At 37.3% G+C, this 68,144-nt stretch overlaps 3 protein-coding genes across 4 annotated transcripts; 1 reads left to right on the forward strand and 2 right to left on the reverse strand.

Moving 5' to 3' along the window:
- The first annotated feature begins 32,023 nt into the window (after nt 1-32,023).
- Nucleotides 32,024-50,551, forward strand: LOC127813153 (3-isopropylmalate dehydratase small subunit 1-like). Of its 2 annotated transcripts, XR_008026076.1 has the most exons (3): nt 32,024-32,968; nt 50,050-50,150; nt 50,246-50,551. XR_008026076.1 is itself a non-coding variant. In XM_052353957.1 (2 exons), the coding sequence occupies exon 1, from the start codon at nt 32,140-32,142 to the stop codon at nt 32,959-32,961; it is 822 nt and encodes a 273-aa protein (XP_052209917.1). In that variant the 5' UTR covers nt 32,028-32,139; the 3' UTR covers nt 32,962-32,968; nt 50,246-50,551. The 2 variants fall into 2 exon arrangements, 1 of the variants encoding a protein (XP_052209917.1); XM_052353957.1 differs by lacking the exon at nt 50,050-50,150 and having other exon boundaries at nt 32,028-32,968.
- Nucleotides 50,552-56,205: 5,654 nt separating this feature from the next.
- On the reverse strand, nt 56,206-57,303 carry LOC127812559 (3-isopropylmalate dehydratase small subunit 1-like). Its single transcript, XM_052352981.1, has one exon. The coding sequence runs from the start codon at nt 57,161-57,163 to the stop codon at nt 56,423-56,425; it is 741 nt and encodes a 246-aa protein (XP_052208941.1). The 5' UTR covers nt 57,164-57,303; the 3' UTR covers nt 56,206-56,422.
- Nucleotides 57,304-59,014: 1,711 nt separating this feature from the next.
- On the reverse strand, nt 59,015-60,549 carry LOC127812758 (uncharacterized). Its single transcript, XM_052353285.1, has 2 exons — nt 59,633-60,549; nt 59,015-59,294 (listed from the first exon to the last, which is right to left on the reverse strand). Exons 1-2 carry the CDS (start codon nt 60,547-60,549, stop codon nt 59,015-59,017), a joined length of 1,197 nt encoding a protein of 398 aa, XP_052209245.1.
- Nucleotides 60,550-68,144: the final 7,595 nt, after the last annotated feature.

Consider the following 68,144-nt stretch of genomic DNA (forward strand, 5'->3'; position numbering starts at 1 on the left):
TAATAATATATCCTGAATCCTCATGATATATTAGAAGATGAATCTAATTAGAAGAGGAAGCAAATATCAGGACAAATCGCCAAACCTATCGGCCACGTCATCACGTGCCATTACGTCTCAATCATCTCCTTGTCATATCTGCAAATCCTAACCGGAACGTTTGAATGTTTCAGGGGCATAACCCAATTAGAAGATGAATCTTCTAGTGAGAGTTTAGAAACATGATACATGAATACAAGATGCAATAACATAAACAATCATATGCCCTAGTGTAACATCCCTGGCTCGCCTGCCTAGCACGGAACCCTAGGCAGAATTGTAACGACCCATTAGAGGGCCCAGTATTTATTCAGGAATTATTTAATTAATTATTGAAGCATTGATTAAGAGATTTTGCCAATTAATTATTTAATGTGGCAATTTAGAGATTTTAAAGGAAAAGAATAGCATTTATTTCTTTTTAATGTTGGAGTTAAAGGAATTTGCCAAGGTGGCAATTTCGATTCTTAATTGAGAGAATAGTATTTAAATAGCATTTAAATGACATTTATTTTGTAGAAACTAAATGCAAGGGCATGAAGGTAATTTTGGAGTTTTATTATTATTTGAGAGTTTTAATAATAATTTTTGTATTATTATTAATTAAGTGGGACTATGTATTTAAAGAAGAATGAGAATCCATGTATGAGATGGAATTGGATTAAGAGTCTCTTAGTCCCAATAGGAGAAGGTTTTGAGAGTCTCAAAGTTCAATTGGGAGAGGGATTCCAAGTTATAAAAGGAAAAGGATCTAGGACTTTCTGTCTATATATAGAGCCCATAGCTTAGCTTTTCTTCACATTATGTGAAGAACAGAAAGGCTAAGAGATAGCAGAGGCTTGCTAGAGTCTTCAGGATCGCTCCAGGGTTCGATCAGAGAGTTCTATCAGGCAAGTATTCTTCCTGTAATCCCTTCCATTACAGGTTTATATCAGTTTTTCAGATTATTCCAGTTCTTCATTGAGTTCTTAGATTTTATATCAGTAAGCAGAGACGTATATATATATATATATATATGCGTATAACAGTGAAGTTATGAGCAAGTTTCATTAATCCTCATCCATTTTGGATTGCAAGTTCCAGTAATCCTTATCCATTTTGGATTGCAAGTTCCAGTAATCCTAATCCATTTTGGATTGCAAGTTCTATTAATCCACATCCATTTTGGATTGCAAGTTCCAGTAATCCTAATCCATTTTGGATTCCAAGTTCTATTAATCCTCATCCATTTTGGATTGCAAGTTCCAGTAATCCTAATCCATTTTGGATTGCAAGTTCTATTAATCCTCATCCATTTTGGATTGCAAGTTCCAGTAATCCTTATCCATTTTGGATTGCAAGTTCTAGTAATCCTAACCCATTTTGGATTGCAAGTTCTATTAATCCTCATCCATTTTGGATTGCAAGTTCCAGTAATCCTTATCCATTTTGGATTGCAAGTTCTATTAATCCTTATCCATTTTGGATTGCAAGTTCTATTAATCCTTATCCATTTTGGATTGCAAGTTCTATTACTCTAAGTTCTAATATCCGGATACCTTGTATCGTATCCGGATGTATCTAAAGTTCTTCAAGTATGATATCCGAATGGTTTGTTTATACATCCGAAAAGGTCAAGATAATATCCAGATGTCTCGCCTGATATCCGGATGCCTCCCTCAAAAAGTTGAATTTTTCATTCGAATAGTCCCCAGTTATATCCGAATGCATCAGTGAGATATCCGAATGACCAGAATCATATCCGGATGTCCTAGTTCATATCCGAATACTTCCCAGCATATCCAAATAGCTTCTTCTTTGAATGTCAGTGTATCCGGATGAGCCTTCTTCATATCTGGATGTCTTTCTTCTTATCCTGATATCCTTTCTGATATCCGGATGACTTTTCCAGAAATCTAATTTAGCTTCCAGTGAGTCCTAATTCAAGTTTAATTCAATCAATGTATTCAATACCTTCCAACATTGAATTCATAAGCCAGAACATGACAAGTTAATCATACCCATACCATAAATCATAATTCATAGAATCTTTGTATTCCAATATATAGATGAAGATCATATCATGTTCAGCATTATTTTATTTTGACATGATCAGCATTATTTTGTGAGATTATGTGCATACATTTTGGTATGAGCATTTAGCATGACTTTATATGGAGCACTACATATCGTGTGCCAGCATTTATGTGAGCATTGCATTGCATTATGCGCGCTAGGCGGCTTGTCCGCGGGGATCCCATCAGTTTCAGTTTCAGCTCAGTTTATGAGTTGCTCGCCTGGTGGCAGCTAGGGGCTAGGGGCTTTGCCCACAGTATGTGCTTACAGTTTTTTATGTATGCAGGTTTCAAATCAGACAGGTATGTATTATCAGATTATGTGGGCCTATGAGCCAAAGTTGCATACCTGCATTTAGTTTACAGTTTATGTGCATTACATTTTTATGAATGCAATCAGACAGTGATTATACAGTACAAGTTTAGTCAGTTATTTATCAGTATCGATATTCTTCAATTCAGCTTCAGTATTCTTTCCAGCTTATTATTTGCTGAGCTTTTGTAGCTCACCTTGTACTCTTCACCCCTCCAGGTTCTAGCAGGGGAGTATCAGATGTGGGGCCTAGCAGCAGTGTTCAGTAGTGTGTGTACGTGGAGCCGCTCAAGATAAAAGATGTCTGGGAGTCTGTTGAGTTTCATAGTGTTTTCTTAGATTAGATCTTATTTTATATTTCAGTTGAGGAATTGTCCCTCAGTAAGAGTTTATGCATTTTAGTTTGTATTGACTAAGAGTTTTTATTCCAATTGATTGAGATGTTCAGTATTGGTATCAGATTTCAGATTATCAGTTAGTTTATTTTATTTTCCCCGTAGCACCTCTTCTCGGGCAGTTCTAGGAGAGGGGGTGTTACAGTATTGGTATCAGAGCAGTGTTTTGAGGAGTCTCCCGTACACACATAGGATGTCGGGTTGAGTTAGGACTTGTGTCCTTCAGTTAGATAAATTGGCCCAATTAGTAGTATTCTAACCCTATATGGTGATGCAGAAAGATGAGTAATAGAGGTGGATGACCCCGTACTCGCAGTCAGACTGCTTTTATGCAAGTTGAGATTCCAGTATCCACACCAGGCTCACCAGGACAGGGAATGGTCGAGATGCGAGGTATGTTAGCAGGATTGATGAGGGTGATAGATACCCTAGTTACTAATTAGGTAAGGGAATCACAAGTTTCCCAAGAAATAGGAGGTAGTAGAGGCAATAAGCCAGTCGCTCCAGCAACTCTAGTTGTGGAGGCAGATACAGGGAGCTAGTTATTAAAGGATTTCATGGTCTTCTGACCATCAGCATTCCATGGAGGCACAAATGCAGCAGTAGTTGAGAATTGGATGCTATCAATTGTACAGACGATCGCCGAGTGCGACTTAGCACATTCTTGTTTAGAGGCGATGCCGAGAGATGGTGGAAGACCGCCCGCTAGAGATTGGTAATCAAGAACCCGCATGGGTCGAGTTTTAGCAAGTGTTAAATGACGCTTATTATTCAGCATGGGTTAAGGACCAGAAAGTTTTTGAGTTCGTTGAGTTAGTGTAAGGTACCAAGACAGTGGCCCAAGGTGAGGGAGAGTTTACAGCCTTGACTAGATAGGCCTCAGAGTTAGTGTCCACTAAAGCTAAGAAGGCTATTAAATCTCAGAGAGGATTGCGTGTTGATATTTGCCACGCTTTTGGAGGAGCTCAGAGTGTGGATCATGCCACAGTAGTTCAGCAAGCATATGCTATCAAGAGAAATGTTTGAGAATTGCAAGATCGAGGTACATAATAAGAAGTTATTTGGAGACTTAGAAATTCTTGATGTTAGAAATTTTGATTTGATCCTTGTCATGGATTGATTGTCATAGCATTATGCAATAGTTGACCTACGATAGAAGATTATTGAATTTGATCTACCTCGACAGCCAGTTCAGATATATAAAGGAGTTAAGCCTATGGCTACGATTCCTATGATCTCAGTGATGAAAGTAGAGAAGTTGATGCATGATAGATGTGAAGTTTACCTAGTTTTTGTTACCTCGGATGAGGGAAGCAAGAGGAACTTGTTTGAGGTGCCAGTAGTACAAGATTTCTCAGATGTTTCCTTAATGAATTATCAGGATTACCTCCTCGGAGAGGAGCAAAGTTTACTATTGAGTTATTGCTTGGTACACTTCCTATCTCTAAGGCTCCATATCGAATGGCACCTAATGAGCTAAAGGAGTTGAAAGCCCAGTTAGAAGAATTAATAGAAAAAGGGTTTTATCTAACCTAGTTCATCCCCATGAGGGTGCACCAGTATTGTTCGTAAGGAAGAAAGATGGATCTTTAAGGTTGTTCATAGATTATTGCAAGTTGAATTAGGTGACAGTGAAGAACAAGTATCCTTTACGTCGAGTGGATGATTTATTAGACCAGTTGTGAGGAGCTAAGGTATTCTCGAAGATAGATTTGATATCAGGATACCACCAGCTGCGAGTCAGAGATAATGATATTCAGAAGATTGCTTTCAGGACTCACTATGGACACTATGAGTTTGTGGTGATGCCATTTGGGTTAACGAATGCTCCAGTTATTTTCATGGATTTGATGAATCGAGTTCTACGTGAGTACCTAGATTGTTTCATTATTGTCTTCATCGATGACATCCTAGTCTACTCACCCAGTGTAGATGAGTATACAGAGCATTTTACTTTGGAACTGTAGAGGCTTAGAGAAGAGCAACTTTATGTCAAGTTTAGTAAGTGTGAGTTTTGGCTCACTCAAATTGGATTTCTAGGCCATGTGGTGTCAGGAGATGGTATTTCAGTAGATGTAGACAGGACTAAAGCAGTTATGGATTGGCCGAGACCTACGATAGTGACAAAGATACGTAGTTTTCTAGGTCTTGCAGGATATTATAGGTGATTCATTGAGGGATTTGTTCGTTTATCTTCCCCTATGACTAAGATAACAAGGAAATGAGAGAAGTTGGAATGGAATGACGCGTGTGAACGTGCTTTCCAAGAATTAAAGCAGAAGTTGACCACCGCACCAGTCTTAGCTATACCAAGGAGTGGAGAGAAATTTTCCATCTATAATAATGCTTCCCATTCAAGTTTGGGATGTGTATTGATGTAAGAAGGTTGAGTTAATGCTTATGCTTCCAAATAATTGAAGAAACACGAGGTGAACTACCCTACTCATGATTTAGAGTTGACAGCAGCAGTATTTGCATTAAAGATATGGAGACACTATTTATATAGTGAGAAGGTTGAGATTTATAAAGATCATAAGAGTTTACATTTTTTTCTATCCCAGAAAGAATTAAACATGAGGCAGAGACGTTGGGTCGAGTTATTTAAAGACTTTGATTGAGAGATTATGTATCATCCAGGAAGGGTTAACGTAGTAGTCGATGCTTTAAGTCGGCGAGGAGCTTCTATGGCTACGATGATGGTTCAAGAATGGAAGTTAATGGAGAAATTGAGTGCTCTATCTATCTTAGTCCCAAATGATAGTACAGTGATGAGTTGCGCTTACATGAGAATACAACCCAAGTTATTTGTTTTACTCAAGAACCAACAATCAAAAGATGAGAAGTTGGCGTAGATTTTAGCAGATATTAAGAAATTTTCTCCTTTGGGATATACTCTACGAAGTGATGGTATACTCTTATTTCAAGGACGTATTTGTATACCCGATGATGGGAATCTTAAAAAAAAGATTTTGAATGAAGCACACAAGAGTTGTTACACTATTCATCCAGGTGTTGCGAAGATATACCACGACCTAAAGTGGCAGTATTGGTGGAGTGGTATGAAGAAAGATGTAGCCAATTATGTTTCACAGTGTTCAGTATGCCAACAAGTTAAAGCGGAACATTAGAAACCTGTAGGTTTATTAGTTCCATTACCTATTCTAGAGTGGAAGTGGGATAATTTGCTATGGATTTTATGATGAGTTACCCAGGATGACTAGAGGCTACGATGCTATATGGGTGATTGTTGATCGTTTGACTAAATCAGCTCATTTTCTGCCTATCAAGAAGACTTATCCATTGAATAGATTTGCAAGAATTTATATTGAGGAGATCGTGAAGTGACACGGTGTTTCATCCAGCATTGTATCAGATCAAGATCCTCATTTTAATTCTCATTTTTGGGGAGCTTTGCATGAGGCATTGGGATCTCAGTTGAAGTTTATACAGTATTTCATTCGCAGACAAATAGCCAGTCAAAGAGGACTATTAGGACTCTTGAAGACATGTTGAAAACTTATGTTCTAGACTTTCAAGGTAGTTGGGATGAGTATCTACCTTTGGTAAAATTTGCCTATAATAATAGTTTCTCTTCAAGTATTGGAATGTCCGTAAGAGGCTTTGTATGGGCGACCATGTCGATCGCCAATATGTTGGGAAGAGATTGGTAATAGGGCTTTATTATGTCCTGAAATTATTGAGCAGGCATCAGAAAAGATTCGAGTTATCAAAGCTATAATGAAAATAGCCCAAGACAGACAGAAGAGCTATGCAGATAAGTGACATCAAGACCTCAAGTTTAAGGTAGGTGACCATGCTTGGTTGAGGGTTATGCCTATTAAAGGAGTTTGCAGATTTGGCGTAACAAGGAAGCTTAGTCCTCGTTACATTGGTCCGTTTGAGATTTTGAGACTGATAGGGACTTTGGCATATGAGTTAGCTTTGCCACCTCAGTTGTCCCATGTTCATAACATGTTTCATGTTTCGATGTTGAGGAAGAATGTGCCAGATCCTCAGCTTGCAATTGATTTTCAGACTCTTGAAGTTAGAGAAGATGTGTCTTATGAAGAGATGCCTATCAGTATTCTAGAGTGAAGAGAAAGGATTTTGAGGGATTGATCAATTCCTCTTGTGAAAGTGCAATGGCAACATCACTTGTCAGAAGAGGTAACGTGAGAATTAGAAGAAGAGATAAAGAGCTTTACCCCTCATTGTTTGAGTAACCAGGTACGAATTTGGAGGACCAAATTCTTTTAAGGAGGGGAGAAATTGTAACGACCCATTAGAGGGCCCAGTATTTATTCAGGAATTATTTAATTAATTATTGAAGCATTGATTAAGAGATTTTGCCAATTAATTATTTAATGTGGCAATTTAGAGATTTTAAAGGAAAAGAATAGCATTTATTTCTTTTTAATGTTGGAGTTAAAGGAATTTGCCAAGGTGGCAATTTCGATTCTTAATTGAGAGAATAGTATTTAAATAGCATTTAAATGACATTTATTTTGTAGAAACTAAATGCAAGGGCATGAAGGTAATTTTGGAGTTTTATTATTATTTGAGAGTTTTAATAATAATTTTTGTATTATTATTAATTAAGTGGGACTATGTATTTAAAGAAGAATGAGAATCCATGTATGAGATGGAATTGGATTAAGAGTCTCTTAGTCCCAATAGGAGAAGGTTTTGAGAGTCTCAAAGTTCAATTGGGAGAGGGATTCCAAGTTATAAAAGGAAAAGGATCTAGGACTTTCTGTCTATATATAGAGCCCATAGCTTAGCTTTTCTTCACATTATGTGAAGAACAGAAAGGCTAAGAGATAGCAGAGGCTTGCTAGAGTCTTCAGGATCGCTCCAGGGTTCGATCAGAGAGTTCTATCAGGCAAGTATTCTTCCTGTAATCCCTTCCATTACAGGTTTATATCAGTTTTTCAGATTATTCCAGTTCTTCATTGAGTTCTTAGATTTTATATCAGTAAGCAGAGACGTATATATATATATATATATGCGTATAACAGTGAAGTTATGAGCAAGTTTCATTAATCCTCATCCATTTTGGATTGCAAGTTCCAGTAATCCTTATCCATTTTGGATTGCAAGTTCCAGTAATCCTAATCCATTTTGGATTGCAAGTTCTATTAATCCACATCCATTTTGGATTGCAAGTTCCAGTAATCCTAATCCATTTTGGATTCCAAGTTCTATTAATCCTCATCCATTTTGGATTGCAAGTTCCAGTAATCCTAATCCATTTTGGATTGCAAGTTCTATTAATCCTCATCCATTTTGGATTGCAAGTTCCAGTAATCCTTATCCATTTTGGATTGCAAGTTCTAGTAATCCTAACCCATTTTGGATTGCAAGTTCTATTAATCCTCATCCATTTTGGATTGCAAGTTCCAGTAATCCTTATCCATTTTGGATTGCAAGTTCTATTAATCCTTATCCATTTTGGATTGCAAGTTCTATTAATCCTTATCCATTTTGGATTGCAAGTTCTATTACTCTAAGTTCTAATATCCGGATACCTTGTATCGTATCCGGATGTATCTAAAGTTCTTCAAGTATGATATCCGAATGGTTTGTTTATACATCCGAAAAGGTCAAGATAATATCCAGATGTCTCGCCTGATATCCGGATGCCTCCCTCAAAAAGTTGAATTTTTCATTCGAATAGTCCCCAGTTATATCCGAATGCATCAGTGAGATATCCGAATGACCAGAATCATATCCGGATGTCCTAGTTCATATCCGAATACTTCCCAGCATATCCAAATAGCTTCTTCTTTGAATGTCAGTGTATCCGGATGAGCCTTCTTCATATCTGGATGTCTTTCTTCTTATCCTGATATCCTTTCTGATATCCGGATGACTTTTCCAGAAATCTAATTTAGCTTCCAGTGAGTCCTAATTCAAGTTTAATTCAATCAATGTATTCAATACCTTCCAACATTGAATTCATAAGCCAGAACATGACAAGTTAATCATACCCATACCATAAATCATAATTCATAGAATCTTTGTATTCCAATATATAGATGAAGATCATATCATGTTCAGCATTATTTTATTTTGACATGATCAGCATTATTTTGTGAGATTATGTGCATACATTTTGGTATGAGCATTTAGCATGACTTTATATGGAGCACTACATATCGTGTGCCAGCATTTATGTGAGCATTGCATTGCATTATGCGCGCTAGGCGGCTTGTCCGCGGGGATCCCATCAGTTTCAGTTTCAGCTCAGTTTATGAGTTGCTCGCCTGGTGGCAGCTAGGGGCTAGGGGCTTTGCCCACAGTATGTGCTTACAGTTTTTTATGTATGCAGGTTTCAAATCAGACAGGTATGTATTATCAGATTATGTGGGCCTATGAGCCAAAGTTGCATACCTGCATTTAGTTTACAGTTTATGTGCATTACATTTTTATGAATGCAATCAGACAGTGATTATACAGTACAAGTTTAGTCAGTTATTTATCAGTATCGATATTCTTCAATTCAGCTTCAGTATTCTTTCCAGCTTATTATTTGCTGAGCTTTTGTAGCTCACCTTGTACTCTTCACCCCTCCAGGTTCTAGCAGGGGAGTATCAGATGTGGGGCCTAGCAGCAGTGTTCAGTAGTGTGTGTACGTGGAGCCGCTCAAGATAAAAGATGTCTGGGAGTCTGTTGAGTTTCATAGTGTTTTCTTAGATTAGATCTTATTTTATATTTCAGTTGAGGAATTGTCCCTCAGTAAGAGTTTATGCATTTTAGTTTGTATTGACTAAGAGTTTTTATTCCAATTGATTGAGATGTTCAGTATTGGTATCAGATTTCAGATTATCAGTTAGTTTATTTTATTTTCCCCGTAGCACCTCTTCTCGGGCAGTTCTAGGAGAGGGGGTGTTACAAGAATCCCGACTTGCTTTCAGGATAATCCTAACGTTGTTCGATTATTTTCCCTTGGGGAATTATGGCTACACTATCGGGGCGACATCTCAATCCCATGCACGAGTATCAATATACCAATAATATCGTGCTATGCAAAAATCACGACATTCCATGCAATATGACAAAATGATCATAACTTGAATAAATATCATGCATAATGAAGCAATCATATCATATATAGGTTCTCGGGACAAAACCACTCACTTTTTCATGAGATTCGGAATACCTCAAAAAATGCGCATTGCCTCAATATGCGTGCCCGACCTCAATTTCTGTGCCAACTCTCGAATGTTGCACCAATCACTTTTTCTCGAGCACATAAATCATAAAAAGCATATTTAATCACTAAATATCTCAATATTCCAATTTCTTTCATTTTTCCTTCATTTTCTTCCATTTTTCCTTCTAAAAATCCCAATAAATACCCTCGAGACTATTTTCTTGAATCTCTTCCCACAAAAATTCATAATATCCAATGAATTTCAAAGTAAAATTAGTGAACTTACCAGGATGTTGCACTTTCGCTCAAAACAAGGCTGTTCGGTGCGAAAATCAAGACATCGCAAAGGAAAACACCAAAACTTTTTGCACAAACCCTCGTAAAATATTTTTTCATATTTTTTGCACATTTTTCCAAGCACACAGGCGCCCTCATGCACTGGCACGTGGGCTGCGCGTGAGATCCACGCATGCAGCTCACCTGCGTCTTCTTCTCAGGCGATTCCTTTGCCGCTGGCCACTTGTAACAAGCCTCGATGCTCATTTTGACTCCACCATCTTGAAGCACTCATTGAGTCTATCACCATGGCACCATTGGTGGCCGAAAAACATGCCAGAACGGGCCCAAATGACCAATAAATAGACCACTTTCGGTCGCTTCGCGTTTTTCCAGCCAGCGTTCAAAACCCATTCAAATGGCTACCAAAACTCACCAAATTTTTCAGAAATCATCTACTCCTCATGGGAAACAAAAACCCCTTATTTTGGAACCCTAATTCGTTTGAAAATGGCCTCGATTTGAAGCTTCAATCCTCCTCAGATTCAGTTATCAAGAACCGCTATTTATAAGCATTTTCGATGCTTCAAATGCCTGATATCGACCAACCCATAAGGCTTAGAGTCTTTACCTTCCCCAAGGCTCCATGTTCACGATCTCAGTGGCCAAACTTTTGGCCATTTTCGGCCGAAAGTTGGCTCGATTTCGATGCAATTTTGGCCACTTCTTGGCCAAGAAGCTTGTCTTGGCCTTGCCCCAAGGCCCCCCAGCCCCTTCCTCGAGTCTCCCATGGCCGATTTTGGTGATTTGAAGGGATGGTCGGCCATGACTGATTTGAGGTTTCTTGAAATTGCATTTTGGCTCCTCAAACTTTGGCCTTTACCTTTTTGGCCCTTTTTACTTAGCCCCTAAACTTTCCAATATTTCATTTAAGACCCTCAAGTCCTAAAACATCAATTTGACCCCCGAAGATTCCAATAAATTATTGTTTTAACCTCCCTCTGGCAATTTTAGAAAACTGCACTTAGGTCTGAATCTCCGTTTTGGCCGTAAACCCTCTTATTTCTTCCTAAAACCACTAAAAGGTTGTCTTACATACCGAATATAAGCCCTCTCAAGGTACCGTTGACTTCCCGGAAGTCTCCTACGATAATTCAATTTTGCAACCTAAATCGCAGCTACATTTTAGCTGTATTGAAAATCGTTCTCGATTTGATTTCTCTCGATGCTAAAAATCATTTCTCAAGATACTCATTAATGCCACATCATTTTACTTTGGCATCTCGACTTCAGAGTACTCCCTGCAGTCGATTCGATAAATTTTTCGGGCTATTTAGATACCAATTTTTTCCAAAATTTCATTTTCTTAATAAAACGTTTATTCTTCCATAATCCCAATTTCTTGGGTATTACAATGAGGACCATATGACACTCATATATTATGGATACTTAAAATATCCCATGAAATCCAAGAATAGCTTATTGACATATCAAGCATATTGACAAATAAGAAACAAGATTATTCACAAATAAAATTTATAAAGGTTATTAGCACAACCTTAACATGAAGGATAAGACAATATAAATCCTATGAATAAAAAACTCAAGTTCCATCACTTGATTATATGATCATTTATTCAAAAATCTTGATGTTTAACAGTTAAACATCAGATATGAAATATAGAACACATTACTCTTAAACATTGAGTAATGCTACCACACACATATCATTTAGAATATCATGAACTTCAAAAAATATTCATGCATTATCTTTAAGATGACCCTAAAGAGAAGCATATTAAAAGACGTATCAATAAAACATATGGCTAAAACAATTTTAACACATATGAGAACATTAATAGATAAATCATACTAAAAGATAAATCTATCAAGGTTCATTGATCTTATAAAATCTCAAGGCAACCTCAACATATATTCTATTAAGATAGGCTTAACATATCCTTGACCAATATTCTAAATAAGAATCAAATAATTTTTATATATACAAAACATATTAATAAGCCTATGAGAACATATCATAAGAGGACATTAAAGTTTTGGCGTAATGCAGTCATCATCAAAACATTCAGAACATAAAACTCAACAAAAATCCTGCTCATAACACTTTAGCAGGTAAGGCCCTCAACCATTGGTGTTCCCCATAGATTCTTCCATGAATTTTTGTTATAGTGTACTCGATCTCTTGGGGTCCTAGGGAATTGAGTAAGGGCATTGTAAATGCACACGTATATAATATGCCATTAATAAGGGTGAATCGATCTTCCTAAAATTTCATTTTCTTTGCATACATAGAGTTGCTTAGAAATTTTCTTAGTGAGATATTGTTAGATGGGTGTTCTCCAATCCTTAGTAGTATTGATACTTAGTACTTCTTTTTCCTCAATGCTTGGTCATTGAAGGACTTCCACACAGACTACTCTACCTGTTATTTCGTTGGTTATGTCCAACTTGGATAAGTCATTAGCATAATTGCTTAATGACTTGTTAATTTGTACCAATTGGAAATCTTTAAATGACTGGGCTAGTGCTGGACCCTTTTGTAGATATTGGCACATAATTGGCTTCCTTGCCTCGTACTAGCCGTGAAATTGTTGGATAATTAGTTGTGAATTATAGTCGTCAATTTTCTTACTTTGAGCTTCTAGGCTAGATTAATTCTAATAATGAATGCTTAGTATTCCACGATGTTTGAGTTTTGGAAGGAAAACCATGGGGAGTATTCTAGAATTTCTCCTTTAGGGGCTATTAGCATTGAAAAAGTACTATACACCCAAGAGGGGGGTGAATTGGGTGTTTTTGAACTTTCTTAATGTTAAAGAACATTTATATAAAACTATTTGGACTTTTTCAAACTATGAATATTGATGCTTTAAGTGTAATCTTGATAGAAAATGATATGTAATGAGTGTGAAATAAAATCAATAGAAGTAGATTGATTCTTTTAAAGGTTTGGAAATCTATTGCTGTGAGTATTAAAATTAATAACAAAATTGTTAAAAATTAACACTTGCTGAAAGTAGAATTTAAACTTACTTTTGAATATGTTTGTTTTGAGTTATATATATTAGAGATATATATATTTACAACTTTCATAAAACAAGCATAAAGATATAGGATGTAAAATGTAAGTGTTGTAATGAAAAATAAACAAATAGAGCAGCACACATCAAGTTTTATAGTGGTTCAACTCAACTAGCCTATTCCACTCCCTTGGCTCCTCACCAAGGATTTTAATCAATTCACTAGGTAGCTTTTAAAATGGGATCAACTACAAACCACTTACAACGCCTTTTTCAAAGGCTCAACCGTAACCACTATTTTTTTAAGGATCAAGCACAACCACTATCTTTTCAAGGATTACGTGTAACCTCTTACCTTTTAGAGATTAGGCAAAATCACAAGTAGCTTACAAGAAGAAAAGATTTAAGAATACAAGAGAAGCTTTATAATAACAACTTACAATAGAATAAGGCTTATCTCATTTAACAGAGATTTAAGAATAGGAAGTTGGGTTCATTCTCTCTATTTTTGTAGCCACTTGAAAAAATGAAAATTTGAAGGACTTCTTTGGCTTAAGTCAGAAGTAGGAGGTGTTTGAACAACTTTATTTTCTTTAGCCTCTTCTCCCTTTTATACTTTTCTCTTCATAACTGATGGCTATCTTGAGAATAAAATATGTAATGTTTGCAAAAATAGCCTTATTTCTCTTTAAAATAATCATTAGAATATTCAAAAAACAAGATAAAAGAATGAGAGAAAATTTAGAGTAATTTTAAAGCCTTAACGATCAAAATTGTGCATTAAATGCACTTGCAATAGTTAGTTTAATGGCTAGATTTTTTAAATTGCAGTACAACATTCCTAATTAAATTTTATTTATACTCGAGTAAAAATTATTTGTCATCGAGTATTTTTTGACTGAACTTGAGTAAAAATTATTTACTCAATTAATGTTGTAGAACCAGAGGCCCATTCTCTATTAGCTAATTTTTACTCGAGTAGGCTTTTTTCTTACTAGATTTCCAAAAAATAATACTTGATTAATTTTTGCATTTACTTGAGAGGATTAAAATTGTAATTGATTAAACTTAAACTCTTACTCAATTACAAGATTTACATAGTCGATTAATATTTCAAATACAAAGACTCAATTTTTGTCTAAGCAAATTTATTTGACTATGGTATAAAAATACTTGACTAAGTTAAAACTTTACTCGATTATGCTTAACTCTTAGATGATTAATGTCCAAGTATTGAAAGTTGACATTTTGCACCCCGTTTATCACTCAACTAAGATAATTTATTAATTGACTAAAAAGATGATATACTCGATTATACTAATAAGGTAGTCAAGTATGAAAACATGTTACTCAACTATTTCTTTCCTTACTCAATTAATAGTAAGCTCAAACTTTTATCCACTTGATTACAAAAAAATGAATACTCAAGTTATGTTTTGAAAGTTAGTCAAAATTAACTTTCCTAATTTGATTCACTTGATTACAAAATATATTTACTTGACTACTTTCTAAGTTAGTCGAATACCAACTAATCCTTTCTTGATTTAATAACTTTCTTCAGAGTATTATTCAAGTACAACAATCATATACTTGATAGCATAACATTGTTAATGGAGTAAAGCATATCATTACTTAGATTGAAAATTTCACTTGTACAAATATTACTCGATTACATTTCTCACACATCAAATACAGTATCTCAAAGGGAAACCCCCCAACATATCATTAAAAATGCGAAAGCGATAATCGAAACATGATATGGTACATAGTCAATTCATTTTATAACATCATAAGAATCTGTACCATATATTAACATCATATCGTCAATACTGAAATACATAAATACATTGCTATATCTCAACTCATTAAAGCATAAGCTAAAAACATATCCGAATCAGCTCATCGAATCCATTGGCCACACCATCATGTGCCGTCATATCTCAACCTGTTCCTTGCCTAAGCTGCAAGTCTCAACTGGAACATTGAATGTTCTAGGGGCATAACCCATTAGAAGATGAAACTTTTAGTGAGGGTCCAAAATCATATATATACAAATGCATGATGTAATAACATGAACAATATTTGCCCTTAATGTAACTTCCAGGCCCACCAGCCTGACACGGAATACTAGGCAAATCCCAAATCTCTGCAGGATAAGCCTAATGTTATTTCATCATTGACTTAGGGGAATTACGGCTACACTCTGGGAGCGACATCCCATTCTCATGCACAAATATCAATATGATAATTACATCGTGTCATGCAATTATCACAACTTTCCATACAATATGACAAAATGAATATTGCATTCATAACAACATGCATATATAAAAAACATATCATGAATATAAGTTCTTGTGAGAAAACCACTCACCTTTGCACAAAGACCAGGACACCTCAAAAAGCGCACATTGCCTCGATATGGGTGCCCGGCCTCGATTCTCGTGCCAACTCTCAAAAGTTGCACTAATCACATCATCTCGATCACCCCAACCATAAAAATGATAATTTATCACTAAATATCTCCATATTCCATTTATTTCATTTTTCCTTCCTTTTCTTCCATTTTTTTCTTCTAAAAATCCCAATAAATACTATCGAGATTATTTTCTCAAATCTAATTCCACAAAAATTCATCATATGCTATGAACTTCAAAGAAAAAATACTGAACTTACCTGGATGTTGCATTTTCACGCAAAATGAGGCTCTTTAGTGCGAAAATCTAGACATCAGGAAGCCCAAACCCAAATCTTTTTGCACAAACCTCGATAAAATAATTTTCTAGATTTTTCCAACATTTTTCTAGAATTTTCCCAAGCGCCACGCGCCTGCACGCGCGAGGGCAACTGGCGACGCGTGGAAGGCAACGTGTGACCGGCACGCGCCGGTCGTCTTCTCCAGCGACGGTCGTGCCGGCGATCTAGTCTGACTTCACCAGCTTCTTTCCCTCGCTTAGTCGATTCGAATGTTACCCTTCTTAGCCTGAAAGAGCAACCGGAAAACCCTCAATCGGGCGGCCAAAGGTTTGGCTTGGCCATCCGCCTCCTTTTTCGACGAGGCTTCGAAACCCCACCAAACCTTCACCAAAATGGCTCTAACTTTCCAGATAGCATCTACATATCATGGGCTTCAAAAGCCCCTAATTTTGGGACGCTAATTCGTTTATTATCATGGTCGATTTGAAGCTACCATCTCTCCCATTTTTGGCCTTCACTAACGCCTATTTATAGGAAAAATCGGGCACCCAAATGCCCTTGGGCACCTTACCCGACCCCTTAGGAGTTCCTACCTCCCTTAGATCGGCCTTGAAGTACCCTCATCCGACCACCAAACCAAGTTGCAGGCGTGCGACCAACCGACCGAGCTTTCGATCAATTTTTCTCGATTTTCGGCCACCACGATGCCTATTGTTGACCCATCCCTCGTGCAAACCCAGTGGCTTTCGGCGACCCTCGTGGCCTGGTCAGTTTCCCATTGTTGCCATATTTGAGTTTTTTTGCACTTTGGCCCTTCAACTTTTGGGCTTTACCTTTTTGGCCCTTTTTACTTAGCCCCTAAACTTTCCAATATTGCATTTAAGACCCTCAAGTCCTAAAACATCCGTTTGACCTCGAAGATTCAGAAAAAAATATCATTTTGACCTCCCTCTGATAATTTCAAAAAAACTACACTTAGACCTGAATCTTCATTTTGTCCCTAAGTCTTTTCGTTTCTTCCTGAAACCACTGAAGAGTTGTTTCTTATGAAAAACTAAAGCCTCTTCAAGCTTCCGTTGACTTCCTGGAAGTCGTCTATATCAATTTGGCATTGCAGCCTAATTAGTAACTGCATTTTAGTTGTACCAAAAATTATTCTCGATCTCATTTCTTTCGATGCCATAAATCATGCCTCAAAATACTCATCATGGCCATATCATTTTCCTTTGGTATCTCGGCTCTAGGGCACTCCCTGTAGTCGATTCGGTCAATTTTTTTGACTATTTAGATACCAATCTTCCCTGAAATTTCGTTTTTCTAATAAAACATTTATTGATAATCATAATTTCTTGGGTATTACATATCTTATCAAACTCACTCTCATGAAACACACATAAAGTTACTTGATTAAGACATAACATATAGAATTTTTCTTGGTTACAAATATGCTTAGTACAATATATGTTACTCAACTAGAAGATTTCCTTTTCTAGATTCAAATAAAAATCATTCTAACCATCTCATTCATCAAATCACATATATGAATTTTTCATATTTCAAATAATATTTTAAAAGATAGACAATCCAAAACATTATCACTTGAAAGCATTTGACAACTCTAATTTAGTGAAGGAATAAACATCACTTTATTTGTGGTACCTTGTCTCCCCATGAGGCCTATCTCGAAGAGAACGTCTCGGGAAGAGGTCCCTCATGGAAAGGTCTCTTAGCGAGACTTCTCTCCGAGATCATGTGAAGAGACCCGCAGCACGGTCTCCGAGAGACCTACGTATCACCCTTGATCATTGAGACTTAGACTATAAAAGGCAAGGCACAACACTATTCAATGGGCGGAACATCTGGTAACCCATTTCTATTCTCTCTCAAATTTCTCTTGCTGAGGCCATTATGTTTCTTTCTGTGGCTCCTTCTTTCTCTACTTACTGACTTGATCGTCGGAGGGTCATCATGAGAGATTCTTCTTGCAAGCCTTCTAACCCTTATCTTGTGCAGTAGCTCTTCTGGAAGTCGAGGTCAAGTCAGCCATACTCCCTCCGAGATAGCCCATGTTCTTGTCGAGGCCTTCCAAGCACCTTCCCAAAAGAGGCCCACACTTTTTCCAGAAGCCAATCTAACCCTCTCCGAGAGGTGTATCAAACCCCCTCCGAGAGCCTTAAGCTTAATCGGATATCTGGCTAGCTCGAACCTTCCGAGGGAGCACGTCAGCCAACTCTCTCTAAGAAGCCATCTTTTTCGAGAGACTTGCTTTCTTCGCGATATATTGGTCTCTCTACAAGGCATTTTCTTTCCGCGAGCTTGTTCATTTTGTGAGCTATCCTTTTATCCGAAAGGCCTCTCTCTGTGGGGTCCTCTCTCTTTTACAAAGCTTACTTGGTGGTTATAAATCCAATTGATGGTATCTCATACCACTTTAGACGGCGGTTCACTCCATACAAGTTTTTATTGTTGTATTTGGCAACAATACTATTGATACCTTAAGAAATCGCAGCTGCTTGATCAGATACTATTGAATTCAATAAGCTTTAAATTCCTTCAAATATTTCAATAATTTTGCTTATCAAACAACAAACATTCAACCTTATAAGTTCTTTAAGAGTTACTTCTTAAATTTCAGGACTTGAGAACTTTAGGAATTTGATATTAAATTTTAAATAAGCAACTAAGATCTATGGATCAAACCATAAACATTAAGAATTTATATATGCGAGACAAATTGCTTCTCAAGAAATGCTGTCACATCTTTTGAATACTTAAAAAACCATGAGCTTCACATGATACTCATGCATTATGGATATTTATATTATCTCTTAAAATCTTGAACAACCTCTTTATAGATAAAGCAAGTACCTAAACATATAAGGCATAAAACAAGCTTAATCACAAATAGATAAAACATATTAACATATGAGAACATTAAAGTTTAAAACAATCATCATCAAAACATTCATTACCATAAACTTCACAAGCACCACTCCAGTCCCACTCCTTTATGAGCTTGAAGTTCCATCAACGAACAATGCCCATCTTAGCCCTTCATCCTTTGATAATTCTTTGATGTCTGTGTATTCCATGATGAAATCGATGAGGGTTTTCCCCTTGATTTCTTGTCATGGTTGGAATTGAATATCATACTCATTCAACTTTATTACCCATTTAGTGAGCCACTCCAAGCATTCAAGTCTTTGTAATATCTATCGTAGTGGTTGATTAATTAAGACTATAATAGAGTGTGTGCTTGGAAATAGGTGTTAGTGTAGGTACTCTAGACCCAATCAGATTGGGCATGTTGTACACTGACAATTATAATCATGTTTATTATTTGAATAAGGAGTTGTTCAAATTCACAAGAAGTCATTCTATTAGTTTCTTGTTATTATTGTAATAACTGAATGAAACTAAATAGAAGTCCATATGATGTATATTGTGATTAATCTATAAAGATGTGAGATGATGCATCACAATTTCTAGACATCATTAAACGTCCCAAGTCATAGTAATGTCAAAAATGAACATTGACAATTACGGTAAGACTTGTATGTGCTATGTGATAGTAATGGGGGTCTCACACCCATAGGCATGGGGATGCCTAGACAAGTACATAGGTGACCAATGTTGGAGAACGTGTCACTAGGCATGACTCGCCATGAGAATCCATTTTGGTTCTATGTTGATGGTATTCTCATACGAGATGGGTGTAACTAATCCTTGGACCTGAGGTTGTCACGGTCATCTCATAAGAAGACCGATGTGCTTTGACATCGTTTCGATGGGCCTAGACAAAGGCTGCACGTGGGCGATCGTTGGGTATATCGTGAGGCTTATGGAGATGGGTGCATAGCCAAGATGAGACTCGTCTATCCCTTGATAGAGGATGCTGTATCTAAGGCACCTTCGGTGGATATTCATTTTAAATCCATGGTCATGGTAAAAGAGATCAATAAGGAGTTATTGATTCACTTTTTATTAAGTGAAGATATCCAGATGACCGAAGAAAAACTTATGTGATCATAATCAAGCAACACACTGCCAACTTGAGATCACATAGGATACATTGACGAGATGATCGTATTACACGATAACCATGCTCGTGAAAGGTTATTTGCGGATTATGAATCCTTCTGAATAATTGGGTAGGCATGATGCCTTGCTAGAGGCTAATTTTGTCTTATGTGTTCGTACTGACACATTGCCAACATATTCGAAAGTCTAATGAGTCATACATAATAGGCACGGTCCCTGGCTTAAACTAGGAGAGTGGATGTATGGTTAAGTGGGACATTTTGACAAAAAGTTGTGCCGTCGTAGGTTCTCACTGAAAAAGAACAAATAGACGTAATAACGTCGATATGACGAGGAGTCGTCATAATGGAAAAAGTTTCCTAAAATGACAATTGATTAAATTGGGAAGGAGTTTCTAATTTAATAATTTTCTATTTGTTGGAGTGGCAAATAGGAAATAAAATATATTTGGGCTTAAGTTAATATTTGGACTAAATTGGATTTGGGCCAAATGTTAAATTAAATATTATATTTGAACTAAATTGGATTTGGGCCAAATATTAAATATTATATTTGGGCTTGAATTAGATTTGGTCCAAAATATTTTATTTAAACCTATAAAATGATTTGGGCCATTTTATTATATTTCTAGTTGGACTAGGAAATCCCACTTAAGGTTCTAATTGAATTAGAATTAATGGGCTAGCCCAATCCATTAGGGTTTGAGAAACTCTAGGATATTTCTCTATAAATATCCCTTTATAGGTTGCCCAAAATTGAGAGAGAGTTTTGGTGTCGTTTTTCAAGAGTTGAAAAACGTATTGCCATTCACTCTTGCTCGTTTCTTTTTGGCATCGATTTGAAATGTAGGGGTTCTTTTTTGTCCATACACAAGCCGCGAAAAGAAGAAGAAGCTAGGACTCCTATTTCGCTCTCCTTGCCAACAGACGCGTGCCGCGTATCACGAGTTAGAGGCCGGACGCTTGGACGGCTCGAATCTGTGAACGACTCGATAATCTAAAGGTTAGATTTATTTATTTGTATGTGAATGATTTGATTTCGACGTTGATCCAATCGCTAGGATCGGGGTAAGGTTCAAATTTTTTTGAACTACGCTGCTTGCCCCTTAGCGATCTTGCTTTACTTTTAGTAGGGTGCAGTGGCCCGCTCCCGAAAGTGTCCGCTAGCATAGGACATTCGGAAGAAGGTCATCACAAGGATGATATAGAACAAAACATCACAGAAATACTCACATTCTAATTTCATTTCTTGCAATGGAATTTCCATAACCTCTTTTACAAAATAAGGTTTAACAAATCCTGGCTCTATGGCCATACAAAACAATTATGAGGCTCTAACGTAAATTAATAAAATAAAAATCTCATTGAATCAAGCCTCACCAAATCACTAACTAGGATCTTTAAATCGAGGGCGCCTCTGTACACCACTACCCCTGGGCTATAGTCCCACTGAACTCGCCCACAATAATTGCTTTGCCCCTACCTGGAATGGTATAAGAAGATCAAGTAAGCCACAAGGCTCAGCAAGTTTAAGCACAAGGAACAATTTACAAGATTGTGAAATCATGGTGACAACGAAGTAGAGTGATAACAAATCAAATATTAATACAAATATATATATATATCAGGGGATCACATCTCATAAATTTATCAATTCAAATTTTTCATTCATGTCACCATGTATAATTATGCAAGTGCATATCCATCTCGTGTGCATATATCGTGAGTGAAGATCTCACAAATCCCATAGGCTCATAAGCCACCATGCAAGGTATGTAGAAATACATCATGTTAACGATCCAACACATATAATAGTGAGCACTACCTACCGGGCTATGACCATCTCGACCCGTGTCAAGCGCTCATAGGGTACCATTTCTCCTTGCGCAAAAAAGTAGGTGCACTAAGTTTATAATAATATAATGCATCAAAACACAATCATATAACTTATGTACAAATGCATGGTTTCCAAAACTAACACCATGCACACACTGCACATATCTAGGTAACACATGATTTAAACTCACATGTTGATAACAAACCATTCCTAGCAAGCACAATATTTATAATTGAGTCTCTATTTACTTTAATGCTTATATTACTTGTGTTAGCCCATTGACAAAATTGTTTTGATTTGATCACAGAGGACGGCAAATGTAGCACGAGGTATCCGAATATGGCATTTGGACGTAGTATATATATTTTTGAGGGTGTGACATTCGAATGGCTTAATGACATTCATGTATGACATATAGATTTCTGTGAGTGGAATTCGAATGGGTTCAATGGCATTCGGATGTGGGCTATTAGCTTCTGTGAGTGGCATTCTGATGAACTCAATGGCATTCGGATGTGCTCAATGGCATTCGGATATAACATTTAAGTTTCTGTGAGATGCATTCGGATGGTTCAAAGGCATTCAGATGGGGTCTATTGGTTTCTGTGAGTGGCATTTAGATATCTCATGGCATATTCAGATGTGTCAAACAAATAATGTGACTGACATTCGGATGTTATAGTAAGTATTCGGATGGAAGCTGGTGTATTTTGTGTCTTGCATCCAGATGTGGTTTGGGTGCATTCGGATGTTTATGCTATACATTCGACCATGGATACATGACTAAGCTCGAGCGTATACAGAAGTGGAGAAGGTTTCGTTTCTACATCTAGGCCAATAAAATGCCATTCACTAAAGGAAGCTTAGGGTGAAAACAAACCCCATTTGAGACCACAATGAGATCCCGAAGAGATATTGAACATTTCATAAAACAACTCAACTAATAGAGGTCATGGACAACGCTATCAGAAGTTAAACACAATAAGTCAAAATGACAAGAACCAACCACAGACTTGTATCAGAAGAAAGAAGATATAGGATAGCTTGCACAAATATAAAAGATGATACAAGAGAACTTGCCTGCTAACTTCGCGATGCAGAAGAATCACCTCTTCCTTGAAGCTCCTATCGGCTAAGACAAAATACAATAGGAAAAGCCGGAAGGAAGGAGAAGAAATAGGAAAAAGACGTTGAAAAGGCGAAGATAAATAATTAAGGGAGGAGGACGAGAAGAGGGAACAGAGCTCGTCGTTGGCAAATGAAGCATAGAGAGGGAATGGAACATGGATGCAGGTCTGAGCCTGCAAGTTGGTCAAAATTACCTGATTGCCCCTCTTCTCTAACGACGGTCAAAAGAAGACCAAGGATAGTATTGACATTTGTTGGCAATTTTAATTTATTATGATTTTCTTTAAAATTCAAATCTAATTCCTCAATTGGGCTTAACCCATATTGTGACCCATTCCATGGCCCAACACATTGACCCAATAATCTAAATTGCATTTAGGCCCATTCATAATATAAGCCCATGAACTCATTCTGACTCTTTAAATTTATGCTATTGAAATTTTTTCATGCCCAAGATTCAAATAGAAATACAACTTGAAATATCACATACCCTAGACCCATTAATGAGTCATTACATAGGGTCTTATTTTTCTAGAAATTATCACGAGTGCCAACACGACTGTATAAGCATGGGGATATTGGATCTCGCCCCCTTGTAATATTTTGTTAAAGTACATGGGCTGATCCACACGACTTTTTTTTTTCTCAATAGAATGACACTGACTGCTGTGTCACTCACCACTAAGTACATGAATAGTGGCTCCCCAGTCTTAGGCCTAGTCAAGAGAGAGACATTCTTTAGATATTCCTTTAGTGTCTTGAAGGCTTTCTAACATTGAATTGTCCATTCAAAATCTTTGTATATCCTTAATGTTTGAAAGAAATCAAGGCTCTTTCCTACTAACTTTGACAAGAAGTAGTTTAAGGTAGCTATCCTCCTTGTTAATTGTTGCACAATGAGGTTGGCGGTATCATGTCTAAAATAGCTTGGATTTGTTTTTTTGGATTAGCCTTAATTCCTCTTTGGGTTATCATATATCCTAGAAAATTTTCTGATTGTATCCCAAACAAGCATTTCAAGGGGTTTAACCTCATGTTGTATTGTCTGAGCACCTTAAATACCCTGAGTAAGTTTGGTAGCATGGCACTCAATATTCTGGCTTTTAACAATCATGTCATCCACATAGGCCTCCATTAAATTGTCTAGTAGCTCTTTGAAGAATTTAATCACCATTTGCTAGTATATGGTCCTAACATTCTTAAGCCTAAATGGCATGATTTGATAATAATATGTCCCATTTTCTATGATAAAAGACTTCTTTTCTTAGTCAAGCAAGCACATCACAATCTGGTGGTACCTTGAGAAGGCATCTAAGAAGCTCAAGAGGTCAAATTCCAACGTTTCATCCACTAGCCTGGTAATATAACTCTTAGATGAAGTCAACCTCCACTAACTTGTCAATTTCCTTCTCAAGTGGTTGTTATCTTTTTGGGACTATGTCCCTTGTTTGTTTCTTAAGGGGCTTTATTTGAGGGTCCACGTTTATGTGGCGTAATTCTAGGCATATTTTCTAGTGTCCATGCAAATATATTAGCATTGTCTCTCAAGCATTCTACTATTTTTTTCTTGACCTCTTCTTAGAGTTAACTTCCCCCACATAAACCAATTTCTCGGGATCATCTTTGTTTAGCTAAATAGCCTCCAACTTTTCCACAAGCTGAGGTTCTTTTATGGTTTGCTCTATAATTGCAAGCTTCTCTTCCTCATTCTTTCCTTTGGTGGAAGAAATATAGCAATTCATTGAATTATTTTGGTTTCCACAAACTTGACCTAATTCATATGGTGTGGGGAACTTCATCAAAAGGTAACGTAAAGAGACTACCTTTATATCATTTAGGAGTGGTAGTCTTATTAAAACATTATAGGTCGATGAAGTTTTCACTACCATGAAATTGGCCTGACAAGTCACATTTTGAGGGTCGGTGCCCAAAATAACAAGTAATTGTATTAACCTAACCACAAGTACAACCTTTCTGGTGAAACTGTAAAGTAGAGGGGATACTCTCTTCAATCTGTCATGGGAGATGTTTGTTAGTGATGTGCTTTAGTGTTAGATTTAGATGATGTCTAGCGTGCATGTAAATACATTTGATGTATCTTTGTACACATTAATAAAGGTAAGGTTTTCATCATTCATTACTCTTTAGTTTGTTGTATGAATGAGTTTTTGGATTTCTTGTCTGAGATTCTTAGTCTTAAGATATTAAGAATATGTGATAAAATTCTCTGGTAACGAGATTTCTTAAATGTTCTTGGTCATTCGATTATTCAAATGGGGACTTTGATTAATCAATTACTATCACGTAGTTTACTGCCTAATTAGTATGGGATACTACTAGTTAAGGATAGTGAGTCACATATCGCATAGTATGTGATACTAATAGTAAACTCGTGGGTGGTTGTTAGAGAATAACACATTGAACATGACATTGATGGCTGATCACATGACATGGTGGATAACAATCTTGTCATCAATTTGCAAATTGTCTAATTGACTTGAAGTAATACAGTTGTCTTGTGTATTAGTGTGCGAGATTTGTTGATGTGCCAAACCATCCAATTACAAGGTGGGGTTGTTCATTTATGTGGTCTCATATTACCAATGCATGGAGGTAGGTACTCACTGATATGATCCGTCACCTTCATTAGGTTGGGACAAACGTCCTATGTGGTCTACTATTAGTGTGATGGGAAAGTCTTTGAATAAGACAATATGATTAATTAGGAAAGAGTTTCTTAAGGTGTCATCTAGTCACACTGATGAGATCGGACACATAATCATTGAGTTTGTGAGTTTTTCATATCATGACTCTCGTTTAGTCAAGACGTTAAATAATGAAAGGATTATATTACACAAAAAATTGACAACTATAATAGGCTCACTTGAAGTTAGACTTCGTTGCCTTCTATATTGTTTTGGGACGTTGCTAGGAGCTACCTAGGGCCTTTCAGAACATGGAGAAATTCTTAAGATGGGTCAAAGTGTTCAACCAGTGTTCAAAGTGTTTGATGTTATGTAATTGCTATTAGGCTATGAACCTAGAAAGTCACACACTATATAGTGTAGTGTTCGGTATCAGAACTATGCTCCAGTTGTGTCAATATGTCATTAAGGGTTAATGACGTGGTTTATTAAATGTTAATGAATCGATTATAGCTAAATGTGGAACTATACAGCATGTAGGTGGAAATTGTTGATTGTTTCTATAAATGATCGTCTGGTTTTCCCTATAAGGAGAATAGTCGGCAATTTAAGGAGATGGCCAGTCATTTTTCCAAAGAGTTGGAAAAAGGTCAAAAGTTCAAGTGAAATGGTAGACCATTTCTACCACTTAACTTAGGTTAGTGGCTTACACGTGTCGCTTTGGTGGTTATCCTTTAGGTGATAAGTGGAGGTCGTGATAGGCTTCATGTATGAGGTATAATAGGGAGAATATATAGAGAATTGAAAGTAAGGATTTTGGAGAGAAATTGACAGAGATTGTCTTCTTCCTTTGGTTAGCTTTGTTCTTCTTCTCTACTTATGTTTCTTCTTTCCTGTGTTGTTGTAGGTGGCTCAATCGTTGAGTTGGAAGATTTCAAATAGTCCAGAAAAGATAGATGAGTGTAAGTGACTCAACGTCCTCTGGCTAGCACGAGACAAAGACTACAAGTTGATAACGAAAAGTTTGTTAGGTGTGGACGAATTAGGCCTTTCATAGTCTAAGAATGATTTGGTCTCAGTGTAGGAACAATTTCACCCACCTAATATTGAGTTTTTAGGTACGATGTTTATTATATTACATATGATGTAGTATCCTATTATTTAAATACCTAAACTGCGTATGGTATATGTAGGCTTTCGGGACATTTTTTATGGAAATATTTTTAAATTTCTTACATTGCCATACGACTTTTCCAACAATGTTTATTTGTTCAATGCATTTCCAATAGATGAGGTTAACCGAATTGCCACTATGCACTAAGATTCTCCCAATTGGATGCTTGGCTATCATTGCGAAGATGACCATAGGATCATCGTGAAGCGTAATGGTACCTCTCTTATCCTTTGGAGTAAAAATGATGGGCTCCTCATCCTAAAAGTTTGTTGGGCATATGCTTTTCGGGCGGTTGCTGTAACACCCCACTTTTCAAATATATAATAAAACTATGTGATATTCATTATATGCTAACAACAACCTCGGGCGTAATGGGAAATCCTTGACTAACGAAAGCAAGGATCAAACCTGTAATGCTAAATAGCTAGGATTTCCACAAGTTTAACAAAAATCTATCGCGTACCAACATATCAGAAACTATAGCAGCCTCACAAATACATAAATTTGTGGTATAGCCGTAGAATTTCACCCGTACACCAAAGCTTAATAAAGGGGGTTCCCAAGAGATTTGCATACAACTTTTAATACTCTAGAAAAACATCACACGTCACTATAGGTACAACTGTAGGACACCCACACACATTTCTTAGAACTTTAAGTATCCTAGCTGCTATTTACAATACAATAATGAGAATATAAATACTACGCTTGGGTTACAAGTATAACAACGATTTTGTAGACTAAAGATCCAAAACTTCAAAGCTAGCTAAGCACCACCTCCTTGCCCTTACCCGAATTGGAACCTGGAATACTTGTCGCATCTAACATACCTAGAACGTTGAATGTTCCAGGGGTATGAGACACCCAAGTTAAACAATAATATCTAAGTGACTGGCACAAGAAAAAAGATACATGAATGCGTACATGAGACAAGAGACATCTTAGTGAGTAATTCAAGAAAGGAAACAGTTCGTGCATAAGCAAACAAGTACAAAGAACAACAAGAATCTTCCCTTATCACCATTTCCTCGACCCGTCATCATGCCAAACATCTCAGCCTCACCTCTAGGCTAAGCCCCATCTCTAGGCACGTGATTGTGGTCCAACCTCTCATGCCTCACCTCTAGACACGGACCCACCTTTGGGCACAGGATTGCCCCCCCTAGATCATCGTGATGTTCCACCAACAAGTTGCTAATCATCATGTTCAAATTTTAGTCCCATTAACTAGCTATAAAATACAACACCGAGATGCATATATATAGGTGGGATATGCTCAAAGCAAGGAAATATGAGATGTAAGCCGCCAACCATGAGATGTTGTATAAAAAAGCAGAAGGAATATGATATGAAAGCTACAAGCCACGCATGAAAGTTGTCATGTCATGCTCAAACTCGATGCAATAAAGTAAAAAGGATATGCTTAAAACAAAGGGAACATAAGACTTAAGAAACAAACCATCCACAAATGAAACCAAGAGTGATCAAGGGAAAGCAAGAAGAATGCACAAGAACTACTCACCTTCGGGTTTACTAGAAAGTACCGTTTACATGCAAACCGAGGTTGTTTACTGCTAAAACATGAGTTTTTGTAAGGAAATGTCAAATATTTTAGTACAGAGTTGTAGGGAATTAAAAGGGGAGCATGCCATAAAAATTGCAAGGAAAAGGAAGGATACACGTTCCCTTACGTGCCTCGGGAAGGGGCCCACGCGCAGCCCCTGTTTTCGTACAACTTCTAATCTCTTTCGTTTTTCGACCATAACTCAGTCGTTTTAACTCTGATTTAACCCCCGTTTTTTTCCTATAGCTCCATTTTTCAGTAATCTACAAGATTATAACAAAAAAAATAGATTTACCTAGTTGTTCTCTAACTGATTTGGCCCAGACTCTCACGAGATGCAATTTTTCATAGAACCTTCGTATCTCCTTCGTTTCTCCACCAAATTCACTCCCTTTTTTTGCAGAACCTCCCCCTCTCTTTTAAGAACAAAATCCTCACTTAGAAACCTCTCAAAATGACCTCCCTTTTCTCCTTTTGATATGATCAAATTTCTTCCCTTAGTGGCCTATTTATAGAATTGTTCGGCAAATCTCGTTTCGCCACGTGTCGCCCTTAATCGTAACTCATCATTATTCTCACCATCATTTGCAACTCGGTGCCACAAGATTAGGCCACTTGGCCTTGAGATTTGAGCCTCATAATTGCTCTTCCATGTGTCCCAATCCCATGGTGCCAAGTGTTATCTAGATCATCATTACTTAGCATTGGAGATTTGACTTCATCATGCTTACGCCACTTGGCTCAATAGGATTTTGACACTTATCCTTGAGATTTGCACCCTAATCATGATTTTTCTCCCCTTGTAACAAGTGGCCCTAGAGATTTGAGCCTAATCATGATATATCAAACCTCTCGACGAATAATTTTACACCATGTGTCATTGGAATTTGAGCCAACATCATTGCTTTTATCTTATGGGGTCATGTGTCCCTTGAGATTTGGGCCTCCATCATTACTTTTATTTTATAGCTCCAAGTCTCCCTTGGGATTTGGACCGCCATTATTACTTCCACAAAATTTCTTTTCCAAGAATTACATATGCATCTCGAGACCCTTAAATTTTCGAAAGATATTTCATTTATTTAACGACAATAGCTTACAAAATTTTTAGGTATTATAATTGTAGTGTCCCATGCTAAGGTCTCGCCTTTATAAATGATGTGGATAATCTGGTGAGTTATCTTGTTATCCAAGAAATGAGTTATTCTTTCTTCATTTCTTCTTTTATATTGTTGCTTGTTCGGTCCCTCTTGTTTTTAGACCTTTCTTCTGTCCTCTAGTCATTTCTTTCTTTTCTTCCTTCTGTGTGTACATATCTTCTCAATCTCCCTTTCCTAATAAGGGCTTCAATTTAATTCTTTAACTCACGACATTAATTTGTGAAATGGGCATGAGTACCATGGTATTTCCAATACGCATCCTTGTTCTTTCCTAGAGGTTGTTCGACCTTCTTTGGGAGGTTGATGAGACCTGACTATTCAATTGCTACCAAAATGGTGGAATGTGGCTCGATGAGTCAAGGGTAATAATTGAATTGTAGCCTAGAGGGACCATTTGGCTTTTTGTCTTTCTTATGTCTCTGGTTAGTTCCTTCATCAAACTGATTTTCTCTCATATTTTTTTCCTTTTCTTCATTGCCTCCAACCATTCTTGTCACTTTAGCCTAGAAAATATACTTATTTTCCCAAACAAATAAATCTGCTAGGGTCTTTGGTTGATCAAGGGTGAGGGGCTCTTACAGAGGGGTCCATCGGGTCCCTTAAAGTATGGTAGCAACAGTCACTCCGACTTGCAAGTCTTGTATCTCCAAAGGTTGCGTTTTAAAACTGATTGACGTATTATCAAAGTGTCTCTTTATTGCTTTGTCAGATGCTAAGGAGATAGGTAGTGTTTTTCTTCCTCTGACTATTGATAATAAATGCCTAATGGAATCTACCTTTAATTAATCAAAGGAGATATGGATTCCTTAGCAAGGCATTGAACTAGACACGTGCATGATCTGTTAATGTTAGAGGAAAAACCCATCACATAATTGCATCTTCCCATCCATGGAGTAGCATCAGGGATTCACAACTTTGAATATGATCATGGGGATTTGTTTTCTCTAAATCCGTGGCTAGTTGGGTATCTTAAACTTCCTGGGAAGATATTTCTTCATTATTTTTGGGGCAAATGGAAATTTTCTCCTTTGCCAGTCTTTTTGTGCAGATACTAATTGTTTTTGCTCCTTTATCATCTTTTTCATATCAGTTATTTTCCTAGCACTGAATGTTTAGGGATTAATCAACTTCCTATACCCTTCTTGGCTAGTCTTTGGGAGAGATAGCCTTTTCAAGCCATTGTGCTATCCACCATTTTCAAATATTTTTCCTTTCGAAAGAATTCTCTATCAGTCTAAAGCCTATAATGTACATCATTCTCTCTTAGGGTGGGACTATCTCTCGAAGATTCTTCTGTGGTGGAGCTAGCTACGGGAGAGTCTCCTGGTGTCCTTTTCAACGTGGTGCCTCTAGGATATGTAAATATTCCCTTATCCTTGAGAGAGTCATTGGGGTTGGCAAAAGATTCTATAAGGTTTGTGGCAGAGAGATGTAAAGTATGATGTTCTGTAATAGTTCTACCACCTCTCAAAGAGCTTGTATACTTTTCTCATGCTATCTTCAAAGGGCTTTATAGTTAGCAAGGGGTATTATTGGAGGAGCCAAGCTAGAGGTCCTTGAGAGACTAGTAGAAAGAGTCTCTTGGTACCTTTGAGAGTGTCTAGGTGATTATGTCCCTAGGAAACCTGTTGGGAAGGTCTTTTAAGGTCTTAGCGAGTATGTAGAGGACTGCACTTCCAATCCTTCTTGACTATGTCGGTTTGCAATGTTTCTTGTTCCGGCCGTTGTTTAGTTGTTTTGGTTTTTTGATTTGGTTGCCACAAATGATGTCAATTGTTGTTACCAAGATATAACAATAAATTTATAATTATAGGAGAGTCTTTATCTTCAACTTTCAGTCTTTGGGTGACTTGTAAAACATAAGATAGTTAAAGGCATTGGGTGTCTCCCATGTAGTCCCTTCGATACTTAAATCAGTATTAGGGAAAGAATGTGCAGTTTTAGAAATAGAAGTATAGTCTCGATAGAGTTTGAGTCACACCTCAATTAGAGAAATCACTCTTTATTTATAGATACTGAAGTTAATAGGTGGAAGGGCACCCATGTTTTTCAAGATTGTTTGTTTAGGATTTTCCGACAGAGATACTAAAGGTAAGTTAATGCATTTTCGTCAAGTCAAAGCTCAAAATGTCCACCAGAGACCACGTCTCTAGGACTTAAAAAGGTCCCAAAAGCCTTTCTTTGATGCTTTGGGAAGAGGGTTTTGAGAGGATCTATTAGACACCAAGAAGAGACTTTCGAAAAGGGTCTCCCAAGGGCACCTAGGGTGTCCCCTATGAAGGTCTCCTGAAGATACCTAGCTAAGTCTCGATGAAAGGTCTCCTGTATCTAATCATTTAAGGTCTCCCAATATTTCTTCATTGGACTTCTTTGTTTTGTGCTTCAAAAATAAAAAAAGACAAGCATGTACTGATTAGCGTTTACTCATTAAAAGGTCTAAAGTTGCCATCTCTCACCTCTACAAGAGGGGCAGCATTTAGCATTTAGTTATCCCAGAAAACTATGAAATTTCCCATTAATTAGGCCCGAGCCCATCTCAGGCTGGGAGAGTGGTTGCCCGCCCCATACGACGTCGTAGGCAGCGCTCGGTCAATCGCACTCCACCGCCGCCGTCTATCAAATGCGCCACCACAGCAAAATCCACCTTTTCTCTCAAGTCTCATCCATGGCGGTCTCATCTTCTCCACATTCGTATTTGTCAAGCCCTAACTCTCTCTCTCTCTCGCCCTACAAACAACAACAACAACTACCTTCTCTGTTTTCCAACCTCAAGCTCCCCACTTTCCAGAGCCACCGCTTCAAAGCCCTAATCTCTTCACCCGCTCCACCGCCGCCAAAACCACTTTCCAAAACCATTCGCCATGCCGCTGCCTCCGACGCTTCCCCCACCGCCACCACCTTCCACGGTCTGTGCTACGTCGTCGGCGACAACATCGACACCGACCAAATCATCCCCGCCGAGTACCTAACCCTAGTCCCCTCCAACCCCGAGGAGTACAAGAAGCTCGGATCCTACGCCCTCATCGGCCTCCCCTCGTCCTACACGACCCGATTCATGGAGCCCGGCGAGTACAAGTCCAAGTTCTCGATCGTTATCGGCGGCGACAACTTTGGCTGCGGCTCGTCTCGCGAGCACGCTCCGGTGGCTCTGGGGGCGGCTGGCGTGGCGGCCGTGGTGGCGGAGTCCTATGCCAGGATTTTCTTCAGGAACTCCGTGGCCACGGGCGAGGTTTACCCGTTGGAGTCGGAGGGGAGGATCTGCGAGGAGTGTAGGACTGGGCATGTGGTCACGATTGAGATGAGTGAGAGCAGGCTGATTAATCATACGACCGGGAAGGAGTACAAGCTGAAGCCGATTGGCGATGCCGGGCCGGTCATTGAGGCCGGTGGGATATTCGCCTATGCCAGGAAGACTGGGATGATTCCGTCACGGGCTGCTTAGGATGGCGGTATTGATTCGACTATGTGCTTTGTTAAATCTCCACTGCTTTTTGTGTTAAGTTTGGAATACATGTGCAAATGATTTTCTGCCCACCTTTGTTGAACATGAATCCTACGGAATTGAGTGCTTTGTTTAAATTTGATTAAGAGTGATTCAATTGAAATTGTGGGCCTTTTTATGGTTATCACAAAAATTGGTACTCGTGTTTTTACTTCTAGGACTGTTCATGCACCTTTAATTTCACAGCTGCCAAGTCCTGGGTTTGGTACATTTGCAGAGATGGATTTCTAGTTATAGTTGTACACGATATTTCGTGGGGCAGTTCCATTCTCAGAAGGTTGGTTGAGTCAATGAATAACGTTGATTGATGTAATCTTCAGTAAATAGCTCTGCCTTTGTGCAATTGAGTATGGGGGACCTTGAGCTTGTCAAGTTATTAACTTTTGTTACTTTGTTGTTCTACAATTGAATATTTAGCTTGAAAGAATATTAGAAACTTAACTTTTTTTTTTTAAAGTTACAGGTATTGAGGTCAGATGTGGCTATTAAATGGTTGTATCTGGAATATACAAATATTTGAATTTGGAATATCTTTTTTTTTATTAAGAAAGTAGGAAACTTGCCAAATAGTATTGTATTGTTTAGAAATCAACACATAAAATATTCTATCATTTAGCTTGAATGAACACAATCGCACTTGTAAGTGTAGTGCCATTATATTATGAAAACTTGCACAGAAAAGCATAGAATATTTCATTGATATGTAGCCCTAATTATAGGGTTGAATCTATACATCTTTAGAAAGTATACAATAAGAATGATTTACAACAATTAAGGAAAGATTATACATCGAAAGATTGGGAAAGTATTCTAATCTGATTTAGGAAACTAAACAAGAATAGCAATAAGGATTTGCTGCCTCTTCTCCTTTCCTTCTAAAAGACTGATTTCTATCCCCTTTTGATGCCAACACTCCCCCTCAAGTTGGTGAATGAATATCCATCATTCCCAGCTTGCATACTAAGCCTTTAAATCTTCTAGTTGCTAATCCTTTTGTTAAAAGATCAACCACTTGTTGCTCAAAAGGAACATAGGTAATCTGTATTATACCTTTCTCAAGTTTTTCCTTTATAAAGTGCCGAATGATCTCGATGTGTTTTGTCCTGTCATGTTGTACAGGATTATGCGCAATGCTTATAGCTGATTGGTTATCACAAAATAACCTGGTTGGTTTATTGATAGCTATCTTCAAATCTTCTAGCACAATTCTCATCCATAGAAGTTCACATAACCCAAGTGCCATGGCTCTGAATTTTGCCTCAGCACTTGACTTTGCCACTATGCTTTGCTTCTGACTTCACCAATAGATCAAATTGCCCCTAAGAATATGCAGTAGCCTATAGTAGATCTCCTATCAGATAGAGATCTCGCATAATCTGTATCTGTATATCCTTGTATATCTAATGATCCTCCTGTTTTAAATAAAATTCCTTTACTCGAGGTTGTCTTCAAATAGCACAGTATTCTTCTAACAACTTGCATATGACTCTCAGTAGGGTAATGCATGAATTAACTTACTAAACTCACAACATAAGCTATGTTTGGCCTAGTTTGGGATAAGTAAATCAACCTCCCTACCAACCTCTGATACCTTCCCTTGTCCACTGGTGGGCTCTCAGTGTCTCCTCCCACTTTTGCATTTAATTCTACTGGAGTGTTTACTCTTTTGCTTTCTAGGAACCCCTTCTCCTTCAAAAGATCCCATATGTATTTCCGTTGGGATAGGAATATACCTTCTTTGGAGTAGGCTATGTCTATTCCTAAAAAAAAATTGAGTGACCCAAGATCCTTGATTTCGAAATTTTGAGACAACTTCCTCTTTAGATCTTGCTACTCCTCCACATCATCCCCTATCACAATGATGTCATCCACATACACCAATAGTGTTGTCACCTTCCCTTTCCCCGGGTGTTTAAAGAAAAGGGTGTGATCTCCCCTACTATGTCAATATCCCATGTGTCTCATGGTTCTAGAGAACTTGTCAAACCTTGCTCTTGGTGACTGATTGAGAGCATAAAGTGTTTTTTTTAAGTTGACACACCTCTCCTCTTTTTCCTTCTTGGAATCCGAGTGGCTGCTCCATAAATACCTCCTTCTCTAACTCACCATGGAGAAATGCATTCTTCATATTTAGCTAATGTAATCTCCACCATAGCATGCTGCCAAAGACAAGAGAATTCTTATTGTGGTCATCTTTGCTACTGGTGCAAACGTCTCCAAGTAGTCTATCCCATAAGTTTAGGTGTAGCCCTTGACTACTAACCGAGCCTTGTATCTTTCCAAGGAACCATCTGCACATTGTACTTTAGGTTGAAAATCCATCTACAACCCACTAGAACTATTTCTCTCAACTTAGGCACCACATCCCATGTATTGTTCTTCTTTAATACTCTCATCTCCTCCTGCATGGCCATCCTCCAGTTTTGATCCTTTAAGGCCTCTTCCACAAACTTAGGAATAACAGTGGAGTCAAGAGAAGTCAGGAAGCTCTTATGTCTTGGGGACAATCTGTGGTAAGAAAGATAATTGGCTAGAGGATGTTGAGTGCGTCGCCTAACTCCTTTTCTAATAGCAATAGGGATATCCAAATCAATAGAAAAGGAATGAATAGGGTCAAGAGAGTCAACCTTTTCAGTACCTGGCTGGGAGTTGGATGTTACTTCATGCTGAGGTGAAGACATGAACTGTTGTTTCCTGTGATAGACAAAAGGATTACCCTTGAATTTGATCGGGGATGGGAAATCTGATGGCTTGGCTTGGTTTGGGCTTAGGATGGGAAGAGGAAGAGCATGGTCACTATCCTGATTAGTGGCTGTAATTGGTTGATCAGTGGCTGTAGCGGGGACAACTCTGGAAGTATCGGTCAAATTTGTGGGAAGAACAAGATCTGGGTTAAGAAGGGCTGCAGCTGCTTGGTCTTCATTCCAAGGAGTCTCCCCTTGAAGACCAAGATTAGGAGGACCAAAGACGGGTTGAAATTCAACAAAAGTCACATCCTTCGAAACAAAGAACTTCCTAGTAGGGGGGTGATAACATTTGTAATCTTTTTGGGTAGGAGAGTAACCAAAGAAGAGACACTTAAGAGCCCTTGGATCTAGCTTGTCATAGGCTGTTGAGGGATATGAACAAAGGTTACACAACCAAAAACCCTAAGAGGAAGAGGGGTATGTAAGCTGATGGAAGTGAAAAATGAGGAAAGACACTGAAATGGGCTGCAATGATCAAGAAGCTTAGATGGCACTTGATTGATTAGGTAGGCTGCAGTTAAGACAACCTCTCCCTAGAAACTTTTAGGGACATTATGAGAATGAAGAAGGGATTTGGTGACATTTAGGAGGTGTCTCATTTTCTGTTCGGCAATTCCATTTTGTTGTGGAGTGTTGATGCAAGAAGATTCATGTATAACTCCTTTGTCTTGAAAAAACTCTTGCAAATGCTGATTACAATAATCCCTAGCATTTTTAGTTCGAAATTTCTGAATATGAGAGCCAAATTAAGTCATAATCATGGAATAAAAGTGAGGTAACATAGTGCTAACAGCTGCCTTATCCTTTTAAGAGAAATACCCAAGTCATTCTAGTGCAATCATCAATAAAAGAGATGTACCATCTAGCCCCAGAACAATTGGGAGTCCTAGATGGTCCCCAAACATCTGAATGTACAAGAGCAAAAGGATGAGCAGATCTTTTATTATTAATATGATAAGAGACTCGGTGATGTTTTGAAAGTTCGCATATATCACAATGAAAAACACTAGGATCTGATTGTTTGAATAAAACAGGAAACATAGCTTTTAGCAAGTAGAAAGGAGGATGCCCAAGACGGCAATGGTGAAGCCAAATATCCGAATGAGAGGACTGGGAGATGCAGGCTGCTTTAGTCAGAAATTTGACAGGTTGCAACAGCAGCTCCTATTTAAGGACATACAGTCCATGTTTTTCCTCAGTAGCTCCAATCATCCTCCCTGTAGCCATGTTTTGAAATTCACACGAATGAGGAGAGAAAATTACTCGGCAATTGAGATCTCTAGTGAGTTGGTGAACAGAATCAGGTTTGTGGACAAATTAGGGACATATAAAATTGTTTTAACAGAGAGATTAGGGTTAAAAGTCACCTGTCCCTGACCTTTGATAGGAATAGAAGTTCCATTAACAATCACAACTGTTTGGGTATTTCAAGAGGCTTATAGGTGGTAAAAACATTGGAATCATAAGACATATGATCTGTAGCTCCCGAGTCTAAAATTCACATATTATTCCTATTAGTTTTAAAGGCTATTAAAGAACTCAAAACACTTCTACCTGTCTGTTCACCTTGTTGGGCAATGGAGCATGATCCTCCTTGAATTGATTTCAAAAACTCCTTGAGTTTGCTGATTTCATCAGCATTAAGTTGCTGCAGCTCCAGTTCTGCCTCCATATCAGTCTTTTCCACCACATCTCTTGGCTTATTTAAGAGATAAGCCTGATTTTTAGGCATGGCCTGATTTCTGAAGGACATATGTTTGAATCCTCCTAGCTTTTGCAACACAGGATCTTTCCCATGCAACTTGAAGCATGTCTCATGAGTATTCCTCGGCTTCTGACAATAGGTTCACCACAAGCCCTCCTTATAGTGCCCTCGGGCCCTCCTTACAGTGCACTCAGGGTTGTCCTACTCTTCCCTGCTGCATTTTGAACTTTGATCCTTCACCTTTATTAGTGAACATTGCTGATCCTTCAGCACTGATATTTCCCAACATCATTATTTTTCTGTTTTCCTCACTTCTTACCACTGAAAAAACTTCATTAAGGAATGAAAAATTTTCCCTTCCAAGGATTTGAACATGTACCTGATCATATTCAGTATTGAGGTCGGCCAAAAATTCCACAATTCTATCTCTTTCAAGAATAGAATTGAAGGTGGCTGCATCTTTTCCACATTCTATTTTAATGTTTTGGTAGTGGTCAGACTCTAGCCAATACCCATTCATTTTATTATAGTATTTCGTGATAGTCAAAGCCCCTTGTTTTGTGCTACTCAACTTCATCTTAATCTCAAAAATAATTGACACATCTTGAACCTAGGAATAGGTTCTCTTAACCGTGTCCCATGTAATTTTTACTAATCTCTGGCTGCATTGCATTCCACAATCATGACATGATCATGGAATCCTCTATATCCCAAGCTTGGAAACTTGGATCCGATTCCTTGGGACTCAAATCTATTGAGTGAGTCATCTTCCCTCTCCCCTTCAGGAACGTCTTGACCAATTGCACCCATTGCAGGTAGTTTCGGCCATTCAATCGATATGATTGGTGCATCCGTGGTAGATCGCTAGTTTGCACTGCTCCAATTGAAGTAACCATAGTGTTGGTCTCATTAGTGGTGGTAAATGGAGCTATTTCCGAGATTTCTGACATGAGTGAGAGAGAAAAAACTGCTACAATGAAGAAGATCTGTAGTAAGGAAAAATTTCTGAGGCAATAGGAAGCTAGCAAAAACAATCGGAAGAATCAAAAAGGGCTATCGGCAATGAAGGCCGAGGAATGGCAATGAAGGTCGGAAACAAGAAAGCAACAATACTCAAAAAACGGTCTTAGGCGCTGGGCTCTGATACCATGAAAACTTGCACGGAAAAGCATAGAATATTTCATTGATATGTAGCCCTAATTATAGGGTTGAATCTGTACATCTTTAGAAAGTATACAATAGGAATGATATACAACAATGAAGGAAAGATTATACATTGAAAGATTAGGAGAGTATTCTAATCTGATTTAGGAAACTAAACAAGAATAGCAATAAGGATTTGCTGCCTCTTATCCTTTCCTTCTAGAAGACTGATTTCCATCCCTTTTTACACCAACATATTATTGTTGTCACTGCTTTGTCTGTTGAAAAATGATGATTATATTTTTCTTACTGCTGATATTTTCACCTAATGGTGCATTCACTATCTGAATTGGCTTCTCTTTGGGTGTTGTTGGAAATGCATCCTGTGGGTTTTGGTGTAAGGTTATTTGTAGTAATGTACAGGTGGAAAAATGGTTTGCTGTTTTGTTTTGAAGTTAATTTGTATTCAGAATGGCATTGTTCACTTGCGGTGTATTTGATTTCTCGATGTTAAAGAAGATTTACATGTTTGAGAACATATTATGTTTTAATACTTGTTGAATTTGAGATGGTTTTTAAAATAGTAATGTAGAAGTTTGTTGGAAGCTGGAGTTCCTGTCTTTAACTGAAGTTCTGTAGTCTCCTTGTTCGTATGGTTATTAGGAGAGCTGGGAAGTTCTATGTTTTGCTGGGGTTGCTCCATTTATCACCTTTTAGTGATGTGCCTTTTTAGTTGTTTGAATTGTGATTTGGTATTCTTCCATCATTATGGATTTGCATTACTTGTGATTGCCATAGTTATTTTTATGTAAATACCTTGGCCTTGCCATAAACCTGTATGATTTTTTGAATTCATAAGGTAAAGTAGTAGTTTGTGTGCTAATTTATTACTTGGTTAGCTAAGAAGAGAAGCATAGCTAAGTAGAAGTCATATGATACATTCAAATTAAGATTCAGGTTTCTTGAATGAAAATATATGTATTTGAGGCTAATGAACTTTGCTTTTGGTTCAGAAAGTTTGATGTCTTGTAGCTAATAGGTCTTCGTGGAAGGGGCTGTCAGGCCTTGGATGAAATTGCTTGTGGTATATTGGGGTGGATCCTGTTATGACATTTGTATTAGATTAGGAGTTATGTGTAAACGAATATTCTATATGGCTGCATTTGTATGTTTCCTTTTCTGTTTTAGGGTTAGAATAAGTATACTTCTAGAAGGCATGTTTCTAGAAGGATAGCTGATTGATTTAGTTATTTAGACAGTTCCTGTCAGGCGGTTAATCAGTTAGTTTATTGTAACTCACGAGCCTAGAGTCTATAAATAGGGATCGTGGGGCAAGACAGTGGGGTACTTCATTTCGAGAAGGTTTCTTGTTTCTATCTTGTGGGTTGGGATCGATTGAGAGGCTGAGAGTAAGGCTGGGATAAGTCTTGTAATCTCGGGAATCCAGTTAGCTGGGTGTGGATTCGGGTACTATGTAATCATCCTAAAGTTTGTTTCAAGATAGTGGATAAGAAGGAAGCAGCTTCAGTCTGGACGTAGGTCTCATTTTTGAGATCGAACCAGGATAAATCTTGTGTTCTTTACTGTTTTTCGTTATTGGTGTTTGCTTCACTTATATCATTTGTGTTCTTGGAGGTTGTGAGTGATTTCAGTGAGAAATTGAGTTGAGAGAATTAGTGGGATTGCTGTGTTCTACTCTAACAGATCCTAATGTAAAATAGATTTTTCGTGAGAATCTAATATGTGTAGGTTTGTATTGAACTTTTCTTGGACTTCACTGCCTTCAAAGAGAATATGGATCTTCCCATAAGGGATTTTGATATAGGTGGATTTGACTTTGATCTTTAAAAAGCTTTGAGCTCTGTGTCTATCTAACCTATTCTTGGTTAGATAGACAACACACCTATTCTAAGCTCTCTATGTCTTAGTTAGATAGTTTCTTAGTTTTTTTCGATTAGGGATGTCTTGGTTAGATAGTTTATGTCATATACCTAGGGTTTGGATTGGAAATCGAAATAATTTGAGGTAATTCGGACTAGGAACAGAAGGATTGGGGAAAGAATTGGATAGAAATGGGGTAGATAATAGATAGAAATGAGGGAAAGTTGCAGATAAAACTAAGGTGAAGATTAGAGAGAAGGCAAAGAGAAATAGGAGGGAATTTGAGAGAGAATTAATGAGACGAGAAAGCGGAAAGTCAATTATCATTCATAACCTCCCTACCAACAGATTTTGGTAGCTTTATATAGCTACTCTACAGAAAATACCAAAATAATAGAAAAATACAAGTAAAATTTAAAATAAGCTAATTACTATTTAAGCCCTAGTAAACCCTTGGGTCCTGACATTTCCCCCCTCCTTAAAACATTTATTGTCCCCAAGAAATGTCAACTCTCCACAACTTCCAATATGCTTTTTCCTCCTCTTCCACAACTTGGATGGCACAATCTTGAACAACTTTTGTAAGCCTAACAAATTGTCAATAGCTCTCTTGGACTCATTGGTTGAAACAAAACCAAAAGCGACCACTCTATGGTTGTCATGGTTAATAGCTAAAACCTGCCAACTATTGTTCACTCCAATTTTCCCCATCACTGCTCCTTTGATGTTGGTTGTTTGGTGTTCAGAGGAATGACTAACTGTGTCCATAACTTCATTTAATAGTTCATCACCATCTAATACAAGTAAGGATGGCAGACACGCATCGATAGCTACGGTTAATGTATTCCTAACAAACCAAAGATCATTCTTTACTGCAAAATATTTGCAATAACCTATAGATTTGCATCGATAGCTACGGTTAATGTATTCCTGACAAACCAAAGGCCATTCTTTTCTGCAAAAATATTTGCAATAACCTATAGATTCAGCGATTGAGTAATGTAGACTTGCTTTGGATACCCAAATAGAAATTGTCTAAGAGCAACAAAACTAGGAGTTGTTGCAACATCAATTCCGATCACTCCATCCTTCATTACAGTAGACAAAAATTCTAATTTGCCAGCTGGAATGAGAACAAACAAAACAACAGGAGGTTTGTTCTCCATAGCAGAACTTTTGACTTCTTCAGCTATCTCCCTTAGTTTTCCTCTGGCTACCGACTGTCTCCGAAATTCCTTACAACTTTGAGCCTGTTCTTTACTTAGGAAATTCCTGTTAGGATCATAACTCTCAGGATACTTTCCAAAGCTGTTACTAGGACATTCCTTGATTAATTGTAATTCTAGAGATTGAGCAATCAAAGTTCTTATATTCCCAATCCTGTTATGTAGAACAAGTATGGTGTCCAACTCTCTTCTTGTCTCCCTCTTATGACTGAGAGAGAAATCAACATCTCTCTTTTCAGTGAGCATGCCTTGCTCTCTTGAAACACTTGTGTTAACTCTGTTACAACCAACATCGAAAATCAGTTCGCACATTCTGTAATCTGGCTTGCACCTTTTGAAATGACGGCAACACCGTCATATTGTTCAGGTTAGAATCTTTCATGTTGATAGTAAGATATCCTCTAGCTAGTGTTGTCTTCACTTTCTCGTTGCTAGTTTTAACCAAAGCTTAGGAATCCACAGCCTTATCCAAAATCAAAGGCAATGGAACAATATTCTTAGGAACTCCAATACCAATTCCGTTCCTCCCAAGATTCTGATCCTGGACACTAGCCAATCCTTCAGTCCATGGACTAGTCACCAAGGGTAATGTGTTGATCTTGGCTCTCTCTCTCTCACTCCATGAAGTACTCTCCCATTTTCCTCTTGCTACCTTTTAGTAGGTGCATCTTAAGGTATTATTTCTTCTTCTAATTTCTCAATCACTGCAACATAATTCATCTCAACACTGTTGGTTTTGGAAATTGATTGAGCCTGTATCTCTTCGAGAAAAATCGGATGAATTTCAGATCCTAAAGATCTAGATGTGTTTATCCCAAACTTCAGAACATCTCTATTACCTCCTTTCATTCCTGTTGCCTAATTGACTGCATCAATCATCTTTTGTTATGGACTTCCGAGAATATCATCTGGAACATCCTCAACAACTTTCTTTTCAAAGGAATCAGGTTGTTCTAATGAATCTTCTTGTGTCCAGACATCCTAGATTGAGTTGCTGGAATTATCGTTATTGTTGTCAACACTATTGTTACAGTCATCCTTCTTGTCAATACTGCCTAAATCAAAATACTTCTTTTGCTCAAAATTAGAGTTAAGCAATGAATCATTTTCCCATAATCTTGACGTCTCCTTAGACTGCTGCATTTTAAGGAACTCTTGAGGTTGTAATGCTTCCTTAACCACGTCCTTCTTCAAGAGATCTCTGTTACAATCGTTCAATCCTGATGATTGATTGTTTGAATCAATCATCTCTTGGTTAGAACTTCCAAGATAATCATCTGAATCATCTCCGCTTGACTTATAGAAGAATTTAGTTGGAATACTGAATTGATACTCCTCAGACAACATTATGAAAAACTCCTACATTTGGTTGTGTATCACACGACCTATTTTCTCGCATGTTTTGCGTATCACACTACTTGTTTCCTCATGCATTTGATTGAACTTATTATCAAATTTTTCTTTTCCCATGTCTCGTGATTCTGGCTAAATTCCACATAATTTCTATTGCATCCAACTGAAACTGTAGCATTCTTCTGTTGTAGTTGAGACTCCAATTGTTTCACACAGTGTTATTAAAGGCTCACCCGAGTGCACCTTGGGCGCTTAGATTGCTTCCAGGTAGGTGTAGACCAGGGCGTGCCTAGGCCCAAGGAGCCTTGGGCTTAGGCGCACCTGGGCTTTTTTTAACTATTTTTTAGAGTTTTTATTTTATTGTTTATTACTTTATTAATTTTTTACTGTTTAGAGTTTAAATTTATTGCTTCAACTACAAACTTGACAATGAGTAAAAAAGCTACTACTTCAAATATTCCAATTGAATTTGAACTAGATGAAGATAGAGAGGGAGATGATGTGGAAGAAGAGATTAGAGATGATGCTTCTAATGATGAAAATATGGAAATGTTTGATCTTGATGATGAGGATGATTTTTAGATAATTTAAAATGCATAATTAGTTAATCTTGATTAAGATTTAAGACCTATAAATTGTTTTAAGATTTAATTTAAGTTGACTTAAAGACTTTTAGATTATATTTTTTGGCATTTTTTATTGGTTCTTTTCATTAGCATATGTTGAATTTTTTAATTTGCTTGATAACATTTTTGTGAATATGTTATTAGGAGTTATGACTTATTTTATATCTTATCCTTCAATTAGGATATATATATATATATATATATTAGTTAGTAAACGTCTAGTTCCATCAGACGCGTGCCTCACCTTGCGCCTCCAATACCCTTTTGCGCCTTAGGCCTTTAATAACATTGGTTTCACATGTGCCCTATTAGTCATGGTAGAAATCTCAGACAAGTTGAAGGCCAAGGAACAAGAGCTCTATACATCTTGAATTCAATACTTTCTATGACCTAATTGGTTTTGGTTTGACGCAGTCTTAGAGTTCACCTGAAATTGACAGCAATGAACAACTTAGATCATTAACAATCAAGGAGCAAGAGAAGTCGAAGGAATTCGCCTTTTAATGGAATTCGCCTATGGAATTACTCGGTGCTCGAAAATTCGGCCTAGGCAGCCATTGGCCGTGGCAATTAAGGGCTGCTCGGCACCCCTAGTTGCCGGGCCTAATTAATTGGGCCATAGCGGCGCCTAACTGCCTGGGTCGTGCGCATCCTGGGCCAACCTATTTCCCCATTCTTTTTCTCTCTCTGGTCGTTCATCGTGAGTCGTCTCTCTCTCTCTCTCTCTCGTTGCCGATCTCATCTCTTGGTCGTTTGCCGCTGCCGTCGATCTCGTCTATTGGTCGTTCTCTCTCATTGTCACTGATCTCATCTATTGGCTGTCATCTCTCGTCGCCGATCTCGTCTTCCTCCGGTATGTATCCATCTTCCTCCGATCTCGTCCGTTGCGTTGTTGCTAGCAACTCCTTGCTGCATGCTGTAGCTGCTCGCTACAGCAAATAGCAGCAACTTGTTGCTTGTTGCAACAGCAAGCTTGCTGTTGATCTAGTCACCGCCTAGGCTCTAGCCTGCTGCCCGACTAGCTCGTAGCACGTTTTTGAACACTTGAATTACTTCTCCTCTGCATCTGCTTCACAACAGTCGCCTAGGATAAACAATCGTGTCACAATAGTCAACAACCTTCAATTCTCAATTGAAATGAGTCACTAGGTGATAGATCCGATTCCACCTCCTGGCTCGCTTATTCACAACAATCACCTATCAATAGTTGAAGCTTGATTGGCTTCTAAAATTAATTGAATCGTAGCCACAAGTCCGACACTAATTCTACCTTCCAAAATCGTCGAAATTAGTTGTTGGGAGTTGTCAAAATCATAGCCCAGAAGCGTAGGCCACTGGATTATAGTGACCAGACCTAGATTAACTCCAATTTTTCCTCTAATACTCACCTAATCCAATCGCTCTTCTTCACCTTTCCAATTCCAACAAAGTTAACTAGATTTCAAAGTCGAAATCAATCTCGTGTTTCCCCTTACTACTCATAGCCTAGAATTCTATTGGAATCATTGCCTATGGAATTCTCTTCACTGATTCGTTGTTATGAGTCATCGGACTTCTAATTAGAATTTCTTGAATCACCTCTCAATCAGTTCTGATAATGGTTGAGGTTGCCTTCCTGAATTGCCACTGCAGCAGCTAAAGTTCGTCGATTCCGTCGCGGCTGGGAGAGCAGTCTTTGATACCTTCAGAAACAGATTAGAAATGATCGCCTATTAATAGCCAAGAATTATTGTCTAAATTTGCTTCCAATGACCAATTTGCTTTGCTTGGAATTTGGCTTTGATTTCTTCAAAATCGGATCGGAACAACTATTGAATTTCCGAACTCATAGTTGAGGAACGACTGTTTTGGCTGTAAATCTTTTGGTCTGCTTCGCCTTCCACTTTTGGGCCTTAGATATCAGCCAATGTTCAACCTTCGTGTGTCGGAATCGATTTTTGAGGATCACTCATTCCCTATACTCGAATCAAGTTCCGAGTCTCTACTTCTTCAAGTCGATTCAGAATTTAATCAACAGGGAAACTGTCGAGAGCCGTCGAACATTAACAACCAAGGAACGATAGCTCTGATACCAAATTGTAATGTACTTAGGGTTTAGCCTAGGGTTTGGATTGGAAATCGAAATAATCTAAGGTAATTCGAACTAGGAATAGAAGGATTGGGGAAAGAATTGGACAGAAATGAGAAAGATAATAGACAGAAATAAGGGAGAGTTGCATATAGAACAGAGGAAGGGGGACATTAGAGAGAAGAAAGAGGGAAATGGGAGGGAATTTGAGAGATAATTGATAAGAGGGGAAAGCTGAAATTCAATTATCATTCATGACCTCCCTACCAACAGACTTCAGTAGCTTTATATAGCTGCTCTACAGAAAATAACAAACTAACAGAAAAATACAAGTAAAATTTAAAATAGGCTAATTACTATTTGAGTCCTAGTGAACCCTTGGGTCTTGATAGTTTCTTAGTCTTTTTGATTAGGGGGAGCACTTTCTTGGTGTGACCCAATCTTGTCTGCCTAGAGTAGTTTTTGACCACACACCTATTCTTTTGGACTCTGGTTCCCTTAGAATTGGTTGAGATTCTTTTTAGTTTGAAAATATATGGCTTAGGGAGGAAGCGTTTCTTAAGTGGGTTCAAACATGGTGGAATAATTATATGGTGATGTATCCCTGAGCTATTGTTTAGTTTAGAAGCTTAAGCATGTGAAAGGATACTTGAAAGAATTGGAACAAAGAGGTCTTGGGAAAGATCATAAGTGAGATACTCTGTCATGACCTAGATGAATTAGGAAGTTATTTTTTATTCCAATTGTTATATCTTTATTTAGTTGTTATCTATAGTTATGTTTTAGGAGTAGTGGTAACTGTTTAGTATAATCTGTTGATTAGCTTTATATATAAAGCCATAACCCACAGTGTTGAGATTATGTAAGAATCATCAAAAAGTTATTTAAGTCTCATTTCCTCCTATTGTTTTCTCTGTTTCTCCTTACTCTTTGCTAGTTTCTCTCTCATTTTTGTTTGATTCTCCCTAATATTTTGTCTATTTCTCCCTCAATTCCAATTCTATCTCCCAAGGAAACATTAGTTAGGACTAGGGTCTTGACATTTGATATCAGAGCAGCAGTTTCTCGGCCTCAGATCTAGCTTTTCTTTTTCGGATTTTCTCCATGGCTGAAGGTTATCAGATGCTCAAAGCTTATATGGATAGATTTGAAATTAAACTAGACGAACGATGAACTCTTGATCATGGTGGCCAAGCATTATCAAGTTAGTCTGTCAGTGGAATTATTTTCTAAGAAATATTATGATCCAATTATTAAACGAAAGAGATTAATCCTTATGACAATTGGAGATCCACTCCTGCTAGGAAATGGAACAGTTCCCAGGACAGTTGGTTCTTCAAGATTTGAAATTGAACCAGCCTTACGCAATGAGAAGTTGGCTCGAGCGATTTCTATAATAAATGAATCTGAGAAAGCTGAAAATGAGTCATTAGAGATTCAACCAACTGAAGAGGTTGCAAGGGTACAACCTGATTCCTTAAAAAGAGAAGTTTATGAAGAGGACGCCCAAGATAACTTTTCCAGAAGGTCTGATCAAGAGAAGATTAATTTAGACAATCAATCGCCAAGATTGGAAGATGATAATAGAGAACTTCTGGAGACTGGTTGTCTTTCTATCTGCAATCGGCCATAAACTACCACTGAGTATGAGTTGGAAGAGCACTTTAGCAGATTTGGCAATGTATCTGAAGTTCATATTGTTGTTGACAAAAATACAAAGAAGTCTGAAGGAACTGCTTGTGTTCATTCTTTGCTTCCAGAATCTTTCTCCAGAGCTTTAGAAGAGTTGGACAAAATTATTCACCCTCCAACAAAAACTTTGGCTTTAATTGTTTTCCTTGACCCAGCTGAGGCACATGTTGCTTTCAGAGGATTAGCTTACAAGTGTTACAAGGATGCTCCACTATATTTGGAGATGGGAGCCTGTAAATTGATTTGTGGAAAGAAATTACAGAAGTTTTTCAAGATTTCTCCATACAAGCTGTGGAAGAGAAGGAAAAAGCTGAGATTTGAAAGCTACTTGATTTCCTCAGGCTGCCAGTTTCTATGATTTCTTGGCGACAAGTAATCTTTTAAGGGGGAGGAAATGTCACGACCTAGATGAATTGGGAAGTTATTTTTTATTTCAGTTGTTATATCTTTATTTAGTTGTTGTTTACAGTTATGTTTTAGGAGTAGTGGGTCTTATTTATAGTTAATTTACAGTTATGGAGTAATAGCAGTTATAGAGTAATGGGTAGGTAGTGGAGTGGTAACTGCTTGGTATAATCTGTTGGTTATCTTTATATATAAAGTCATAATCCATAGTGTCGAGATTATGTAGGAATTATTAAAAAGTTATTGAAGTCTCTCATTTTCCCTTATTATTCTCTCTGTTTCTCCCTATTTTTTATTAGTTTCTCCCTCATTTCTGTCTGATTCTCCCTAATATTCTGTCTGTTTCTCCCTTGATTCCAATTCTATCTCCAAAGGAAACATTAGTTAGAACTTGGGTCCTGACATACTCTTGGAAGAAATTAAGTCTTTGGACTGAAACTAGGTCTCTGGGCTCTTATTGTATGGACATATATAGTATATGAATCTACTTGTATGTACATGTATAATTAGGGTAATAGAATTTAAAGAAATTAAGTCATATACAATACAGATGCTAACAAGTTTATTGCGAAGAAGCTCCTTGAGGTCAGGAAGTGCCTTCCATTGCTTGGACTGCTACTTCCTAGGGGTAAATGAGATTGTTATTGAGGCAAGATGACCTGAAGCAGAGATTTGGAACCCCATTCCAGCACTCAAAAGGATTTGGGGTCACTATTCAAAGAAAGAAACAAGATATTATATGGTGCATTTCTCAAGTGTTCTGTGGAGTGCAAATATACACACTAGTAGAAGTGGACATTAGAAAGGAAATGACTCATTTCTATTGGAATAAAAAAACATTCTCTGAAATGTATTGTGTATAATGAGCATGGCAACAGTCAATTTGTGTGTGTGGGAGGGAGGGATCCTAGGTGAATTTTGGTTACGTTTGGTTGGGTGGCTTGGTTGGGCGGCATGGTTATGAATGGAAAGGGAATGGGAATGGCATCACCATGTTTGGTATGGGCAGGATTGGAATGAGCATTGTTATTTTTGGTATGCCTTTATTTTGATGGAATGGAATGGTAAAAAATAAACAATTGACAAAAATGTCCTTTCACATTATAAAAATTGAAAAATCTTGTAAAAATGATATTTAATTCCAAAATTGTATCATTATCAAGTACATTTTAAAAATTATTCCCCTTTTTAGGTAAAAATATTAAATAAAAATAAAATGTTATTTGATTTTCAAATAAAATTAATTTAAGTGGCTGGTGTGGCAGTGAGCAGGTGGTAGTAGGCAGAAAACGACAAACTTATATATGTGACACTATGTAATTGGAAGAAAAATGTGAGGGTAAAAATGTAATAATATCTCCATTCCATGCAATGGAGGCTTCAAAATGGAAGGCTTTCCATCTTTTTGAGGGAATGGGTCATTCCATTCCTTAGTAGCAACCAAACAGCCTTTCATGGGAATCTCATTCTCTCACACTCCATTCTGCCCAACCAAACGTAGGTGTAAACTATGCAACATTAATTTGGGAGATGCCTTAAACTGAGTTATGGGGTGGTGGATGTACCATGGCCAGTGAATGGTAATGACATGAATATTCTGTCAAATTATATTCTAACATGCACGTATACACATAAATACCCTGACATGGTGTGGGGGTGTTGGCATAAAAAAAAAAGAAAAAAAAAAAAGAGAGAACTTTTTAGCATGTCACGGATCAACCCTGTAAGCATGTACACATTCACAATGCACCATGGTCCATTATCTTTTCTTGTATGTTGTACATCTATGAGAACATTCGCATTTCCATTACACTTATATTTTGCATGCATTGGTACTTAACTGCCCTAATAAGTGTAATAAAGCTAGTCTTATTGCATCTAACAAATTTTCCTTTTAGATTTAATGGAATCTTGCTATCACCTAAAATGTTGGACCTAACTTTTCATTTTAACCATGCTGCCTTAATTCTACAGGTAACATCATCGTTAAATTTTCCATCTTGTTGGATGATTGCTCCAAGACAACCTAAACTGTTTCCTGGGATGTCTTGGTCTTCAACTGCACTTATATTTTTACTTAATTTAAATATATTCAGTTTTCAATTGGCTTAACTTAAGATCAGTAGATTTGAAGTATTCCACCATTTCTTGAGATTAGTAATCATGCCTTCTTTTGTCTCAGCTACGAAGACCATGTCCGCTAAACTCCAATGCATCACATTAGGCTCTAGATTAACACGCGGCTTATCTAGTACTTACTGGTTCTGATCAATCTTTTCTAGTGTGAGAATTTTGTCTGCCTGCTGAATCCTGAAGTTGTGCTTATGGATGCTACTTATAATTTCATTAATTTTACGGGCTAAATGGTTTGTTTGCAGGCGTGCTTATTTTTGTTCATGGATGATTGGACGGACACTCCCGAGTCCTGACTCTTCCCAGACGTATGGAATGGTGTGAAGTATCATCATCTTGCAAATTGTTCATCATGTACCCAACGAATGCTGTTTAATTTTGTATGCACTAGTTTTCTGCTCTGCTCTGAATAAGAGTCTTCCTGCACATTTGGCATTCTCCCAAACTTGCTAGCTGTTTTTCTATGGAATGCACCTAAACCTAACCATTAGGTAGGGATGCCAATTTACATTTGATAGCTCTTTGATCTTTCAACTGCATTGCTTGAGATATCCTATTTTTATCATCGGGTTGGCCTGGGAGTTTAGGGATTATAATGATCTCCCGAGGATGAGAATAGTCATTTAAAACACACACACACACACACAACTCCTCACTTAAACCATATCTTTTCAACTCCTCACGTGGGCTTCTTCTTTCTACATTTATCCGTAGCGCACCCTCCAATATTAGTCTGTACCCTGTCCAAATCAATTTTCCATAATGGTAGTTAGCAGCTTCTTAGTCAAAATGAGATAAAATTATAAATTATGAGAGATGTGATCATTACCTCAACATTTATTGTTGGCTGTCAAATGCTCGTTGACAGGAAATCAAAATCAATCATGGCTGTATATCATTTGTGATTTGAGTTTTTTTCTTTTGGTGGCATCCAAGAGAACCAGGCTCTTAAAGGCACGAGAACTCCTGGGTAGAAGAAGCATGCATGTATCCAGGACCAGAATAGATTAACTTTGATTCCGTAAATTGCCCTCCCAAATCCCAACAGAGTGATGGATGATACGGAGATGCCAGATTTCTCCCTAACAAGTCAATATCTACCAAATTCAGAATGCATCGCAGCGACCACCCAATCTTTCCAAACACTTATCCCAATGCATCGCATAAAATTCAGACAGCATGAAATAGGCAACGCTGCTGAAAGTATGTCAATTACATAAATGTTAATTACATAAAAATATAATTAGCCAATGAGCATAACTCTAACATGAGCGGGTATCGCCCAAGCCTTCAAACATATGTCCAACGAAAATCACGCTTGGGCCATCCCTACAACAATATCAGTATTGAGTTAAAAAGGGCCTAGTGGAAGGATAAGTTTGATTAATTTTTTTTATTTAATTTAATGTTATTTGTACAAAAGGTTCTCAAATATTAAATAAAAGGTAAAAGTTATTATTAAATATCCAAAATAGCCATGTATGTCAAAAGACCTTAATACCCCCATCTTGTTTTAACAATTAATGGCTATAATTTGTGTTTCTTCCCCCACCCAATTTGACATTATTCACAAAGACAAAATTAATGGCTATAATTTGATTTTAACAAGTTATTATTAATTTGTGTTTCTTTCCCAACCAATCACACATTATTATTAAACAAGTTATTATAATGTTTATCAAACTCCATCATTATTTAAAAATTAGCTTATTTCTTCTATTGCCCCAAACAATATATAATAAGAGAAACAATTATAATATATCATAAGAGATAAATAAAAAATATTAATTTGAGAAAACTATTTTTCTTACCATGATAGACCATTTATGCTCCCCCTCAAATTGTTCATTCGAGAAAATTATAATTTTTTTTAGACATAGCAAAAATAGAGATAATGCATTTCACAGACGATATTGCATTCATTTAACCATACATAAAACAAACATACACTGGTCGAGAACCCATTCGATAGGATTTCGACCTCTTACGACATAAGTGGCGTTATGGTGAAACTAAAACGAGTTATGTGTCGTTATTGTCATATCTAGCTGACTTCTCGATTCTGTCATTTGAAAACATCTAATTTATGCTTAAGTGGAATAAATGTACTCATTTCACTAGTGTAGAACCCATTCGATAGTGTTTTGACACCTAACGACATTATAATAAAACTAAAACGGCTTATGTGTTGTTATGGTCATATCTTGCTTGTCTCCAGCTTCCGTTGCCTCCAAACATCTTAAATTGGTTATAATAACATCTTTAATAGAGTTTGAATGCTTAGTTGTGATCATGATCTCGATAACACTCAGTTTTGATAATTTCAAAAGTAATTAACATACATATTTGAAATGAATGCTTACATTGTTTATGGTGAAATGGTTGTGTTATACTACAAAGAGATGTAGAAGCTTATTTTCTATGATTATAAGTGTATGTATAACATCTCTAAAAACATACACCGGTCGAGAAACCCATTCGATAGGATTTCGACCTCTTACGACATAGGTGGCGTTATGGTGAAACTAAAACGACTTATGTGCCGTTATTATCATATCTAGTTGACTTCTCGATTCTGTCACCAGAAAACATCTAATTTTTACTTAAGTGAAATAAATGTACTCATTTCACCAGTGTAGAACCCATTTGATAATGTTTTGACACCTAACGACATAAACGGTGTTATGATAAAACTAAAATGATTTATGTGTTGTTATGGTCATATCTTGCTTGTCTCCGGCTTCCGTTGCCCCCGAACATCTTAAATTGGTTATAATAGTATCTCTAATAGAGTTTGTATGCTTAGTTGTGATCATGACCTTGATAACACTTAGTTTTGATAATTTCAAAAGTAATTAGCATACATTTGTGAAATGAATGCTTACATTGTATATGGTGAAATGGTTGTGTCATATTACAAAGAGATATAAAAGCTTATTTTCTACGATTATAAGTGCATGTATAACATCTCTAAGAACATACACCGATTGGGAAACCCATTCGATAGAATTTTGAGCTCTTACGACATAGGTGGCGCTATGGTGAAACTAAAACGGCTTATGTGCCGTTATTTTCATATCTAGCTGACTTCTCGATTCCATCACCAGAAAACATCTAATTTTTGCTTAAGTGGAATAAATATACTCATTTCACCAGTATAGAAGACATTCGATAGTGTTTTGACACCTAACGACATAGACGACGTTATGATAAAACTAAAATGACTTATGTGCTGTTATGGTCATATCTTGCTTGTCTTCGGCTTTTGTTGCCCCTGAACATCTTAAATTGGTTATAATAACATCTTTAATGAAGTTTGTATGCTTAGTTGTGATCATGACCTCGATAACACTCAGTTTTTATAATTTCAAGAGTAATTAGGATACATATGTGAAATGAATGCTTACATTGTTTATGGTGAAATGGTTGTCATACTACAAAGAGATATAAAAGCTTATTTTCTACGATTATAAGTACCTGTATAACATCTCTAAGAACATACACTGGTTGGGAAACCCATTCGATAGGATTTTGAGCTCTTATAACATAGGTGGCGTTATGGTGAAACTAAAACGACTTATGTGCCGCTATTGTCATATCTAGCTGACTTCTCAATTCTATCACTTGAAAACATCTAATTTTTGCTTAAGTGGAATAAATATACTCATTTAACCAGTATAGAACCCATTTGATAGTGTTTTGACACCTAATGACATAAACAACGTTATGATAAAACTAAAACGATTTATGTGCTGTTATGGTCATATCTTGTTTGTCTCTGGCTTCCGTTGCCCCCAAACATCTTAAATTGGTTATAATAACATCTTTAATGGAGTTTGGATGCTTAGTTGTGATCATGACCTCGATAACATTCAGTTTTGATAATTTCAAGAGTAATTAACATACATATGTGAAATGAATGCTTACTTTAATTGTTTATGGTAAAATGGTTGTGTCATACTACAAAGAGATATAAAAGCTTATTTTCTATGATTATAAGTCCCTGTATAACATGCATTTCCCACGTCAAGGATGGCATCAAGAACGGCTTATGTGCTGTTATTGTCATATATAGCTTATTTCTCACTTTCGTTAACTCCGAACATCTAATTTTTACAAAATAAATGCCCAATAAAGTGCCAAAAATATGTCCACAAAATTGACCATACAAAAGCTAAGTTATGGAACAAAAAAAAGGCCAGTAATGTGTCAAAATTTACGTTAGCAATGATAGAAAGAATTTTACAAAAGAAAATCAACCACACTATCTACATCATCATCATATCTACTCTACATCAGCTGCTATTTTTACCCTCCATATCATCATCATATCTACTCTACATCAGTTGCTTATTTTGCCACGTAGCTTGTCTTTAACATCAACTGCATACTCCATTTTTTTGTTCTACAGAACACACAAAAAAAAAAAAAAAAAATCAATTTCAGGTCTTAAAAGTAGTTAATATGTATAGTTGATGAATCATATATAGTTAACTCACAAGTGAATAAGCTAATCTATTGGATTTATTAGATAAAAGTTTGTTTGAATTTATTTCCTTAGAAGTAAGTTCTAATTTTATTGACAAATGAATAAAAAAATATAATAGTTCCATGGCAAAGTATAAGTGAATCCTGGTTACAAAAATAGAATAGTTCAATGACAAATGACGCATATGTGTTTTTCATAAAAACTTAATATAATGTTCTTCCATCTACCCAAACAAACAACTAATCAGTTTTGAAAAAGATCATCTCTGATTACAAAAGAAACAAAAACACAAAAGCAAACAACTAATCAACATTTTTTTCCAATCGTTTGCATTTGCTATTTAAGAAACAATGGATGATTAAAATAATTATCCTTCCAACACTACCAAGCACTTAGCTATTTAGCCCATTTGTTAATTGATCCACACGGTTGGCTGTCAATGGTGTTTGAAAACCAACAAACTGATTCACAACCACTTTCAATTAAGATATTTTTTATGTTCAATTTGTCATCCCCTTATCTCAAATTTAATTCAAAACCACATTCATCAACCAAATCTCATTAAGTGGATAACAGGAAAATGGAACAAAATACATAAGCTTCTTACAGCATTCAAACATACAACAAGCAAAATAAAAAAAAAAAAACTTAAAAAGAATTTTCAAATTACATTGGTTTCTACGATTTACAAAAGTCACAATCTATATCAAATTGGTGGCATCACAACTGCATTACACTACATTAAGGGCAAAAAATTTTGATTTTTGTAATCTTGTTACGCCATTTACTTCAAACATGATCAATCAGAAATTTCTCCAAACAGAAAACCCTAAAACATATAAATGAGAAACATCAAAGTGCGAGCAAATAATCAAGAACATTTGAAATGCGGCAAATTCAGTTGCCCAAAACTGAAAATACCACATACAACTGTAGGTAAACAAACATATATGCATAGAGAAGGTGTGCATGGAAAGTTTACCGATTGGGGGATTTTCAATTCATGTCGGGTCAGATGTTAATGAAGAAAGTGGCGGCCATTTGATGATTATTGAAGAAGATGGTCGAATCACACCTACCAGGGGATCTCCCTTAGCGAAAATGACAAAGACAAAGGGGATTAGGGAGTAAATTGAAAGGAATGGTATACTCGCTATTTACCAATTTATTCAACTTTTGATTTATTTTTTTTACTTTATTTTAGTTCAAGGCCATTTGGCCAAATGTTATGCGTGGGTAGGCTATCTGTCACAATTCCCCAATCAGTATGCATGGCTTATAGCAAACCAACTAGGTGTAGTATTTACACAATGGCTTGTATAATTCATCATTCTTGTTATAAAATAAACCTTTGAAAAGCCTAGGCAAAACCCTTTTTTTTTTTTTTTTATATCAATCACTTTTGGTGTGCATTTAAACCGTTCGCTTGGAAGAGATGCTTCACAACAAACAACTAGGTGTAATACGAACTCTATGGCTTGTACAGTTCACCCTCCCTACTATAAAATAAAATAAACCTTCAAGGAAGCTATTTGAACCCATTTTGGGATGCGTTAAATCCTTTTACTTGTTAACGCAAGCCAACTAGGTGTAATAATAACCAATGGCGTATACAATTCATATTTTTGTGATAAAATAAACCCATGAAGAACCTAAGTAACTAGTTAAGCAAGTGTTACCAATAAACCAAAAGAAGAGAAAACAATGGGGCTCAAATTCATTATAACTCAAAACTTTTTATTCCAGAATAATAAGACAAGACTCCCACTCCTTGCACATCCGTAAAGCACTCAAACCCACATTCCAATTACACAACACAACACAACACAATAGAGATCTAAGAATTAAGATTGAAAAACAAAAACAAAAAAGAAGCATATAAGTCGAGCATTATTATGTTTATGCTCCAGTTTAAGCAGCAGCAGCCTTCAGCCTACTGCGGTGGAGGAGGAATCATCCCACTCTTCCTGGCATAGGCGAAAATCCCGCCGGCCTCGATCACCGGCCCGGCGTCCCCCGCCGGCTTCAGCTTGTACTCCTTCCCCGTCGTATGATTAATCAGCCTGCTGCTGCTGCTGCTGCTGCTGCACCCCTCTCCCATCTCGATCGTCACCACGTCGCCTGTCCGGCACTCCTCACCGATCTTCCCCTCCGACTCCAAGGGGTACACCTCGCCAGTCACCACCGAGTTCCTGAAGAATATCCTGGCGTAGGACTCTGCCACCACTGCCCCCGCGCCGGCCGACCGTAGCGCCGCCGGGGCGTGCTCGCGGGAAGAGCCGCAGCCGAAGTTGGCGCCGGCGATGACGACGGAGAATTTGGACTTGTGCTCACCGGGATCGACGAATCGGGTCCGGTAGGAGGAGGGGAGGCCGATGAAGGCGTAGGATCCGAGCTTCCTGTACTCGTCGGGGTTGGAGGGGACGAGGGTTAGGTACTCGGTGGGGATGATTTGGTCGGTGTCGATGTTGTCACCGACGACGTAGCAGTTGCCGTGGATGGTGGCGGAGGCGGCATGGCGAATGTGGGAAATAGGTGAGGAAATTAGGTGTTTGAAGGGGCGGTGGTTCAGGGAAGTGGGGAGATTTGAAGAGAAAGAAGGGGTTTTTTGGTTGGGAGAGAAACAATTCCTAGAGTATGAGAAGCAAGGAGAACTAGGGGATGAAGCCGCCATGGATGAGGTGAGAGCTTGAACTTTTTTTTCTCCTTCTGTCTGCTTTTCGAAGTTGGAATTTTATAGCCTCTGTTGTCTGCGCCGCCGATGTACTGTTGCTGGTCAGAGTGGCGGCTATAACGTGGTGTGCTTGGAGTAGTACTCTACCATTGTTAGCAATTCGGGAACCGAAAAAATTCGGAACGGTCTATGAGGATCATTCCGTTTGATATATTTTAAATATAATCAAAAATTTGGTTAAATATTTGTTATTCAAAAAATATTTAATAAAAACTTAATTTACGAATAATACATTTTAACTGAATAAATTCAATAATAAAAATTCGATATATTATATATATATACACAAATTATTCTTAATAAATAAAAAAATAACTCATTAAATATAAAAATATAATTTTATATTTTTACCAATATTATAAAATAAGAATTGTTAAGATTTTACAAACTGAATTAAAAGAAAGTATAAACTGGAAATACATAAAGTCATAATAATCAAATATCCTAAGTTACACAACATTGAAAAAGATAATCACAAAATACACACATGAAATCCACAACGTAGTAATCTAATTTTCCATATGCTCATTGATGATTTCGGCCAAACACAACAACTCCAAGCTCATCAACAGATTCAAGTTCTCCATATGGCCACTAGCTGCTGCTAGCGTCGATGGGGTTTGGATTATCTACGAAGAATGATCCATTTTTACCATATGAAATATGTCCAAAACTGAGAGTTCTGGGAGAACCCAATTTGGAACACCTTACGAGATTGGACATGAGGTAACAAACAAAAATTCCTGCAATAACGCAATCTGAATTTGCAGACAGATAACTTGTTGTTTAAGGGAAAACATGTGGGAAACACAACCATATATGGGGTTGTGAAACCTGGCTTGGGCTTCATACCAGAGTGTAAATGCAGCCCAATAACGATCATTTTCTGGAAGTTGGGCTAGGAGCTTTGAAGTGTTATTGGCACCAAACACCTTATGGATAGCTGCAAAATGATCAAATCCTTGATTAGGACAGAAATAAGGGGCAAAGATGCACTCTTGGATACATTTTTTCCTCAAGAACTTGCAAGCATCACATGGTAAACCCGATCCTAGCATAGTTTTTCTAGTTGCTTTGGAGTTTTTTTTTTTTTTTTTTTTTCAGGGACTGGATACGGCAGAAGATGCGGGAGAATGGTGAGATTAATGAGAGAAAAAGAAAAATAAATAAATAATAATAATAATAATAATAATAATAAATTAAATAAAGATGCAAATGATTTGGGGCTTACCGTGAAATAGACTGAGGGAGATATCGGGGATGTAGATTGGCAAAGAGGTGCCAGAGATAAGGAGATGCCAACATGGATTCGATTGATGGGCCGACGAAGAAACAAGACGGTGGAGAGGCAACGGAGATGAAGGAAATGCCGACATGGATCTGATCGGTGGGCCGACGAAGAGACAAGACGACGGAGATGAAGGAGATTGAGAGAGGGGTTGGAGAAAATTGTGTGAGAGGAGAGTGAGAAAGAGAGGGGTATTCGAGTGAGAGGAGATTGGGAGAACGACGACGACAGCGAGTTGATACCAGAGAAAACAAAGAGGATTTTGAAAGAGGGAGGCCGACGAGAGGATCCATGGATCTGGGTTGGCCTTTTAAATTTTTTTTTTTTTAAGAATAGAAACGAAATTTACACAGTTTAAAATTCTAAGCTACCCAATATCACAAAATGAAAATTTTTATACAATCCAAAATCCAAATACTCAAGTTAGTTCCTTGATTAAATTAAAAAAAATCATAATTAAATGATCGAGATATAGATGATCCAATGCCAAGTCTTCTATCATGTCACGAAGTATCACCAACATCAATATTATCTGTTGCATTCTCCTCAAGACCTTCATCTGCAGCCACCTCAAGTCTTTCATTAACATTTTCATCAAGCTCCACAATATTTTCAAGATCAATTACTTTTTTGTCATGTATCTCAAAATTAGTAGAATTCTTTAACATTAATGAATTCACCCTTATATAAACAAGGTCCTCTAACATATTTGGTGATAATCTATTTCTCTTTTTTGTTTGTGCAGCATCAAATGCACTCCAATTACGTTCACATGCAGAAGCACTACATGGTTGGCTCAATATACGAATAACAACCCTTTTTAGAATATGAACTAAGCCTCCGTTTGCTTCCCATCACACTCCTACACATAATGATCAACAAGTTAATTTTCTATAAGATAAATAACTTAATAAAAATATATATTAAAATAAGTTAAACAAAAGTAACATTACTTACAAGGATGAGCAGATCTCATTTGTGCTATTGAAAGAAAATTAAACATATTTGGATGTCTCCCATCATAAATCAATAATTGGTCAGCAAACTCATTTCTCTCTGTAATGTCAACCAATTTTTCTCCCACAAATAATAAACCATCTTTTACTTCAGATTGGTCATACCTTATTTTCATGCCATACATTAAATATGGGTTGAGGTAAGCTGCAACTGCATGTATCTCATGAAGTATATTCTCCTCTTGTCTTGTCTCAAATAAGTCCCGTAACTGCATGTATTTGATAGGATTAGTTTCACATTGTTTCTTGATGGCAATTCTTGCTCTCTCTATTGCATCATAAATGCAGCCAACAATTGATCCATCACTATCAACTAATCGCAATATTTTAACAAGAGACTCTAAGGAAGATATAACCTCTTTTCCTTCTTTCCAAAATTCAATACCTTGAATTATGTTCTTCACATTTTGTGCCATTGCTCCTTTGCTATATGACAAGTTTCTCCAAGTAACTGATGCAATTAAGTTTCTCAAGCCATCTTCAGCTTCTAAAACAGATTGAAGCATTAGAAAATGAGAAGCAAACCTAGTTTTGGAATACCTTTTCAAATCCTTGTATGTATGTTCCCTCATTAAACTTAAGACAATGGTATGTCTGCACATATAATCCACAATCTCCTTTGCCTTATCAAATACCTTACTTATCCATTGAACCTGATTATAAATATCTTTGAAAAGTAATTGAACTCCATGGGCTGCACACTTTATTTTGTATATGTAAGGATAACTTCCCATTATCATATCACCAGCAAGTCCATAATTTGAAGCATTGTCTGTGATAATTTGAACTACATTCTTAGGTCCAATCTCCTCAATGACAGATACAAGTAGATCTCTAAGAAAAGAACCACTATTTTTATGACTCGACCTTTCAAAAGACTTTAAAAAGATAGGCCCTTTCGGAGAATAAGCAACCACATTGATAAATGAGCGACCTTTTATGTCTGTCCAAATATCAGACATTAATGTGCATCCTGATAAACTCCACAATTCCTTCACTTTTGCCACATAATCTTCAACCATTGTTTTGTAATTCATCACTAATTTAGTTCTTAGAGTAGAATAACTTGGTAACGAATATTCAATACCAAAGTCAGAAACAGCCTTAATCATCTCAATAAAAGCAGGTGTTTAAATAACATTGAAAGAAATATTATTAAAAAAAATGCTGAGCTATTTTCATATCCACCATATCCTTATTCTTTTTGTTGTATATGGTAGGTATTGAAGTTTGTTGTAAACTTGACAAAGTTTCTTGACTAGTTCCGACATTTTCAATAGATAATTTTGTCTTTTTACTACTACCTCCAATAGCAATAACAGCTAGAGATTGTACCTCATCTAGCACACTTGGATAAACCATAACATCACGCCCTGTTTGGCCAGATAAATGCGATTTTACTTTAGATATACCACCAGGATACTCTTTTTGACAAAATTTACATTTGAATCGTCGATCCAGATTATCAGCATACTCCCAAAATTTGTCTCTTTGTCTTATTTCCTACATATAGTTTAATTTTATTTACTAATATGCATAACAATTAATTAACAAAGTTTAACATGTATAAGTAGAAATAAATTTATTAAAACTTATATAATTAAAAAAAAACAATAGATTCAACCAAACAAAATAAATAAACTAAGTGGATATGAGTATTGATCATGGATGGATTTTCATAATGATCATGATGAATGAAAGGCTTGGGCTGAATATGAGTTGATTCTATTTATACCTAACAATTTGAAGCAAAAGTCTCTGATTATTTTATTTTATTCAAGTTATGGAAATGTCCACTTTGCAAAGCAAGGGTAATGCTGCAAAGTTAAAAAGATTCTATGTGTCCCCCAAATGATCCAACTGCTACTTGCACGTACTCATGTTTTCTTCTTGTTGATTGTGGAGCTCATATTTATTCTCAGTGTGTTCTGGTCTAATACTGCTAGCATGTTTATCAAAGTTAAAAAGATTATAATTAAATTGATAAAAAGCTCAAAAAAATTAGAGAGATAAGAGTAAATAAACTTTTTTAAGAAACCCCATAAAAGATGGCTACCGATGGCCCAATCTGTGAGCTGCCATGCCATGTGAAGTCTGGTGCAAATTATATACTAAAGTCTTTTCTGTTGCTTGTTTTTTTTCACTAAATTTTCTGTTGTTTGTTAAAACTCAGTATTTTTAAATTTTAATTTTAGAAACAATTTCAAAAATCAGTTCTTCAAATCTATCAATCTTACATTGTTTGATTTTAAAACTAAAAATTAATTTAAATAATGTAATAAAATATGCCCTAAATAATCTTCCATGCATATAAAAACGAAGATAAAGATGAAAAATCAGCATAAAAAACTTACTTCAAGAAATGTTGAGAAAACCACCAAACAAGGAATAAAATGAAGCAACCTACAGAGAGATAAAAAAGAGTTGAAGTTATTGAACCTGAATCACCTGATGAGATGTTGAGGACTGAAGTGAAGAACAAATTAGTCGAAGAGAAATGTGGGAGTAGTTTATTAGATAGATGATAGAGAGAGGAGAGTAGATGAGTAGTTTCTGTAAGATAATTTAATAAAAACAAAATGAGAGTTGAGTGGAAAGTGGGAAGAATAATGGGTCATCATGAGCCATCATTAGCTATAGTAATAATTAAAAAACATTTTTTTATCAAACATCATAATTTGTTCTGCACATGGTTTGGGAGCATATAACGAATTTTTCAACTGAATTTTTAAAAAAATCGGCTAATACACGTTTTATACGTTTTAGATTTAAAATACGCGAATTATTCTAAATATTTCAAAAATATGCAAGTATAATACTTTTAATAAAAATATGGAATAATTCGTGTATAATACGTGAATAATTCGCCAAATTGCTAACAAGGCTCTGTATCAGAGTTGGCAAATGGGTCGGGTTACCCATGGGCCCACTTGCCTCCCAACCCACCTAGCCCATTTGGAGTAGTATTATAGCAAACAGGCCAAGTTGGCCTGATACTATAGCAAATGGGTCATGCCAAGCTAGTACTTTGTGGCACGCAGTTGGCCTAACCCACAAAAAATGGGGTGACCCACCAAAATAGTCCATCAAAATAACCCGACCCGACCCGCCTTAGCCCGTTTATTAAGGGCCATGCCGAGCCTCTATTTTCCATTACCCAGCCTGGCCCGCCTCTCTTGCGGGCCAAGCGGGAGGCAAACTGGCCCAGCCTGGCCCACCCCCACACCGAACCAACCTTGGCCTTAAAAGAGAATGGTGACACCGTTGTCGCTCGTTGTCTCCATCACCAATGCCACGAGCTCCCCCTATCGTCCCTTCCTCCCCCACTCTCACACCGCCGTTGTCCCTCCCTCAAATCGCCCCCCCAATCGGCCATAAAAACGTGCCACCACCAGTCACAGAAACCTGCAATCACCGAAAGTTCAAGGTTAGATCTATGGAGATTCAGTCGTTGGATTTTGTTGGTTTTTTGGTATGTGGGTCGATAAGGATAAGGGTGTCGAGTGGTTGCCTCTGATTGTCAGAAACCACCAACCACGATGGCCGGTGGCGATTGCCAGTGTGTAGATATGTATATTTATATATCTTTATATATATATACATACTTTAGTTTTTCTATTTGTCTCTGTTGTTTTGTTTATGTGGTCATCCGTCGGCCACTCACCCGTTTTTGAAACTTTGTTTTAATCAAAGGGATTAAATTTTTCTATTTTATGTTATTTTGTTATTCAACTTTTGCTTGATCCAACATGAAATATTGCTATGTATGTCTCAAACACTGTCATTTAGAACACACAAGATTAAAGAGGACCGAGCTCATGGGTTTCAAATCACTGTTTTTTTTTTTTTTTTTTTGGGGGGGGGGGTTGTAATACCCGGGAATGGTATGAGGATATAAATGGTATTTAATGAAGAGTATAGTTGGAATTTGCGGAAAAATGAGACTTTATGGTACATTATCACAGCTTTAGGCAGCCGAATCAGTCAGAGGGAGTACCTCAGACCCTAGAAGATTAAGGAAAATTGTATAGTATCGACGAGTGATTTAATTTATGATTTTTAGTGATGAAAGAAATTGGATCGAGAACAGTTTTCGGTACAGCTGTCGACCGGGCTGAGAAAACCGAATCGACGTAGGAGACATCCGAAAAGTCAACGGAGCATGTCAAGGACCAATATTTGTTGTATAGAACAACCCTTAAGTGATTTCTGGTTGAATCAAATGAATTTAAGGTTAAAACGGTCAATCAGGCCTAAGTGCAATTTTCTAATTTTGCCAAAGGGAGGTCAAAACGGTAATTTATCGGAAGTTTCAAGGATCAAATGAAGAATACAAGACTTATGGGTCTTTGTGATGGTGTTAGAATGTTCAGGGACTTAAGGGAATGGGCAGAAATGCCATTGAAAGAAGTCAAGGGGTCAAAATGCAATTTATGAAAATTTGGTGGTGTGAATGCAATAAAGAAAAAATGGCCGCCGCATTGCCACCGCACGTGGAGGTAGTTTCCAGCGATGGGACGGCCGAGGGTGGCTTGGGGGAGGTGCTATATGGCGTGAGGATGCTTGGTGGCCAAGCCTTGGCCGGTGATTGGCCGAGAGATAGTCGGAAATCGCTATAAAAGGGGGGTCGAGGGTTTCGAAAATTTTGCAAAAAATTGACTGAGTTTTTGAATGATTTTTAGAGTTTGATAGAGGGCTTTTGGTCTCGAGGCATCAAGGATCATTTTGGGAGTGTTTTGAAGCATTTTGGTGAGCATTTGAGGGCTGTTTGAGCAAGGTCGAAAATCGGGTGGCGGTCCGCCTTGCCCGACCTGCAACTCGCCTTTCGAGGCATTTTTCGGTGGCCTTTCAGCCTGATTTTTGTGGGGTTGTGATCGATTCTTCAAGAGCTTTAAGGGGGTACCGGTTTCAGGGCCATTAGAGCTACCGCCGACGATTGGCTCGAGAAAGAAGACGGTGGCGCGTGCAGCTACGCGCCAGCCTTCACCCTCACACACGCGCCAAGCGCGTGAGGGCGCGTGAGCAAGGGTATTTTGGTCATTTTGATTCTAGAATTTTTATTTAATTATTTTAGAATTTTCTGTATTGAAATATTTGGGAAAATGGTTGAGGAAATAATTATTTTGGAATTACTAAGGTTAAAAATGGGAGAAAATAGAAGAAATTATGGAAAATTTAAGGAAAATGGATTTTAATGCTTCCTTAATTAATTATGGTGTTTAGGAAGTATTGTGGTTCAAGGTTGACTATAAGTTCGAGTACTTGTATTTTGGCACGCAAAACGAGGTCGTGCACGAGGATTGAGACGATCCGAATACGTCGAGGTGAGTAGTTTACTCTAAAACTTGGTGTTTGTGTTTCCTAAATGTGTTGTGGATTTCATGCAAAATGGTTTTGTGCATTGAAATGATAACTGGTGACGGTTGATTTTTATGAGGGAGGTTTATCCCTAAACGTTTTGAACTGGTGCATTGCATTTTATAAAATGTTGTTTATATGATGCATTGAATTGTGAAATATGGTATTGTCTTGAGTTTTGTGTGTACGTATGGAATGTCAGCCTCGGATGTTGTCTGGATAGTGTAGTCATAATTCTCCAAGGGCGTGAAGGAATAATAGGGGTATCTGATGCTGGTGTGCATGTCAGGATAGCTGCCTTGGTTTCGTGCCAGACCGTTTGGTCAGGGAAGTTGCACTAGGACGGCTAGGTGGTCCATACAGTGTTGTTCATGTGGGATGTCAGCCTAGGATGTTGTTTGGATAGTGTAGCCGTAATTCTCCAAGGGCGTGACGGAATAATAGGGGTATCTGATGCTGGTGAGCATGTCAGGATAGCCGCCTTAATTTTCGTGTCAGGCCGTTTGGCTAGGGAAGTTGCACTAGGATGACTAGGTGGTCCATGTGAAATTTTGGAGTTGGGATTGTATGGTGGTTCCTGGATGCTTAAGGTGGGAACGTATTCTGGTGAGATGCGTTGGCAGCCCCATTTAAGCTAGAATTGTGTCACGTCGTCGTGTCGGTATGGTGGCATAGCTTTTAGAGAAATTGCTCTTTTCCCGTGGTAAGGTTAAGCGTGTGGGATTCTCTTGGGCTAGGGCTTACCGGGTGTATTGGTTTATTTCATGTCTTGCATTCATTCATGAAAAATGTGATTTTGAACTCTCACTTAGATGATTCATCATCTAATTTGGACTATGTCCCTAGAATATTCAAACATTCTAGGTGAAGGCAGCGGTGCAAAAGGAAAGGGGATTGCCGAGGAATGACGGCCATTAATGGATAGTTTACTTTATGTCATTTTTAGTTATGTTATTTATTTTGAAAACATCATGTAAACGTTGGCTCAGCTTTATATTATAAATAAAGTGGTTTCAATTATGACCTGTTAAGGTTTCGATCTAGCTTCTGCATTTGTGTTGGTGAACCTGTCTTAGTTATTGATGGTTCATAGTTGATATATTGAGAAGGTGTAACGGGATCTTCGGGGAACGGTTTATGTGAGTTTCTGTTGTTTCTTGGAAAAAAATATATATCCCCAGAATCTTACGTTACCTAATGCTCCCGGGAATTGGGGTGTTACAGGTTTCTCCGGACATAAGGCATGGAGATAAAGCTAAATCCATGCTAATAAAAGCATCTCAAAATGCCTGGTTGAAGCAGCCAATATATCAAGTGAACTTCTAGCAACTCGAATACACCACAAGCTTAAGACCATTAAAATCAATAAAGAGAGCTCAAAGGTGTTTAAAGTTGAATAGAATGAAGAAATTGGAAGATTATCAGCAGGTTGCAAAATTCCAAGGATTTTGTTTATTTATAGCTGGTGTCTATAACAAGAGCCCAATAGCAGAGAAATCCAAAAAGATCTTATCTTTCACATAAACAAAGAAGCCATTCAACAGGTGAAATTTTGGTCTCTAGGCAAGCATGGAAACTTCAAAAAATGGAAAGCCAGGGAAACTCTAAACTCTAAACTTATTGATAAAGTCACAATCAATATGTAAACATCAATAGCTACTAGTATTTTCAATTATTTTATAATTAAGTATTACCCACTCAGTTTCTGAGTTACTTCGTAGTTTTAATTTTTGTGTGTCTGCAAATATCAGAACAAAAACTTCTTCAAACGGAAACCCTAGCCTAGTTAAGGCATAGAACTCAAAGGTAATCAGTGCCCAAATGCAAGTTTCATTCTTCAAATAATGTACGAATTCTATAATTTTCTCCCTCTTATCTTTCTTAAATTTTCAGATGCACACAACTAAAAACAAAAAGATACATATTCAGAAGTATAAACACAGACAGAATGAAACGAAACATTCAAAGTTTTACAACAATAGTCAAATACACTTGAATGCAAATGCACCCAATACCTAATAATCCCAGCTACCAATAAATTTTAGATTCAGCTACCTGCATTTCATTGGCAAATCTACAACAGAAAATGGAAAAAATTATGAGATCGCCCAAATTGACGTGCAAGGCTACAGTTTAATCAAAATATACAGTGGCCGGTGGCAGATGGGGGAGACGGACAACGAATTGAGCAACGGTGGTAGGAGCGACAGCATATCTATCGGCGGTGGTGGGGCAATGATGGGTCGAGCAACAATGGCGAGATATATGACAAATCGAGCGGCAAAGGAAGAAAGATCGAGCGACGGTGGCGGGAGCAACAACAAATCAAGTGACGAAGGAAGGGAGGGACGATAGATCGAGCAGCGACGGATGGTGTGATTGGCGGTTTCTGTGCGATCTTATTGGCGGGGGTGATGATGATGCTAGCGGGGGTGGAGGGCGACGACGACGCCAAAGTTGTTGGGCGATGGTCTGAACTGCTATGGCAAGAGAGAGAGTGAAGAAAGACTGAAAATGAAGGAAGGGCGGGTGAAGTGGGGGGAAAGTAAAAGGAAAAATTATAATTTACATTGAGAGTTGTTCACTAAGTTATTCAGGGTAAAATTAATACACTCATTGAACTTTAAAGTTGTAATTATTTACTCACTGAACTTTAAATTGTAACCAATTACTCACTGAACTTTATTCAACGTCAACCATCCATCACTCGTTATAACTCTATCAACTATTACAAACGGAAAATGCTAACGGAATCTGACGTGGCATAAATTTATTTAACATACACTCACTGAACTTTGTTCAACGTCAACCATCCATCACCCATTACATCACCGTTTGATCTTGAAATACTCATTACATCACCGTCAGATTTTGAAATATATTAAAAGATTTTTGTATGCAATTGAGATCATTGTTAAAGTTTAGTGCTGATTTGTTTTGAAATAAGTCTTCGTTGATTTGTTTCATTATTTGAATAAGTCTTCCAGTGGATTGAGTCTTGAGTTATCTTAGGAGGTCCGTTTTAGTCATCAGCTGTTCTTTGTTTATTTGAGTTTTTTTTAGGAGTTAGTGGTCTTCAAGCAGATAAACACGTTGGTGTTGGTTGAGATATTTTAGGATAATTTTAGTATTTATAGAGTTGGTAATCAATGTGTAAGTTTCAAGTTCTTCTTTCTACTATTCATCTGAGTAATAGAATTTATTCTACTCCTCTATCCTTAGTTTGGCTACTTGTTTTTGTTCTCAGCTTCTGTTCTCA

Source organism: Diospyros lotus, chromosome 11 (assembly GCF_014633365.1).
Source record: "Diospyros lotus cultivar Yz01 chromosome 11, ASM1463336v1, whole genome shotgun sequence".
In the NCBI taxonomy this organism is placed as follows: Eukaryota; Viridiplantae; Streptophyta; class Magnoliopsida; order Ericales; family Ebenaceae; genus Diospyros; species Diospyros lotus.

Excerpts from the sequence above, each read along its gene's own strand:
- LOC127813153 (XM_052353957.1), top strand. The coding sequence starts at position 32,140 with ATGCGCCACCACAGCAAAATCCACCTTTTCTCTCAAGTCTCATCCATG.
- LOC127812559 (XM_052352981.1), bottom strand. The coding sequence starts at position 57,163 with ATGGCGGCTTCATCCCCTAGTTCTCCTTGCTTCTCATACTCTAGGAAT.
- LOC127812758 (XM_052353285.1), bottom strand. The coding sequence starts at position 60,549 with ATGGTTGAAGATTATGTGGCAAAAGTGAAGGAATTGTGGAGTTTATCA. Across the intron at positions 59,295-59,632 it reads ATGTATGGCATGAAAATAAG|TGCTTCTGCATGTGAACGTA; the intron begins GTATGACCAATC and ends CCAACCATGTAG.